Genomic DNA, 72,089 nt, shown 5'->3' with positions numbered 1-72,089 from the left:
AAACACATTAGTCCCTTAACCTATATGTCTTCAATACACCAAAATCACTAAGGGACACTAGATGCACTTACAGTCTCCCCCTTTTTGGTGTTTGATGACAAATAGGTTAAGTTTTCAATGGGGATAAACATATGAAGTGTAAATACTGGTATTGAGGAATTTGATTCCAAGATATATAAGAACTCCCCCTAAAGATGTGCATATTTTAGGAATTTGCTTTGGATAGCAAATGCACATATAATATGAAGAATTTGAAATGCATGACGAAATTGAGCATGCGTGCATTAAGGTACTTGAGGAAATAAGCACGCAGAAAGAAGCCAAAAGTATCAAACCACCATAGGAACTAAGTTTACAACTCATCAAAGCAAACACCTCAGAAGAGCAAGAGTTGTAACTTAACAGAAAAATGCCCATATAAGAGACTCACTTGAAGACTAACTCAAATCTCTCCCCCTTTGTCATCAAATGACCAAAAGGGACGAAAAATGAGGACTAACGCCCTAGAAGAATATCATCATGATGTCGATGGAGGAGTGCCAGCGTTGTTGGGATCGTCTGTTGATGTAGGGCATACCATAGTGTCATTCAAATCTTTAGCTTCATCCTTCTCGCGCGATGAAGAATATGAACTGGTAACTAGCCGAGGAACTTTGACTTTCTTGAATTTCTATGAAGGAGGCTGGGACCAGTCAAAGTCCTATTAGAAGCCCATCTTCTGGAGATCTTCTTCACTATATAGAAGAGACAGAATAGCCCAAGAGTAGTCGAAGACTTCATGCAAGTAGTAGTGATTCTTCTTCACAGTGTTTTGCGTGACAGTCATATTCCTATGAATAGCACCAAACTGATGCTTGACCCACTTGTGATTGCGATCGACCTTCTAATGAAGACTTAGAATAAGCTCACGATCAGTCATCACTCATGGAGCAGTGTCTTGAGAAACTGGCTTTGAAGCTTTTGTGGCAGAGTCTTGAGTTGCAGAGTCATCATTGGTTGAATAAGATGCAGCTTTGCAAAACTGACCATCCAATGGACGAGTACCTTCATCAATGATAGCAACCTCGCCTTTCTAATCAGCTGAGGAAATAGTCCTTTTGATGACTTCAATAGGAGGCAAGAAGCTGAGGTGGTTCTGAAATTCTTCCTCGTAATGCATTGAAGACCTTGATCTGATGAAATTCATGATCCAGGGAGCGTAAGGGTTCAACTCAAAAGGTGACATAGCTGCATTTGCCAAAGTCGTAATGAAGAAATAATGGTAGTTTATGGGAATGCCATGCATGGTATTGAACAACGGATTCTTCAGGATGCCAACAACCTCTTCTTCATCAGAGTTGTGGCTGTTGATTGGACTGAAGGTTCTAGTGAGGATGCGGTAGATTGTCCTTGGCACATAGAGCAATTCCTTCACAAGGAATGTAGTTCTTGGATCTTGGCAAGGTTTCAGAGGCTTCAGCAGTGCTTGCATCAGATGATGTGAAAGTTTAGGTTCCTCATATACGGGTCGTGCGTGTTCAACAGGAGGATGGACTATGACGATGTGAAGCAATTTAGAGGCGGGTGCTTTGTAATGCGTATTCTCAGTCATCCAATCAAGCACCCATGAATTCACATCTTCCACATTTCGAGTGAGGTGTAGTGTGGCATAAAATTTAAGAATTAGCTCTTCATTCCAGTCACAGATGTTAGCACAGATGTTCAAGAGCCCAGCGTCATGAAGAGCACTCAGGAAAGGCTGGAAGCACGTGAGTGACTCCATATCCACATGAGGAATTTGACAGTGCTCAAATACCTTGTCCTTATGAAATAAGATTGATGAATAGAAGTGCATCTGACTAGTAGTCTAGAACTGCTTGCGTGGAAGTCTTGCCGAGTCATAGTTATTGAGTTTAGTGCAGAAATGGTGCTCAGTGAAGAAATTGTCATCCTTGAACTTTTGCTACTTTGTATGAGGATTTTGTTGCTTGGGACGAAGATTCACAGTTGAAGACTTGACAGCCTCTTGGTGCACAACCCGTGGAGCCGCAGACTGAGGAATTTCTGCGGCTGTTTCAATAGAAGTTGTCTGGGTCTCCATTTCTTCAGCTGCAAAAGCTAGAACTTCTTCAGGAATGGAAATAAGTGAAGTTTGATATCCTTCAGATCCCGTATGAATTTCTTCAGTATGTACTGGGGACTGAGGAATCTGACGCAGAGGTTTGGTCAATGGTGAATTGGGATGATGACTTTCCCAATAGTCATCATTTAGAACTGGTGTTGTAGATCTAATGTCCACATCCTCATCTTCCAATTCTTCAATGCCTACCTCTTCAGCTGTGTACTAAGGCATGGGCGAGGATACCAATGGGGTTGAAGGGATATCTTCCACTACAATTTCTTCATCCAACTGCTCTAAAGAAGCAGCAGAAGGATTTTCCTCACCACTTTCATCTGGAATGACATATTCTTCTCCAAAAGGAATGGTTTCCTGGGATTGCACAATAAAGATTGGAACAACATCAATGGGATTGGTGAAGGAACTTGACAAAGTCTTCACTTTCTTGGGAGCTGAAGACTCTGCAGTCGTTGATTCTTTCCTTTTCTTCACAGCTGCCTTCTCCGCAGCCTTGGTTTTCTTCACTTCTAATGCAGAAGGAAGGATGACATTCTTCATCTGTGATGACTTTACAGGAGGAGCAGATGAAGTTCATGCAGTTTCTTCAGGCAAAACTGATGCAGTTGCCCTGGTTTGTGCAATTTCTTCAGGCGCAACATTGGAGGTTGCCCTGGCAATTTCTTCAGAAGCTAGAATTTCTTCAGCAGCCCTGGTATTTTCAGTTCCATTACCAGCCTAATTTTCATTAGCTGCTTTTTCAGTTTCTTCATCAGACTAAATAGAAGCATCAGCCTGAGGAGTTTGTTGTCGTGATGATGCTACAACATTCACCTTGACGGTCATGGAGAGTTTGATGAATCTGACCATGGCACCTAGCCAATCTGCACGATAGGTGTCAAATTTAGCGCTGAGGTTTTTGATCCCCTTTTGCAAGTTTACATGTTCTTCAGGAGTCATATTCAGAACATTTTTCTTCATAAATCTCTCCTTTCTATATTGAGTCATCTTGAGTTGTCTGGCCTTCTCAATTTTCCATTTTTATTCATTGATGAAGTTCGTCAACATATGACTTTGGGCAAGAGTGAGGTTTAGCTTAGGCATAGGAGTGTTTGGATCCTTGTGCCAGAGGTCAATGAAGTCCAGGATCTTCTTCGGATCCAGCATGAGAGGCACAATACTTCCTTTGGGTCTAGTGGCCCTTTCTTGCCTGTTCCTGATGATTTCTGCAAGTTCTTCATCATCATCTTCATAGTCATCAGACGGAACTTGAAGAGCAACTTTCTTCTTGTGAGGACTTTGCCTTGAGCCACATCCAGCAGTGGCCTTTTTCTTCAACAGAATTGGACCAGTTGAGGACGGTGGTGGAGCTGAGGAACTAACAGGTGCTCCTGAAGAAATTGAGAAGCCCGTAGTCCTTTGACACATGGCTAGATGCACAGGTGTTGAGGACTTTGCAGCAGTAGTAGAGGATTCCGAGTTAATGGATGGAATTTGATCTGCCCTTGAGGAACTTGCCTAAGGAATTTGCTTTGAGGTTTTTGGTGTTGGCTGTGAGGGCATTGCTATTGAGGAACTCGGCTTCACTGCTGATTTCTTTCGCAGAGCCTTCTTAGGCTTGCTAGCAGAGGCCTCAGCAGCAGTAGCAGCAGCAGAGTCTGCATCGAATTTCTTCACTGCTTCTTTTGCAACCTTGGCCCATTCTCTAGGAAATTCCTCACCGTGCCTAATGCTTGAGGGATCAACTTCTTGGCCTAGAGCCAATGGAGGTCTTGGACACGGAGTGTTAACCGCGACTCTCTTCATGTACTTGGGGTAACATAATGACATTCCCTCCATTCCTTAGCCCATCTTCTCTCAATCCTTTGTATGCGCACTTTGCGCTGATTCTTGTTTTCTTTGCCATGAATTTCCTCATCAGGAATACAGTACCCTACATGTCGGTCATCGTGGATCTCAAAAGCAGTGTTGCACTCTGGTATCTTTCCTCCCTTCTGAGGTCTTTTACCTTCAGCCATTTTCTTCACATAAGGAATTTGAACAATTGATGTTTCTGAGGAAGTATGCAATTTATCTTCAGGAAACAGTGCAAATGAGTTAAGTTGATGAGAACATAGTGATTCAACAACTTACATTTGTACCTATGAATACAATATAGGTGCAAAGAATTTGGAGAGTTCATATGCGTTGTCAGAATTTTTTCGGAAGTATCAAGTTTGAGGAATTTGACCAGGGTGTCTTGAAGAATTTAACTAAGCATTCTTGACATAGGATTAGTAAATCCACAAAATTTGAGGAACCTTGGATAAAAACATTGCTTAGAGAAACAAATCAAGGAATTGATGTAATTAGGTGTTTAACGATTATGAGGTTGAAGAATAAACAACTTTTGAATATTTTGTGGAAAACTTGAGAATCAAAGTAGGGTAGTAAAATCAGATTTTAGTTACCCTGGACGAAGAAACGACAAACTTGGAATAGAGATGAAGAAGTTCGTCCTATTCAGATCACCCATGTCCTAACTTGGCGGTGAGAGACAGCTACGGCGGCGGCAGATTGAAGATTACCACAGCTGGTGCGAGTATGACATCGACGAGGTCGAGGCGGTGAAGCTCTTCCTCACCAGAGAAGATGGAGTGTAGCAGCAGCACTAGGTCCGAGAGCTTGACCGAGTTGAGGTCGAGTGGAGTAAAGGAAGTAAGACGAAGGGAGGGGTATTTAGAGCCATGGTGAAAAACTGCCCGTCAGAAGAATATGGACGAACATGCCCATGACCCTTGCTATCCTAGCGACATGTGTCACCCATGTAGAGAGAGGATTAGATAGTGGTAGATCGTGGGTTAATAGATTAATCCTGTCGTGGGATGCGGAACGGTTTGAGTGGCAAAAGCTGAAAAAAAAATATATTAAAATTTTAATGTTTCGTTCACCAATTCTTCAGCTGTAATGGACATAGTGAAGATTTTGAACAAGTTTCAAAATAGAACGCACATGAAGAATTTGTGAACAGACTGGGTTGAGTTTAGCATAGAGGGGGGATGGGTCCAATCACATTCACTTAGATGAAAAGTGAACTTGAAGAATTAGCAATAATTGAATGCTTTTGAGGACATGAAAACTCATATATATATATATATATATATATATATATACATACACACACACACACACACACATATATATATATAGGCAATGAAAAACACTAGATGAAAAGATTGAAGATTTTGCAAAGTTGAAGAATTTGAAAATTTGAAGAATTTGCAAAATGAAGAAAAACTCAAATTTGAAGTGTTCAACTTCGGTTGGTGGCGTGACCCACCATATAAGAATGAAGATTTCAGACACCGTGTACAATTGTCATAGGGTTTTGAGAATCAAATTCTTCATTAATTTCTTCACACTTAGAGGGTTAGTCTTCATTGATTGAAAAAAACGTTACTTCGTGTGTTGCACATCTAAGTCGTTAATTTTGCATAAGTTTTAGGATGTGTGTCTTTTAAAAGAACATTCGAAGATTCTAAGATATTTAGCTCACGCCGCAACTTGCTAAATCTCTTCTCATCCAAGGGCTTTGTGAAGATATCTGCCAGCTGATCTTCAATCTTCATGTGGTCGATGGAGATGTCGCCCTTCAACACACGATCTCGAAGAAAATGATGACAAATTTGGAGGTGCTTAGTCTTCGAGTGCTGAACTGGGTTACGAGCAATCTTGATGGCACTCTCATTGTCGCTGTAGAGTGGTACATTCTTCATATTGATGCCATAGTCCTTGAGGGTTTGCTTCATCCATAGCAATTTGAGCACAGCAAGAAGCAGCAGCAATGTACTCAGCTTCAGCAATAAAGAGTGATAAACAGTTTTGCTTCTTCGAGGACGAACATACCAATGATTGTCTGAGGAAATGACATATGCCTGATGTTGACTAGCGATCTACGCGATCACTAGCATAGTCTGAGTCAGAATATCCAATGGGATACCATAATCCAAGTTTTGGATTATGAGCTAGATATCGAAGAATATGTTTCACAACCTTATGGTGTGATTCGTTTGGTGTAGCTTGAAATCAGACACACGTGCAAACACTAAGCATAATATCCAGCCTAGATGCACATAAATACAATAAAGAGCCAATCATGGAGCAGTATACCTTTTGATCGAAGTATTTACCATTTTCATCGGTGCATAGATGGCCATTTGTGGGCATAGGGATTTTGACGCGTTTGCAATCTTGCATGCTGAATTTCTTCAACACATCCTTGAGGTATTTCTCTTGAGATATGAAGATGACATTGCGTTGTTGACGAATTTGAAGACCTAAGAATAATTTCAATTCTCCCATCATAGACATTTGATATTCTTCACTCATCATATAGGCAAATTCGTCACTGTAACGTTGGTTAGTACAACTAAAGATAATATCATCAACATATATTTGGCACATGAATAATTCCTCATCTTATGTTTTGGTGAAAAGATTTGGGTCAAGAGAATCGGGTTTGAAGCCTTTCTTCATGAGGAATTCCTTCAGAGTATCATACTGCGCCCGAGGGTCCTGCTTGAGGCCATATAGGGCCTTATTGAGTCTGAAGACTTTGTCAGGATGCTTAGGATCTTCAAAACGTGGTGGTTGAGCAACATATACTTCTTCCTCAAGCTTACCATTGAGGAATGCACTTTTCACATCCATTTGATATAAGATGGTATTATGATGGTTAGCATAAGCAAGCAATATGTGAATAGCCTCAAGTCTAGCAACAGGTGCAAAATTTTCATCGAAATCAATTCCTTCAACCTGTGTGTAACCTTGATCTACAAGATAAGCCTTATGCCTCACCACAAGGCAATTTTTCATCTTGTGGTAGATCCATTTGGTGCGAACGATATTGTGCTTGCGTGGGTCTGGTCGCTTGACAAGCTCCCACACATTGTTGAGCTCAAATTGATGTAATTCCTCTTGCAAACCTTGAATCCAATCAGGCTCCAGAAATGCCTCATCAACTTAGGTGGGCTCTCTGATAGAGAGAAAAGCAAAGTACCCACAAAAGTTAGACAAATGTGAAGCTTTTGAGCGTGTCAGAGGACCTGGTGTGTTGATGCCATCGATGATTCTCTCAATCTGCACTTCATTTGCAATGCGAGGATGAGCAGTTTGACAACCTTGATTGGGCTCAGCATTTTCTTTAGATCCATTTTGTTCAGGTGCACCAACATGATTTTCTTCACGTTCTGGAATGACTTCTTCAGTAGATTCTTTAGCGGGTATAACATCCTTAGTATCCATGAGCTTGATGGATTCCTCACATGACATTTAATCTAGCACATGAGGTAGGTGTTCCCTTTACGAGCCGTTAGTTTCATCAAACCGCACATCTACACTTTCAACAACCTTGTGGTGATAGGTGTTGAAGACTCTGTAGGTGCGTGAGTCCTTTCCGTAACCAAGCATAAAACCTTCATGTGCTTTCGGTGCAAATTTAGAATTGTGATGAGGATCTGTAATCCAGCACTTAGCATCGAAGACTTTGAAATAACTCACATTGGGTTTCTTGTCAGTGAGGAGTTCATATGAGGTCTTCTCAAAGAATTTGTGAATGTATACCCTGTTGATGATGTGGCATGTAGTATGTATAGCTTCAAGCCAGAAACAAAGAGGTGTCTTGTATTCATCAAGCATAGTGCAATCCATCTCTACAAGAGTCCTGTTCTTGCGCTCCACGACGCCATTCTGCTGAGGAGTGTAAGGGGCAGATAACTCATGAGTAATACCAAGTTCATCAAGATAGTCATCAAGACCAGTATTCTTGAACACGGTCCCATTGTCACTCCGGATATGCTTGATCTTCACACCGAAGTTCGTCGAGGCCCTTGAGGAAAATCGTTTGAAGACTTCATGCACTTCAGTTTTGTTATGATGATACACACCCATGTGTAACGAGAATAATCATCAACAATGACAAAGCCATATAGAGATGCTGCATTTGTTAGAGTTGCATAATGAGTAGTGCCAAAGAGATCCATGTGAAGCAATTCAAAAGGACGAGTGGTAGTCATGATAGTCTTCGAGGGGTGCTTGGCTCTGGTCATCTTTCCAGCCTCACAAGCCCCACAAAGATGATCTTTGAGGAATATGACACCCTGGATGCCAATGACGTGCTTCTTCTTCATGAGTGTATGTATGTTCCTCATGCCATGATGTAGTCATCGATGCCATAACCAGCCTTCTGAAGCTTTTGCAAGTACACACGTGGCATGCTATGGTCCTGCAGAGAAATCAACAATATAAAAGTCTCCTCTCCTAAAGCCATCGAAGACTTTGGAATTGTTAGATTCCATTAGCACAATACAACGATTTTTTCCAAAGACGACAACCATACCAAGATCACAAAGCATTGGGACAGACATGAGGTTGAATCCTAAGGACTCGACAAGCATGACTTTGTCCATGTGTCTATTCTTCGAGATTGCAACCCTACCTAGACCCAATACCTTGATTTTTCATTTGTTTGCGTAGGTGATATGCTTCAGATGCGATGGAGATAAGGCAGTGTCCATCAATATGTTCCTATCACCGGTCATGTGATTTGTACATCCACTGTCGAGGACCCACTCAGTAGCTTTGGGTTGATCATCCTGCAGATGAATTAGTGCATCTTACGAACTCATATACTTAATCAGTGAAGAATATGACATCAAATTCATCAGATTGAATTTATTCATGTAGTATAATAGATATAGCAAAATGAGGACGTGAGAAATGAGTAATTGATTTCATCATGGTTACCTTGCGTCCTTTCAAGCATATTCAGGTCTCCAGCAAATTCTATAGACATTCAAGTTCGTCTGGAGACCTCACCCTACACAAGAGATTAGTTATTTTTCTTCATCACCCACATCTGAAGGGGTGGCAAAGAGTTCATTATTCTGCGAGCTCCGTAAGAGAAAGGTCGCATTGAAGCCAGTGCACTTTGTTTCACAGAAGAAGGGTAAGAGTAAGCATATGAATAAGAAGAGAAGTTCTATGAGGACTTATGAACATAATTATTTGAATAATAATGCACATATTCATTGCCTTTAGATTTTCCCTGCGAAACAAAAGTGTTAGCACGATGATGTTCATATGAGGATTTTGATCCACGCGAAGAATTCGATCCATATGAGGACTTGGATCCATATGAAGTTGGTCCATATGAAGAATTTGATCTGCGGTTCCTACTCTTCACAGGTGGTGTCATGAGGACATTCACCTGAAGACTTTCAAGGCACCTTTCGGGAACCCAGATTTTCTTCATAGGGGAACCATTCCTGCAGTTAGTTCCAACATATCTACCAAATACTTCACCATTCTGATTTTTGAACAATTTATAGTTGGAGTCAAATGACTCATCAGAGGAATATGATTATTCAAAAGTAAATCCAGATAAAGTGGATGGATCTTCGGAGGTCCTTTCATAGCAACCCATGAGATTTTGGGATACTGCTCATGTTTCTAGTAGGTCCCATCAGCATTGAGTTTCCTCTCAAAGACAATGCCCTCTTTTGTAGGGTTCCTATTCAAGATATGCTTTTTGAGCACATTGCAGAGAGTCTGATGCCCTTTGAGGCTTTTGTATATTCCTGTCACATACAATTTCTTCAACCCTGAATTATCGTCAGTGATACTTGTGGTATCCTCAGATGAGGAATTTGTGCCCACAGTGATAGTTGAAGAATTTGTAGGAATAGAAGCATTTGAACATTCAGGTGAAGAATTAGCAGACTCACGCTCAATGCATTTCAAACATGGTGGAATGAATTCTTACTGAGCATAACTGATCTGTTGAGCAACCAATGAATCATTTTCCTTCTAAATATCATCATAACTCACCCTTAACTTCTCGAGTTCTTGCTTTCTTTGAAGAAATTCATCAGAAATCTTTTCATTATCAGCTAGGGGAGAGTTATGATGACTCTGAAGATTATCAAACTTAGACTGAAGTCGTTGAACATGATCAGTTTGAGTTCGATCCAATTCCTCACCCAACAGGTCATCGCTTTTGTCTAGCAGATTTTGAATCTTTTCCAAAGCCTTTTGTTGTTTGACAGCAATCTTAGCAAGTTTGGAATAGCTAGGTTTGAGATTTTCATCAGATTCATCCTCAATAGATTTGGAGGAGGGATATTTGAGTACCTTGGCACCTTTTGCCATGAAGCAATAGGTGGAAGTGTAGTCATCATCGCCGGCATCAGCAGTGTTCGGGAAGTCATTTTCCTCAGGGCTGAAGATGAACTTGCTATCGTAAGAAGTAGCAAGGGCTAGGATTGCCCCACCAGAGTCTGACTCTTCAGATTCCTCCTCTTCCTCAGATTCAGCTTCAGAGTCCATTTCCTTGCTAATAAATACCCGAGACTTTTTGGAACTGCTCTTCTTGTGCGATGAAGACTTTGAAGATTTTGATGATGAGGACTTCGATGATTTCTTCTTATTCTTCGAGTCATCAGAACTATCATCTTTGTGTTTCTTCTTCTTTGATTCCTTTGTCCATTGAGGATTGTCAGTAATGTAGTGGCCATGTTTCTTGCATTTGTGGAAAGTCCTCTTCTTGTAATAACGGGATGAGGAATCGGATCTCACGTCATCACTCTCAAAGATTTTCCAAAGCAACCACGCCTTGAGAACTTCTGGTATTTCCTCACAAGCATTACTAGCTCCTAGCTTAGTTCTTTAGGATCACCAAGGCTGCTATCAGAATCTTCTCCTTCAGATCCAGAGACTGCCTTGGCCTTCAGCGCATGTGATCTTCCATAGCTTGGCCCATAGAAGTCTCTCTTCTCAGCAAGTTGGAACTCATGAGTATTTAGCCTCTCAAGGATATCAGCAGGATCTAGCGACTTGTAGTCTCCACGTTCTTGAATCATCAGTGCAAGTGTATCGAATCAGGAATCAAGTGATCTCAGCAATTTCTTCACCACCTCATGGTCGGTGATGTCAGTGGTACCAAGTGCTTGAAGCTCATTTGAGATGTTAGTGAAGCGATCGAAGGTTTGTTGAACATTTTCATTGTCGAGTCTTTTGAAGCGGTTGAAGATATTGCGAAGAACGTCAACTCGGGAGTCACGTTGAGTTGAGACTCCTTCGTTGACCTTGGACAACCTATCCCAGATGAGCTTTGCTGTCTCAAAAGCACTAACTATGCCATACTGTCCTTTGCTCAGATGGCCACACATGATATTCTTCGTTTGAGGGTCAAGTTGCTTGAATCTCTTCACATCAGCATCATTCATGGAAAGAGTGATAGAGGGAATGCCATTTTCCACAACATACCATAGATCGTTGTCAATTGCTTGAAGATGCATGTGCATCTTATTCTTCCAACAGGGGTAGTCCGTCCCATCGAAGGTAGGACTCCCGGCTGAGACCTTGATCATGCATGCAGTCGACATAAATGAAACTCCTGGTGGTTAAACCAAAATCACACAGAACAAGGGAGTACCTTGCTTTGATACCAATTGAACATGCGTTATATCAACTAGAGGGTGGTGAATATGCCATTTTTACAAATTCATCACTAAGGAAATTCTAAGTGAGGAATTTCCTAAGCTACGAAACACTAGCAGCAAAATAAGTACTCAGGTACAAGCATAACAGAGCAGCAGCACAGTCATCATGATGAAATGAAACAAGCACAGAGTACAGGTAGTGTGTAAAAAGGATAAGCAAGCGGAAGACAAAGTGACTAATGAAAAAGGATTTAGGAAATTAAGAAAGTCTTCAGTCAAAGTCTTCAAATAGTAACGATCAAGTTCATCAACACATGAATGAAGAAATGAAACGGTTGAGGAAATAGAACCAGTAGCTTGGTGAAGACGATGATTTGGTAGACCAGTTCCAACTATTGTGACAGTTGTATGTTTGGTTGGAGCAGCTAGGTATTTAAACATGAGGACACACAGTCCTCACCATATTCTCCTTTAGCTAAAGTCACACAGACCTCGCCCAAACACTCATGGTAAGTCTTCAGGTGACTTCGAAACCTTCACAAACTCAGTTACTCGGTGATCCACAATTCCTTTTGGATGCTCTAGACCATGATGCCTAACCATCCAGAGGGCACAGTCCTCATAGGTAACAAGCATCGGTTCCACACAGGAACAATCTCTTAAGTGATGCTCAATCACTTTGGGTTGTAGGTGTTTGGGTTTAGGTTTTCCTCACTTGATGATTTTCTCTCAAAGTCCTTGGAGGATGGGATGCTCTCAATGACAATTGTCAGTTTCTCTCGGATCAGCCAACCAGCTAGTGGTTGTAGGGGGGCTATTTATAGCCTAGGTAGCAACCCGACATGATAAGACATAAATGCCCTTCGATGATATGACCATTAGGTGGGTAGGATATTTTGGATAGCTGGCATGCAGCACAACAACGGTCGGAATTTTGGGTTCTCAAATTCCTTAGGGCTAACATGATCCTCCATTTGTAGGCAATCCACACTGGGGAATTCCTAACTCCTTAGTCAGAAAAAAATTCCTCAGAGACCAGAAGATCTTCGTCTTTGTCACTAAAGAAATTGACTAAACCATTTAAGATGGCTTCACTTGAAAGGATTGGGTACGTGTATCCTTTGAGATGATCATCACTTGGAAAGTGTTTCCTTAGTTTTACCTCGACCCCATTTAACAGTAGGTGTCTCCTATGACTCAAGAAAGAGAAAATGAAACTACGAAAGCAAAAATCTTCATGCTTCTTAGTCCTCGCATTAATACCAAAGTCTTCAAGGTCACACCAATTTCCTCATTTTCAAAGTCTTCGAGAAAACCAAATTCTTCAACTGAAGACATTCATTTTTAGGGGTCAACTTTCATCATAAATATCAAACTCCTCATAGATTTATAGAACCTGTGTACACTCACAAACACATTAGTCCCTTAACCTATAAGTTTTCAGTACACCAAAATCACTAAGGGGCACTAGATGGATGTATAGGGATCCATAAGGTAACTAAGGGATGCTAAGGCATCCTTTTAATTAATAGAGAACCTGAACAAAGCATTAACATATGGTGAATACGTGAACTCTTGGAATTACAATCATCCTCGGAGAGTATCCAAGTATTGTGACTTTGGGTTCTATGGATCAGAACAATAACCAGTGCATATAACTAGCAAATAGGATCATGAACTCAAATATATTCATGAAAACATAAAGGGTTCAAATCTAAAATCATGGCACTGGGGCCCTAGTGACAAGCATTAAGCATAGAAAAGTCATAGCAACATCATTCTTAGAACATAGTGGATACTAGGGAATAGCCCTAACAAATTGACTTGATTGCATGACAAATCTCATTCAACTCCATCACTGTCTAGCAAGCCTACGAAGGAATTACCACTCCTGGTGGTGAGCATAATGAAGTTATTGATGAAGAAGGGTTGGCGATGATGATGGCGATGAATCCCCCTCCCCGGAGCCTCACACATACTCCAGATCATCCCTCCTGGTGCAGAACACAAGTTGGTGGCGGCTCCTTATTTTTTTCTCGGGGAGATGGTATTTATGGTGTTGAGATTAGGGTCATCATCCGCAAACTGGTACATGCTGGACCGACGGGCTACTTTCTGTGCCTCTTCCTGTTCCTCAGGGAGTTCTCGTGTTTGGAGGAACCAAATAGTGTCTTGTGCCCATGCCGGAGCCTGAGGATCGACGACAAGCACTAAAGGCATGTCTTCTGCCGCGGGGGCAGCTGTCTCTATGGCAAGGGCTTGAGGCCCTGCTGGGGCCCGCTGCTCCTCGACAAGCTCGGGGTCCCCGGCAACTTCCTTGTCGGTGGCCCCTGGGAGCACCGCAGGAAAGTATTTGTCGGGGCCCGCCTTCCTTTGCTTATTCTGTCCTGCTGATGGTTCAATGGATGGCTGAGCCAATTGGAGCACAAAGGTACCTGGTTCCACATGCAACTTCAGGGCAGCATGTTTTGACAAGTTGTCGGCAATGCTGTTTTCTGCTCGAGGAACATGCTCTCCTTGCAGACCGTCAAAACGCTCCTCCAACTTCCTCACTTCATCTACATAGGCCTCCATCAAAGGGCTTTGATAATCTTTGTTAACATGCTTAATGACAAGCTGCGAATCACCTATGATGATGAGCTTCCTAATTTTGAGGTCTGCCGCGATCCTGAGACCTGTAATTAAGTAGTCCCTCATACTCTACAGTGTTGTTTTTTGTTTTTTCTCGGGGAAAGTGCATCTGGACTACGCACTCGAGGTGCTCTCCAGTTGGCGCGACGAGTACCATGCCTGCAGCAGCACCTTGCAGCGGGAAAACCCCATCAAAGTACATAATCCAATCATGGCTTGTCTCCTTGTCAGGAAGTGTGGTATGTTGATTCATCAGGGGTTGAGGTCCATTATGTCATGAACTCTGCCAAGGCTCTGCTCTTAATTGTCAAAGTTCTTTCAAACTTTAGACCCATGCTTGACAGTTCCAACGCCCACTCCACAATCCTCTCGGTTGCATCTGCGTTGTGCAGGATCCGTTGCAACAGGAGGCGAGTACCGACGGTGATCTCATACGCTTGGAAATAGTGAAGCAACTTTCTTCAGGCCATAAGAAGGCCGAAAAGCACCTTCCGCATACCAGAATACCTTGATTTAGCCCCCTGCAAGAGGGAGATGACAAACTAGACTGGGTGCTGCATCTTCTTCTTCTTCTTCTGTTTTACTTTGCTTGCTTGCATAGATCCTGTCTCGCCAGGACTAGGTTCCGCCGAGAGTCGCGCTTTGCCAGCATCTGGCCCTATTGGGGAAGGCCCCGGCTCATCATCTGACGGCCTCGCCGTGGCCGCTGCTTCTTCCTCAACTTCTCTTTGTGCCACTAGTGCAGCACTGACCACTTGATTCGTCGCTACTACATATAGCAGCAACGGCTCTTGCGGTAGAGGAGAGGTACTTTTTCGAGTCTTGCAGTGCTGCCTCCGCTTCTGGAGTCTTTCGGATTTAGGGATCCGCAAACCCTTGAAAGGTTCGAACTCTAGGGTGCTTGCTGACATCTCAACCTACCCAGCCTGCCTACTCGCGATCCTCCTAAGCCTAGTGCGTCAAGCTCAAAGAGACACAAAGACACATCGATTTATACTGGTTTGGGCCACCGTTGTGGTGTAATACCCAAATCCAGTATGGTGTGGTGGATTGCCTAAGAGGTCTGAGGATGAACTAGTACAGAGGATGAACAAGCCTCAGGAGGTGACGTGTTCTTGGGATGGCATGGTGTATGCTAGCTCTACTTGTTCTGATCTCGTCCCTCTGTCCCCTCTCTATGGTGGTGGCTAGTCCTATTTATAGTGGACTTGGTCCTCTTCCCAAATATGAGCGGGAAGGGATCCCGCAATGGCCGGATTCAAAAGGGGACAAGTGGTACAGTCTATCCTGACAAAAGTGGTCTTCGCCTGCGAAAAGCCTCTGGTCGTGATGCCACGGTGGGCTCTTCGATGACCTCCGTCCTACCGTCCTGGCGGTCTTGGTCTTGTTGCACTGAAATGGGAACCTTTGGCTGATTTCTTGGGACTCCGCAGCTGTGGCTTGCCTCCCTTACACCGAAGAGGAAACCTGCGCTCTGCACCCGCCTGGCGCCCCGCTTGGCCTTGGTCATCATGGCTCACGTCAGCTGAGCCTCGTGAGGTAGCTTGCATAGAACTGTCTGCTCCTTAGGAGCCCTCCTGAGGAGGCCAATTCCTTCGAGGGTCTTGGCGTTGCCCGCCTCGTGAGGCTTGGCCCCTCGCCAGGGTCTTGCGTTATTGGTGTTGAAGCCGGGCCGTACCAGGCCGCCGATGGAGCCACGTGATGGGCCGCAGACAGGCAGGGCTAGATACCCCCGAATCCAGGATGCCGACAGTAGCCCCCGGGCTCAAGGCGTGCTCGGACTTGGCTTCCAGGTGAAGCCAAAGGGCAAGGGCGGAGCACAGCGGGCCCTAATCAGCCCGCGGCCTTGAAGACACGTGGCGGTTGATGGGAAGTGGGCGTCTGCACTTCCCCATGCTACCTTGATATCCGGTAGACCCAGCAGCCGCCGGTTGTTAGTGCAGCTCGCCCTTTGCAAATTACCATGCTTGGCTCTTGTTTCCTCCTTCCCAATCTTTCTGCCCCGTCCATAGATCCGGCACCGGCGCCTTGCCCTCTTTTAGTTCTCCCCATGCCCCCAAGCCGGGGAAGAAGAAGGGGAAGCCGCTCGCCCCGGCCGGTCCCCCGCCAGCCTTGGAACCAGCCCATGGGCAGTAGATGGTGATCAATGAGGAGGGGCTGGACAAGGTTCGCCATGTGCTCGCCGCTGATTCCAATGAGGGGGAGGGCGACAGCTATTCGGCCGACGTCTTGGTGAGCCAGAGAGATGAGCGCCACCGAGATCCCCATATATCTTCATGCTCTTCTTGCTGGGTTGATTCCTCCTTTCTCCCCCTTCTTCAACGCTGTGATGTCACATTACTAGATCCATCTGCTGCATCTAGATCCCCGCTCTGTCATCCTTCTTTCCGTCTTTTCCTTCCTCTGCAAGGCCATGGTAGGCATCACTCCCTCCATGGCCTTGTTTTGCCATTTGTTCTTGCTTTGGTTGGTTGATGCCCGCCAATGCTCTGGGTGCGTGACCTTCTAAGACGTGGTCGCGACTGCTAGTTTGGGGATTGACTTCGAGCTCTCGCCTGCCACAAAGGGATTCCGGAAGCAGTGGCTCCTTATGGACACCCACGCATTCAGCCCCCTGCTCTTGATTCCTGGGTCGCCGGCATCGCCTAGCTCCATCTGGTGCCATGAGAAGCTCTCCGACCAGCGTCTTGCTTTCGTCTAGAAGAGATTGGCGAGGCTCCAGGAACTGGAGGTGACGGTGACAATGGTGGTGAAGGAATTCATGAAGCAGCGCATTGCTCCCCTTTAGCGCCATTCTCGCCCGATGTGGGACTTCACAGGCGCCGGAGATCCGATGAGGCTGCAGAAGCCATCGCTTGCTGGTGATACCTTGGACGTGGTGCTCAAGCTTCTGACCGGCGAGTCCGAGCCTGCTGACCTTCCGGGGGTGTCTGCCTTCTCTATTTGTGCTCGAACAAGGGGGCCTTCGCGGGGAAAATGCCTTTGTTCGACGAGTGGGGGTTGCTTCCCGAGGGCATTGAAGGGCCCCGCGAGAACCCTGTCTTCATGGCTCCTCTCCTGATCGACCCTGCCACGTGCACCCCGAGTGTGGAGGCAGGGGGCGCGCGCCTCCATCAGCTGTCGAGAGCTCCTTCGGAGGCCGGGCCACGCTAGAGGCTCGGGAGGCCGAGGCTTTTGGGGACCTGGAGGGAGCTGCCGCGGAACTGGTGCAACCCCAAGCTCCGGAGGCTGGGCTTTTGACGCCCGGGATGGTGGATCTAGAGTGGCTACTGACGGCGAGGAGCCCACCAATGTCCCCAGAGTCATGATCCAGGAGGTCTCGCCGAGTGCCCCTACCCTTGGGACCCCCGCTCCAGATACCACACCGAGCGCTCCCCCTCCTGAGGATCGCGCGTCGGGGTCTGGCCGGCGCCGCCTGTGCCTCGAGTCGCTCTTGAAGAGGAAGAGATCCCCGTGCCGCAATGGTGGCACCCGTCGGCCGCTGAAGCCGAGGAGATACGTGGCTGCCGATGAGTAAGTACCTTTCCTATTGTCCTCCTGGCACGCTGCTCTTTCTCATGGTTGGGGTTTTGCAGGGCCCCCATGAAGGCGAAACCTCGGTAGGCAGGCATCTCCAAGGACTCCAGCTCGACGCATGCGTGCAACCCCCAGCGCCCCAATGTTGCACAGGTCATGGGATCAACTTCGGTTAGCACGACGCCGCAAGGGTGCCCTGGAACCAGGCCCCATGCTCCCTCTCCCCGTGACTCTGCCCACGAGATAGAGGGTGTACTGGTGATCCTTCCTCTTGTCATTGCCGGCAGGGGGGTGCGCCCTGGGCAGCCTTCGTCTTCAAGTTGTGGGGCTACACCTGCTACCCCCAGCCAGCGACTGGCGGAGCACCTAGCACCTCCTGAGCGGCCTCCGGGGCCGGCGAAGGTCTTGGCGACGAGTTCACACTTGCTCGTGGGTGTAGCGCGGTGCGCTTCGGGCTCTTCGGTGAAGTGATGCGTGCGATGGGTCATCTTGGTGGGGAGCTTGCCAACGTCGACACCAGGCTTGAGGCAGAGAACCGCCGCCGGGTGGATGAGTGGTAGCGGTTGAAGGTCGCCATCATCCTTGGAAGGCTTCAGCATGACGAAGCTGAAGCGCGTGCGGCAACCCCACTCGCGGCTTCCCGCGAAGCTTGCGCCCGTGCCATGGAAGAGGCCGAGGCAGCCAACCGCCGCCGCAAGATGGCTGAGGAGCGGGAGCGAGATCTTCTGTCTTCAAATGCGGCTCCGCAGTGTGAAGTCGAGGAGCGTCGCGCCCTACTTGCCTTGTCACGAGGCAAGGTGGACGTTGCCGAGGCGGAGCTCTTGAGGCGCCACGAAGTTTTGATGCTGGAGATCATGGAACATAGCTTGGATTTGGAGAGGCTGGAGGTGAGGGAGCGACAGGTCGCCGTGGCTGAGGACGTTGTCGCCGCCCGAGAGGCTCAGGTCCAGCTGGAGGTGGAGGCGAGGGTGGCTAAGGCGCGTGCTGACTTGACTGGGAGACACCACCTGGACCTAGAGCTGCTCAAGGCTGAGCTTGAGGGCCGGACCTCCGTCCTGAAGACTGAGCTACAGGCTGTGAAGCAGCATGAGAGCACTGCCCGAAGAGCCCTGACTTCCTCCGAATCTGCCCTGAATTCCGCCCGTGCCGAGATATCCTCTCTCCGAATCTGCGGAAGCAAGTCGAGGACACCACCTCCCTCTTGAAGAAGGCTTCGAGTGAAAAGTGTCGCCGCTTGACATTGGAATGCGAGCACGGCTCCATGCTCCAAGGTCTGCGCGTCAGAGCCAACAACGCCTTGGGTGCCATTTGTGACGAGAGCGCTCCTCACCCACACGAGAACTACTATGCCAGTCATCTTCGCTTATTTACTGATATCGTGACCCACCTGGAAGATCAGGCTGCAAAGGCTCGCCAACTTGTTGAGGAGAGGATCCGGGGCCTCCTCGCGCGTTGTGGCACCCCGATCCGCATGGAACAGGGGGCCTTCGCATGTCAGCCCAGGATAACACCTGACGCACGGCAGGTCCATGATACAGCATTCCAGGTACAAGAATATTCATCAAATACATGTGTATATGATTACATCAGTGATGAATATTGTCACAGCCCCAGATCAGCCTTGCTTGACTTTGCCTGCTCATCATGTCATCATGTTTAAATTACTAAGAAACTTGAAATGGGGATGTTGAAACCCTAGCACTAAATGAATTCAACTAGGGCTTACTAAAATCTTTTCAATGAAACCAAAATGCCCTTCATAAATGTTCACCATCTTTGGTCCTGGCTAAACCCTCTACCAAAAATGGTTTCATATTTTTGGAGGCTATTCTGGATTTTTGAATTAATTCATAAGTATTTGAATTTGGACATTTAAATCTTATAATATTTTTAAATGTCCAAATAATCCTGAAAGTACTTTGGGGCTATTGGAAATAATTCAAATAGTGCCCACAATTTTGTCAGGATTTTATAAAATGAGTTAGTATTTTTACTAATTCAAAACATATAAAAAAAATAGAAAACAGAACAAAAGTAGAAATTAGAGAGAGAGAGAGAGAGAGTACCTGGGCCACTTACCTGGCCTTACCTGTAGCCGGCCCATTAGGCAGCCGTGCCATCTTCAATCTCTGCCAGTAGGCAGAGGCGATGACGCACGCGCTCGCTGGGAGGCCTCCACCTCCTGCTTCCACCGAGGCGTTCCCGAGCCTCCCCCTCACGCCACCGCGATGCCACAAAGCCCCCTTGGTGGCCCCTCTCTCCTCTCCCTCACTCGCTGCTCTCCCTCCCCCTCCTCTGTTTCTCCTACGCGCAGCCCCCGAGTGTCGGGGAAAACTGATCCACGAACACCTATGGGGCCGGCGGACCGGGCCCCTTTCGGTTCGGCGGGGGGGGGGGGGGGGCGGAGGTCGCACGAAGAGCAGATCGAGGGGAGGCACACAAGCAGTTTACCCAGCTTCGGAGCTCTCCGGAGAGATAACACTCCTACTGCTGCTTGTCTGGTTGTATTATCTGGTGTTCTTGCTCTCGAGCGAGAGAATGTGATGTTTTCTGGGCTACGAATGAATCGAAGCAAACTGTCCGAACCTCCGAACCCCCTCTACGTTGCGCATGGGCCTCCTTTTATATGCTAAAGGGGTCACCGACAGGTGGCAACACAGAGGAGGGTAAAAACGTAAAAAGCGAGGTAGTTGATACAGTTGCTTGTACAGTGCACCCTACCTAACCCTGACGGCAGGGGACAAGGGCATTAAATGCCCATCTGAGTCGCCCGAACAGTGCAGAAAAGGACCGTTAGGGGCGCCACCGTTCGCCACGATGGCGATCTTGTCAGCTTCGCATGCCACTGCGCACCGCTGGCTGCACAACCTCCCGCCACGCGCGCCCGGAGAGGCCCCCAGAGCGACACGTTGGTGGATGCGCTGGAGCGTGGGCGCAGAGTGGCCGCCTGCCGCGGCAAGCCCCTTACCGCTGTTGTTATCTCGCCGGGTCCAGAAGCTCGTCGCTCACCGGGCCTCGGGGTACCTTATTTAGTCTTCCCGGCAAGCTCCTCTTGTCGGGGCCTTGTTGCCTTGCCGGAGCGCATGGCGCGTCGCGGCAAGTTCCTTGGAGCGCCTTGGTTGGCCTTCCCGGCAAGCTCCTCTTTACGGGGCCTTGTCTCCTTAGCTTAAATACTTTGTTCTTGGATGGCTCCAAGGGAACCTTGGGGGATCTTGGCGTTCGCCCGACAAGCCTTTGCCGCGGGGTGCTGCAACTGCCCGTGCACAAGTTCGGGGTACTAGGGTACCCCTATTGTAGTACACCGACAGGAGCCCCCGGGCCTGGGCCAGACACGGTGTCGAGCGCTGTTGGGCTAGGCCCAAGATAGGGCACGGGCACACGCGGGCTGGGCCACGCCAAATCTTGTTCCGTATCCACCGCGCTCTCCCATAAGGGCATGCGTTGAATGCGGCATCGTGGGAGAGATCGTGGGTGGTTGTTTAAGCGGAAGGCCGAAACGTCCACCCCGTCCCTCTTTATAAGCAGAGGAAACAGAGGCAGTTCGCTCCGCCTCGCTGGTTGATGCTATTCCTTCTTCACAAACTCCGCCGCTCCCCCCATCTTCTTGAAGCCGAGAGAGCAGCGCTCCGCCCCCCCATTGCCACTAGCATCACCATGCCGTCGACCTTCCCCACCACCTCCGCCATGGCCTCGAAAGCCGACAAGGGAAAGGGTGTGAAGTCGGCCGAGGCGCAGCGGCTCACGGCGCTGCGGAAGGAGCGGGCGATCTTCACCCCCCAGCTCGGCGTGCAGGAGCTGAGGGAGTACTTCTACCTCTTTTGGGCAATGGAGACGCGTGCGCATCCGCGCACGAGGGTACTCCCGGCCGCTGCCTCGGAGTTGGCTTCAAATGGGTACCCGTTCTTCCCGCTATTCTTCTATTGCGGGCTCTGCCCGCCCTTCTCGGAGTTCTTCTGTGATATTATGAACACATATGGCTTCCGCCTCCTTGACTTCACCCCCAATGCTGTCCTGACCATGGCAGTTTTCGCACACTTGTGCGAAAACTTTGTCGGAGTCCACCCTAGTGTTGCTATTTTCCGCCACTTCTTCATACCTCGGGTAGAGAGAGGAGAGCCGCTTGTCGGAGGGATTGCCTGGGTCTCGAGAGTCGGCAAGAAAGAGGCGTACTTGGAGGGTGAGCTCCGCAGCAAGTGGGAGGAGTGGAGAGCGGAGTGGTGCTGGATCGTTGAGGAGAATCCGCAGCCCTTCACCGCCGTGCGCCAAACTCCAATAGTGCGCGGCAATGACTAGAGCAACGTGGCCCCGGAAGACGAGAGGCTAAAGATCGCCATCACTAGGATTCTTCGCCTCAGGCTTGCCGGGCTCACCGTAGGTGCTGTCGGGGCAGATTTCCTCCGCGTCGCATTGCCCCCCTGCAAGAGAGGGGGAGGCCCGCCTGGGAATTGAAGAATTCAGCGGACATCATGAGGCTGCGGCCGGGCCTCAACTACAACTTCACCGTCTTGGAGTTGGATGCAATGCTCTTGGAGTTATTCGAACGCGACCCCCAGCACCCATTCACACTGCCGAGGGGCGTAGTTCCTTTGTGCAATAACTCTTCGCTTGACCGGATCCGCGCCATGATGCCGTTGTGTGATTCACACGGCATCGTCCCAACTTGGCAAGAGCCTGCGGATGACATTGTGCGAGCGTTCTTCGACACCTTGGAGGAAGTGCCGGTCCGCGCTGACAAGCAGAAGAGCCTCACCTGTGACACCACCGACGAGGAGCTGCAGCTCATCGCTACTAGGGCGGAAGAGGCTGCGGCCGCAGCTGCTGCGGGTGTGTTTGGGTTTACTGTGGAGGAGGCGGAGGCTGCAGAGGCGGCAAACCTTGCCGAACGCGCGGAGTTCATGGGAGAGGTGGAGGCTGAGCCTCCCGAGAACTTGCCGCAGGCGGAGCCCCCGGCCCCGCCAAGGAGGCGCCTTCACAGGGCCGGGGACGCAGCGGGGCGGCAGCCGGCTCCATAGCCACCGAGCCGCGCGACGCGTTCTACCGCGGCAAGCAATGTTGCCGCGGGAGCGCCTCACGCAACAGCGGCAACTAGAGCGGGATCTTCCCGGGCCACTGCCACTGCCCCCGCCAAGCGGGCAAGGGATCCTACTCCTCCACCTCGCCGCACCGGAGGAGGGCCGGACTTCGATCTTTCCGCGCTCAGCTCCGACGAGGAGGAAGAAGAGTGAGCTTCTTTGGTGCTCTTATAATCCTTCAATCTTGCTGTTTATATCTTGTATCTGACTTGCTCCAATCTGGACTCCTTTCTTTTTAGGACGCTGGCCCAGAGAGCGGCGAAGAGGGCCAAGGCCGCGGTGATCGTCATCGAGGATGACCCCATCGTGTCAGCAGGAGGTGGGCCCGAGACCACCTTGATGGACCCGTCAGTCACCCCTTAGAGCAGCCCCCAGCGCAGCCCCCAGCGTAAGTTCATAGTTTAGCCTTCTGCTGTCGGGCGCGCTTGAGTGCTTTTCCTTTGCTGATATCTTGCTTGTTGACTTGTGCAGGAGCAGAGCAGCCTCATCAGGAGCGCCCGGAGGCTGGTCCCGAAGAGCCACCTGCTTCGACTATGCCGCCAAGGGAGGAGTCCCCAGCAAGGGAGCGCTCTCCGGCAAGGGGGGACTCTCCGGCAAGGGACAACACTGCTGATCCTGCGACGACCGAGGCCGCAACTGAAGATCTTGGCGCAGGTAATCCACTTGCCCAGAAACTTTCCCTTGGGTTCTGCTTCTTCCATTTTTCCTTTCTTGGATTTTTGATTGATATTCTTCCCTTGTTCGTTCTTCAGACCCATCTTCGGCTGAGCCAATGGAGACAGAGGGCGCCGGCGAGGAAGGTGCCGGTGCTGATGAGACCGCCGGCGAGGAGGCCGCCGGGGCTGCTGCTGCGGAAGCCGGCGAGGGGTCGGGCGATCGCACTGACGAACCTGAGGCCGCAGGAGCGCTGGGCGCTGCGCCGACCGCCGAACCCTCTGCCGCTTCTGCGGAGCCGGGCTCCGAGGAGCCCCAGCCCGGCGCCTACTTGAAGGCCGATGACAATATCTTCATCAAGCTACCCTGGGCGTCAAGCTCCAGGGCGCCGGTCGAGGGGGAGACTTTTGACGGGGAGGTGCTCGCCTCTGCTGGACTAGCATTGGTTGACGCACCCAGCAGCAGCAGTGGCGAGCCTGAGGAGGAGCAGCTGCTGTGGAAGCTGCTGTCACTCTACCACACCCGGCAAGCCAAGCTGGCTTCCTGGGAAGCGCTTGTCGTGAAGGCGGGAGTTGACATGGAAAAGCGCATGGAGGAGCTCCGGGGCCAAAATCAAGAAGCTCTCCGGTCCCTGGCGCAGGAGCGGGAGCGAGTCGACGAGGAGCACACGGCCTTTCTTCTCGAGAAGGCCGAGGCTGAGGAGGAACAAAGGCTAGCTGCCGAGAAGTAGTCCGCGCGGGAAGGTGAACTAGTGCAGCGGAAGGCCCACCTCGACAGCTACGAGGAAGAGCTCGCCGAGCGCGAGCGAGCACTTGGCGGGGCGCTCAAGGAGGCAAAGGACGCCGCAGCAACTGCAGAGGCCGCCAAGAAAGAGCTAGAGGAGAAGGTGGCGCAAATGGAGGCCGATATTGGGAAGAGCGGCGAGGAGCTTGCCGCGCTCAAGCGTGAGCGCGAGAAGGATGCTGCTGCCCACGGTGAGCTGCAAGGCCTTCTTGCTGAGAGGGGCAAGGAGCTCAGCGCCGCCAAGGATTCCAAAGCAGACCTGGAGCTGAAGCTAGCCACGCTGACGCAGACGCTGGAGGCTGTCAAGGAGCGGGAGAAGACCTTGTCGGAGAAGGTCAAGGCTGACGCGGTGCTGCTGGAGAGCATTGCAGTTACCCAGAACTCGTTCAGAGACACAGTGGAGCACTGGACCGAGGGTCTGGTGAACACTGCCGCAGTCATCAACGAGGAGTTGGCACAGCTGGGGATGGAGGACTTTGGGTATCCTTCCGACGAGAGTCTTCAACCCAGCGCCAAGCTCAGCCTATTCTTCAAGGGCGTGGCGACGGCGCTCCAGCGGCTCCGGGAGAGGATCCGGAAGCAGCTGGCCGACGAATCACGCAAAATATGCGCCGGGGTTCTCCAGAAGGTGCTGATGAAGGTAGCCTTCCGCAATCAAGGCCTCAGCTTCACCAACGTCCTCAGGTCCTTGCCGCCTGACGCCGATCTGGATGCACTCAAGGCCCTTGTCGCACCCATTGTGGACAAGGTGAGCGAGATCAAGAGAGTCGAGGGCGGACGCATAGATTAGGCCGCCCATTCCTTCTTTTCCCTTGTCGCTGCTGATCATGTTATGAAAACAGTCTGTTAGAGCTGCGACAAGTCATCTTTGTAATATAACTTTATTTCTTTCTATCAATTGCTATGTTATTTCCTTTACTAGATTCCTTCCTTTGTATGTTATTACCCTACGCTTTTAGGGAACTTGTCGGCGCAGGCGCCCGAGCCGCGAGCGCTGAGTGCGGAACTTCAGCAGCCTGCTGGCGGCGCTGCTTCCGACAAGAAACCTTGTCGCGACTAGATGCAGCACGCTTAAGCTGTTGAGCGGACTCGAAACAAAGTAAGGGCGCAACTAGCCACGAGTTGGTTCCTCCACGCACAGGTTTTCCATACAAAGCAGGGTCGTTCGAGGAAGATAACTCAAAAATTTAAAAAGTGATTGCTCAAACTTTGGCAACTTAGCTTTTCTGTCATTTGCTTCCCGATAAGGCAAGTCTTTGCTTGAACGACGCCTGGCCCATACCACAATCTTCTCCTTCCTCCCCGGCAAACTTGTGTGCGAGAGAACCTTCTTTTCCTTTAAAAGAAAAAGAAAGAAGAGAAAATAATAATATGGAGCTCTTCGGCTCGTTACTGCTTACCGGATGTAGGTGCTGCACAAAGTGTCAGATAATCACATGCAAGAAAGGAACTAACGCATGAAATGGACAAGCTGTGCGGAGCACATGGGGTTTTACTTATGCACGGGATCTGCGCCCGGCTTTGTACAAAGGATTACATGCAACAGCAGCAAGACTTGTACAAAAGGTGGTTGCCGGAACGGGTTCCGGCAACCGCGCCTTATGGGAAAAACTTACGAAGATGTTCTATGTTCCAGGAGTTGCTCACCGGAATGCCATCTTCGGTCTCAAGGCGGACAGCGCCAGGCCTTGTGACTCGTCTCACCCGATAAGGGCCTTCCCACTTCGGCGTCAACTTGTTGGAATTCTTGGCGGACTGAACGCGCCGAAGAACAAGGTCGCCTTCCTCAAAGCTTCTGGCTTTAACTTTGCGGCTATGATAGCGGCGCAAAGCTTGCTGGTATCGAGCAGCTCGTACAGCAGCCTAAAGACGATCTTCCTCAAGGATCAGCGCGTCGTCTTGCCGCAGCTGTTCTTGCTCAAGCTCATCATAAGCGAGCACTCGAGGTGATCCGTATACGAGTTCCGTGGGGAGAACTGCCTCTGCTCCATAGACTAGAGCGAAAGGTGTCTGGCCAGTGGCTCGATTTGGCGTCGTTCTGATCGACCAAAGAACCACCGGCAGCTCCTCGATCCAGTTCCTTCCGCACCTGTGCAGCCTGTCGAAAGTTCTGGTCTTGAGCCCGCGCAGCACTTCAGCATTTGCCCTCTCCGCTTGACCGTTGCTTCTCGGATGAGCAACAGAAGCAAAGTAGACCTTGGCGCCAAGGTCTTGGACAAACTGCATGAAGGTGCGGCTCGTGAATTGCGTGCCGTTGTCGGTGATGATCCTGTTAGGGATCCCGAAACGGCAAACAATCAACCTGAAGAACTTGACTGCTGACTGTGCTGTCACCTTCCTCACCGGCTGCACTTCCGGCCACTTTGTGAACTTGTCGATTGCGACGTACAAGTACTCAAAGCCCCCGACAGCTCGGGGGAAGGAGCCGAGGATATCGAGCCCCCAGACCGAAAATGGCCAGGATAAAGGGATCGTCTGGAGAGCTTGAGCTGGCTAGTGTATCTGTTTGGAGTGGAACTGGCACGCTTCACACTTGGTTACTTGTGCAGTTGCATCCTGGAGGGCTATTGGCCAAAAGAAACCTTGCCGGAAAGCTTTGCCGGCAAGTGCTCTTGCGCCAATGTGGTGGCCACATATGCCTCCATGTATCTCCACCAACAGCTTTTTTCCATCTTCCCGGCGAATACACTTCAATTTCACACCGTTGAGTCTTCTTCTGTACAGTATGCTATCGACAAATTGGTACATACTTGACTGCCGGGCTACTCTTTCCGCTTCTTCTTGCTCTTCGGGAAGTTCTCCTGTCTGAAGGAAATGGACAATCTGCTGTGCCCATGCTGGAGCTTGTGGCTCGACAACAAGGACTAAAGGCACATCTGCTCCTGCGGGAACATCCGCTTCTACGGCAAGGATTTGCGGCCTTGCCGGAGCTTGATGTTCCCCGGCAAGCTTGCCCGAGCAAAACTCGTCGGGAGCGTCTGCTTCAACGGTACAAACCATAAGGCTTGCCAGAGCAGACTGCCCCTCAGCATCCTTGGTGTTGATCTTGGGGACTTTCTTGGCGGCGGCTTCGGGGAGCTCTGCTGGAAAGTAGTCACCAGAAACCAACTTCCTCTTCTTGCTTTGTCCAGTTGATGGTGTTACGGATGGTTGAGTCAACTTAAGCACAAAGATCCCTGGTTCCACAGGTAACTTTAGTGCGGCGCACTTTGACAGGCCATCAGCAATATCATTCTGAGCTCTTGGGATATGCTCCATTTGTAGGCCGTCAAAGTGCTCTTCTAGCTTCCTCACTTCATCAACATACGCTTCCATCAATGGACTCTGATAGTTCTTGTTCACTTGCCGGACGACAAGCTGTGAGTCACCCCTGACAATGAGCTTCTTAATCCCAAGGTCTGCTGCGATTCTGAGACTGGCAAGTAATCCTTCATACTCTGTAGTATTGTTGGTTGCTTGCTCTTTGGGAAAGTGCATCTAGACTACATACTTGAGGTGTTCTCCGGTGGGTGCGACAAGCAGCACGCCTGCAGCGGTGCCTTGCAGCGAGAAGGCACCATCAAAGTACATCAGCCACTCTTTCCTTGCCTCTTTGACGGGGATGCTTGTTTCTGGAATTTCTTCATCTGGGGTTGGCGTCCACTCTGCTATGAACTCTGCCAATGCTCTGCTTTGGATAGTTGAAGTGCTCTCAAATTTGAGGCCAAAGCTTGACAGTTCCAGCGCCCACTCGACAATCCTGCCCGTTGCATATGGATTTTGTAGTATCCTCTTCAGCGGAAAGCGAGTGACGACTGTGGTCTCATGTGCTTGGAAGTAATGGCGCAGCTTTCTCGAGGCCATGAGGAGACTGAAAAGCAACTTCTGCACACCAGAGTACCTTGATCTAGCCCCCTGCAGAAGAGAACTGACAAAGTAAACTGGGTGCTGCACCATTCTCCTTGGTATCTTATCATGTTCCTGCGCAAACCCATGTTTGTCGGGGCCATAGCTTGTCGGCGAAGCCCCCTGCTTGTCGCTGGATGGATCTGCCGTGGTCGCTGGCTCATCATCCGCCTCCCTCTCCGCCACTAACGCAGCACTAACCACTTGATTGGTTGCCTCTATATACAGCAGCAACTTCTCTTGCGGCTTAGGTGCGACAAGCGTTGGAGTGGAGGACAGGTATCTCTTCAAATCCTGCAGCGCAGCCTCCACTTCCGGAGTCCATTTCATCGGACCTGCCTTTTTCAAAATTTTGAAAAATGGCAGGGCGCGCTCGACAGATCTAGAGATAAACCTGCTGAGAGCAGCCACGCAACCGGCAAGCCTTCGTACATCCTTGACGCACTTTGGTGCATCGATCTGCTCAATGGCTTTGATCTTGTCGGGATTGGCTTCAATTCCCCGCTGAGACACGAAGAACCCGAGAAGCTTGCCGGAAGGGACTCCAAACACGCACTTCTCGGGGTTAAGCTTGAGGTTGATCTTGCGCAGATTTGCAAATGTCTCGTCTAAATCTTGAATCAGGGTCGCCTTGTTCTTGCTCTTGACCACTATGTCATCCATGTAAGCTTCCACATTTCTGTGCATTTGCGGCTCAAAAGCATGGTGGACTACCCTTGCGAATGTTGAACTAGCATTCTTCAAACCGAAAGGCATCCGTACGAAGCAGTACGTGCCACACGGGGTGATAAATGCGGTTTTCTCTTCATCTTCTTCTGCCATGAAGATATGATGGTATCCTGAGTATGCATCAAGAAATGAAAGCAAATCACATCCGGCTGTGGAGTCAACAATCTGGTCAATACACGGCAAGGGAAATGGGTCTTTGGGACAAGCTTTATTAACATCAGTCAAGTCAATACAAAGTCTCCATTTCCCGTTAGCTTTGCGCACAACAACAGGATTGGCCAACCACGTGGGATGGAGTACTCCTCTGACAAGGCCTGCTACTTCCAACTTCTTGATTTCTTCTGCGATGAATTCTTGGCGCTCTACTGCCTGCTTCCTGACTCTCTGCTTGACGGGCCGCGCATGAGGACAGACGGCAAGGTGGTGCTCAATTACTTTCCTGGGAACACCAGGGATATCAGACGGTTGCCACGCAAACACGTCGACATTCGCCCGCAGGAAAGCAACAAGCGCGCTTTCCTATTTGGGGTCAAGAGTGGCGCTGATGGTGAAGGTACCACTAGTGCCATCCTCCTTGGCGGACACCTTCTTGGTCTCAGGTGGAGCTGCCATTGCCTTCTTACACTTGCCGGTGGAGCTCGATGGTGCGTCCTCGACGGTAGCGCAGCACTCCTAAGAGGTGCGCTTGCCGGAGTAGGCATCAGAGCTCTTGCCGGACTTGGTCTTCTTCTTCCCCCCAGGAGCTTCAGCGGCAAGTATCTTGCGCTCTCCTGCGGCTGCGGCTTCCTGGTAGATCTTGTCGGCACAGATAAGAGCATCCTTCTTGTCGCCAGGGACAGAGATGACACTTATTGGGCCTGGCATTTTCAGTACGTTGTACGCATAGTGAGAGGCTGCCATGAACTTGGCGAGTGCCGGACGGCCAAGGATTCCATTGTAAGGTAATGGAAAGTCGGCAACGTCAAACGTGACCCTCTCAGTCTTGAAGTTTAGCTCGCTGCCGAATGTTACCGGCAACGTGATCTTTCCCTTTGGCTTGCTCCTTCGTGGGTTGATTCCTTGAAATGTGCCGGTCTCTTCGAGCTCGCTGTCAGGGATCTGGAGTTTCTGGAGCACCGCGGAGGAGATCAGGTTCAAGCCGGCCCCGCTGTCAACTAGCATCTTAGTGACCTTGAGGTTGCGGATGGTTGGTGAAACCAACATCGGCAAGCACCCGACCGCAGTTATGCGATCCGGGTGGTCCTCAATATCAAAGATGATAGGCCTGCCGGACAATTTCAGAGGCTTGCGTGACTCGACGGGTGGTTCTGCTGCATTAACTTCCCGCACCCACTGCTTGAGCTGGCGGTGCGAGGCATGTAGAGAAGCACCACCGTCAACGCACAGGACCTCTGTGGCTTTCTGGAACTCCTGCTCATCAGTCTCCTCATCATCCATATCTTCGTCTTCGTTATCATCTTCATCCTTGTCGCGGCCACGGGGAGGTCTGTCTCCTTGCCGCTGCTTGGCCTTGCCGCGGCATCCTCCTCGGCCGGGACGTTTCTTGCCGGATCCACCAGCTCCTTCCTGGGCCTTCTCCTTGTCGCGCCGCTCGTATTCAGCTTTCTGTTGCTCAACAAGCTGCTCGACCCTCTTACAGTTCTGAAGATCATGGCCCTTGGTATGGTGAATCTTGCAATACTGCTTCTTGGTGCCGTCCTGCTTATCGGTGACCGCCACCTCAGCGGCAACCTCCTTGCTGGAGTCACCAGGTTTGGCTTCCTTGGCGCTACCACCGTTGCCGGACTGCTCAATAACTAGCACTTATTTGCCTTTCCTCCTTCTGTTGTTCCGCCGCCGGTTTTTCCTTGTTGGGGCAGCATCTTCGCTGTCAGATCCTCCCGCTCCTATATTTTCTCCGGGGAATCTCCTTCCTTTCTCAGCATGCGCACACTTGTCGGCCAGTGCATATAACTCACTGACGTCCCTGATCTTGCACATCGCCATTTCCTCCCGCATCCTGCGGTTCCGCATGTTCTGATGGAACACGCTGATCACCGCGACAGGGTGGACGTCTGGGATGTTGTGCTGCACACTACTGAATCTCTGAATGTACTTGCGCAGGGGCTCTCCTTCCTTCTGGGTGAGCAGATGAAGATCACTCTCCTGGCCATGAGGCTTGTGTCCGCCTGTAAAGGCGCTGACAAACTGATGGCACAGATCAGCCCAAGAGGATATGGAGTTGTCTGGCAAGTGCATGAGCCAGGATCTGACATTGGGCTTGAGCACCAGCGGGAAGTAGTTGGCAAGGATCTTGTCATCTCGTCCCCCGGCAGCTTGCACCGCAATGGTGTAGATGCTGAGGAACTCTGACGGATGCGTCTTGCCGTCGTACTTCTCCGGTACGTCTGGCTTGAAGTTCTTTGTGCTGGGCCACTGGACTTGCCGCAGCTCACGAGTGAACGCAGGACAACCTACCACGTACGGCAGATCGCCTGGTTCCCTTGGCGCATGCATGTCAACAGAGGGCCCAGCGCGCTTGTCGGATTGACGTCGCGCTTCTCTTCGGCGCTCGATGCGGGTTCGAGCGTCTTCTTGTTGTCGATCATGAAGAACTTGGCGCTGATCGTGATGAGCTCGTGGATCCGACGATGCAGTGGAGTCGCTGTCGAGGTGGATCCGGCGAGTCGGCGATTTTGGCCTTTGGGGCGGTGATTGCATGGTAGTTGCACCTCCACCCGTTTCGTCGCCACCGGCTCGCGTCTAGCAACCCTGCCGCGGCGGCGACGCGCTCGGCCGGCATGGAGTGTCGCCGTTGGCAGTCGCCGAGGTTTGTGCAGCCTTGTTCTTGGATCTGGCGGCATCATGAGCTTCCTCGTCGACGTCCTTTCTTCCGCCGGCGTCCATCCCACCACTCGTTTGCTCCAACGGTGGCGGAAGTGACGTGGATGGAGCGGCTGCCGCCGAAGTCTTCTTCTTCGGTGGCATGTTGATGAAGGGAATAAAGATCTAGCTCGTGTGAACGCCGGATCTGGTTCACACAATCTCAACACCCCCTACCTGGTGCGCGAAAGATGTCGGGGAAAACTGATCCACGAACACCTATGGGGCCGGCGGACCGGGCCCCTTTCGGTTCGGCGGGGGGGCGGAGGTCGCACGAAGAGCAGATCGAGGCAAGGCACACGAGCAGTTTACCCAGCTTCGGAGCTCTCCGGAGAGATAACACTCCTACTGCTGCTTGTCTGGTTGTATTATCTGGTGTTCTTGCTCTCGAGCGAGAGAGTGTGATGTTTTCTAGGCTACGAATGAATCGAAGCAAACTGTCCGAACCTCCGAACCCCCTCTATGTTGCGCATGGGCCTCCTTTTATACGCTAAAGGGGTCACCGACAGGTGGCAACGCAGAGGAGGGTAAAAACGTAAAAAGCGAGGTAGTTGATACAGTTGCTTGTACAGTGCACCCTACCTAACCCTGACGGCAGGGGACAAGGGCATTAAATGCCCGTCTGAGTCACCTGAACAGTGCAGAAAAGGACCGTTAGGGGCGCCACCGTTCGCCACGATGGCGATCTTGTCAGCTTCGCATGCCACTGCGCACCGCTGGCTGCACAACCTCCCGCCACGCGCGCCCGGAGAGGCCCCCAGAGCGACACGTTGGTGGATGCGCTGGAGCGTGGGCGCAGAGTGGCCGCCTGCCGAGGCAAGCCCCTTACCGCTGTTGTTATCTCGCTGGGTCCAGAAGCTCGTCGCTCACCGGGCCTCGGGGTACCTTATTTAGTCTTCCCGGCAAGCTCCTCTTGCCGGGGCCTTGTTGCCTTGCCGGAGCGCGTGGCGCGTCACGGCAAGTTCCTTGGAGCGCCTTGGTTGGCCTTCCCGGCAAGCTCCTCTTTACGGGGCCTTGTCTCCTTAGCTTAAATACTTTGTTCTTGGATGGCTCCAAGGGAACGTTGGGGGATCTTGGCGTTCGCCCGGCAAGCCTTTGCCGCGGGGTGCTGCAACTGCCCGTGCACAAGTTCGGGGTACTAGGGTACCCCTATTCTAGTATACCGACACCGAGCGCAGCCGTTGCCACCGACGAGCACCACCACGGCCACCGGCCACCCCTCGCCCTGCCGTTGCACCCAGAAGATCCGCCCCGTCGCCCTGGCCCTCTCTGCCAAGCGATGCGGCACCGAAAGCCCCCGAACAGCCTCACCAAGCTCTTCTTCGACCTCCCGACGCCGGAGATCTGCCTCGCCGCCCTGCTCAGCTCCGGCCTCCCCCGAGCACGCTGGCACGTCCGTCGAATCCGCTGTGAGCTCCGCCACACTTCCCCCCTAACCCTGCCATCTTTTCCGCTCTATAGCTAGCCCCGCCGTCGAAGCCGAACTCCGGCCGCCGCCCTGAGCTTCGCTCTGGCGAGCTCCGGTGCCCCCGCAGCCTCCCACCTGCTTCCCTGGATGTGGACGACGACGGGCTACACCCCGGTGGTCTCCGCGCGTCCAGGCACCGCTCGTAGCGCAAGTCCGGCGAGTCGCCGCCGCGTTGTTGGTCGCCGCCGGCCAAAACTCCGGCGTGCTGACGTGGCAGCGTCATTAGCAGCTAATGGCGCCACTAATTGAACCCACACACTGACATATGGGCCCCACTTCCTAATTAACCCTGATTTAGTTTTGTTTAGATCAAACTAAACCCGTAGGCCCCACAGGTCAGTTTGACCCGGCCACGTCACCTGTTGACCTGACCCCACATGTTAGTGACCCTAGCCATCACTGTGAGACTGACTAGCGGGTCCCGCTGGCCAGATTTGACCTGGACAGCGCTTGTTGACTTGCTGACGTCACCGTGAGGTCATGCTGACGCATTAAAGCCTTTCTGGAATTAAAGTAAATCAGAAAGATTTAGAAATTCCAAAAAATGCTTTAAACTTCAATAAATCATAGAAATTCAACCGTAGCTAAGATTGAAATAATTTATATATGAAAAATGATCCGAAAAATCCAATCTATCCATCTGTACCATTTTCATGCATGTTAGAACAACTTATTACTACTGTTTAGGACAAATGGTATGAATGGCATTTAAATAACCACATGTGGAGTTTGAATTTGAATCTTGGATTCAAACCAACTCCATTTAACCTACTGCTAGATGCATTAGCTCAAATCACAGCATATTGCCATGTCATGATCATGCATCATATTGTGCATTGCATTGATTGTGTTTCTTCCTTGTTTGTCGGTGTTTGTCCCCTCTCGATAGATGTGGTTCCGACGATGTGATCAATGACACCAATGAAGAGCTATACTATCTTCAGAAGTGCCAGGCAAGCAAAACCTCCTTGTTCATTCCGATACAATCCCACTTTCTCGCTCCTGCTCTCTTTTACTGCATTAGGACAACAAAGATTCAACTGTTACATGCTGCGGTAGTTGAACCCCTTTCCTCTGCATTACATGTCATTGCCATAGTAAATAGATGAAACCCACTAGCATGAGTAGGAGTTGTTTGAGCCCTGATGTGCCTACTCATTCATGCTTGTTTGTCATGCCTGCTACTGCTTAGAGTTGAATCAGGTCTGATTCACCGGGGATGAATCAGAGGCGTGTGAACATGTCCTACTGTGTGTGAACTAAGTGTGTGAACACGATTTGGTAAAGGTAGCGGTGAGAGGCCATGTAGGAGTACATGGTGGGTTGTCTCATTGCAGCCGTCCTTAGGAACTGAGTTCTGTGTTTGTGATCCATGATCAGCTACTACCACGCATTGGAATGCTTAAGTGCCCCTCTCGGTTTATTAATCAACTTGATCTCTGTCCAGGAGTTGCAACTAGTTTCTGGTGTTTGTAGGTAGTGTTAGTAGTCTACCAAGTGGCACCCTGTACAGGTGGGCTTGGGACAGACTAGGCACAGTGGCACGGTGTACCAAGCATAGATCCACCCGTCGAGGTGGGCTTGGGAACCCTGCTCACATCGTTTGGGGCCGTGAGCGACACCCCGGCCGGATCTCCTTGAGGATGGAACCCGAATAGGCGATAAACCTGGACGAGAGACTTGTGTGGTTAGTCAGGTCATGGCCTACACCCTCGCTGGGCTTCCACTTGAAGGTTGCCGAGTACATGTCGTGTAAACGACGGTAAGTGGTGAGAGCGTGTGTGAAGAAGTACACTCCTGCAGGGTTAATATGATCTATTCGAATAGCCGTGTCCGCGGTAAAGGACTTCTGGGTTGCCTGTACAGTTCATAGATAACTTGAAGTGGATACTCTAAAATACGCAAGATAAGCGTGAGTGCTATGGATGGCGTTCTCGTAGGGAGATGGGAGCGGATCCATAGTGGTGTATTGATATGGTGAATATGTGGACTCGTGTGCGCCACCTCAAAAGAGTTACTTGCAGTCGTAGTTCAGGTTAGCCACCGAGTCAAAGCTGGCTTGCTGCAGTTAAACCCCACCACTCCCTTTGTTGATACTAATGCATATGTAGTTAGTTCTGATGTAAGTCTTGCTAGGTACATTTGTACTCACGTTGCTTAATTTATGTTTTTGCAGAGAAACTTCAGTCTCGCTAGTAGTTCCGCGTGGACTTCGACGTTTAGCTTGTTACCTCAGCTACGATCTTGTGCCCTCGGCAGGATCTGGTAGATAGTCAGCCTTCTCAGCCATTTTCATTTGTAGATGTCTATACCCAGACATGTTTAGCATCCGCATGTGCTTTGACTTGTATGCTCTGATTGTTGGGTCATGAGACCCATGATTGTAATATCTTGCTCCTCGGAGCCTATTGAATAAAATGCTTGAGTTGTAGAGTCATGTTGTGATGCCATGTTGTATTTGCACATATCGAGCATATTGTGTGTATGTTATTGAAATGCTTGGTATGTGTGGGATCTGACTATCTAGTTGTTTATCCTTAGTAGCCTCTCTTACCGGGAAATGTCTCCTAGTGTTTCCACTGAGCCATGGTAGCTTGCTACTGCTCCGGAACACTTAGGCTGGCCGGCATGTGTCCTTCTTCGTTCCTGTGTCTGTCCCCTCGGGGAAATGTCACGCGATGAATTCCGGAGTCCTGTTACCCCGCTACAGCCCGGTTCACCGGAGTCCTGCAAGCCTAGTGCTACGGCCTGGATTCACTCGCTGATGACCGACATGTTTGTTGTTGGGTCATGTATGCCTGTCCCTGTAAGTTAGTGCCACTTTGGGTTCACGACTAGCCATGTCAGCCCGGGTTCTTTGTCATATGGATGCTAGCGGCACTATCATATACTTGAGCCAAAAGGCGCAAACGGTCCCGGGCCAGGTAAGGTGGCACCCGTGGGAATACCGTGCGTGAGGCCGCAAAGTGATATGATGTGTTACATGCTAGATCGGTGTGACTTAGGATCGGGGTCCTGACAGCTTTGGTATCAGAGCTTGACTGCCTGTAGGATTACTAAGCCAAACTGGTCAAAGTTGAGTCTAGAAATTCTTTATTTATATAAGGGAATTGATTGTGGGATGGAACGTAAGGCTCTTTTTACTCCTTATACCTTATGCCCTCTAATCTGAGTCATCTTACTTTTCCTACGGGGTTAAGGATCTAGGCTATCTCCTCTTTCTATCAGGATCACGTGTTACTACTATGTAGACTTGTAAGATTGTTGGATTTAAGCCTCTGCTCAGTTTCTACTACCTCCGTGTGTTCATAGTTGATCTTGGAACCTTGATATTATGATGATCGAGTGGTTATGCCACCATTTTTGTAGCATGTCTTAAATCTTTTTGAGCATTTACAGCCGTTATGCTGTCCGAGTCATCCCAGGTTTCTAAATAATCTGATGCAATTGCAAAATCCTTTCCCTCTGTTTTCGATGACCTTTCTGGCCAAGTTAACCACACTAAACAGTGAGTGGAGGTACTCTATTGCCTCGACGTATATGTTGGAGATATTATTATGACCCTAGATGTCTAGAGTATCACCTAGTAATCTAGCCATGTTTTGTGTTCCAGTGTGATGATCCTGGCCATCATTCTTGAAAGCATCCCGTGATGCCATTTAGTTGGTAGTTTTTCTATTCCTGGGCTTCTGACCCGAGATTCACTCTACCTACTTCATGTTGTTAGTGTTTGCTTGTTCCTTTAGGAAATTAGTAACCTTTTCAATAGTCCTCAAAGCTCGTGGTATATCCTTCTTCCAAATACTATGAACCACTTTATGGCAGAAGTTTGTTGGATCAAAAGATCACAACAGGAGTGCCCTCGATGAGTTCTCCATCCTATATTGTGACTCTGCCAGTTCTACTTTTCTGCATGGGTTATCCGGAAGAAACTTGTTGAACTTGTTTTGAGATACTAACCTATGCATCCACTACTCAGAAAACTGTATGTTCCTTTGAGTTGTCCTGCTTTAGTTGTCTTCCGACCCTCGTCTACCAATTGTTAGTCAAGAGTATGCGTGCAATCGTTCATCGACGCCTATTATTCTTGTGTTCCATCAAGCCATTCTATCCCAGAATGACTAGGAGAAATGAACTCCAGTACCTCATCCATATCTAGGATTGGGTCAAAGTAGTCATACTCCGCAGATCAAATACTAATCCAGTTTTTGTTCTGTTCTACCCTGAAGTATTACCCTCTTTATGTCAAGAAAGTCATAGGAATTACACATCATCTTATGAATTCTTGGTGCAGTGATACTTCTCGCCATCATTATTCATTCCTCGGTCCCCGTGTTGTTGAACCGGAATGCCGACAAGTGAATCGTGATGTGTGAACTCAATACTCCTAGCAACTCCGTTGCTTGGTAGTTAAAGGACAATAATTTATTTCTTAGCATGTTGGTTATTGAATCATCATTCTAAGATTGATCGTGCTACCTAGCCCATTCTCCTGGTTCACTCCTCGATCGATGAGTTAGGATTATTTCAAATCCTCGCTCTATTGATCATATCGTGTTGCCCTGAAAAGCAAGATTGTCCTCGAGCTTAGTAACATATCGGTGGTTCGTGATTTTCCGAATATCTTCTCGGAAGTATTACCAGGTTGTCACCTGACCGCTATGTTGAGTTCGTGATCAAGTTGGTTTATTCCTGTAAACCACCCCTTCTCCAAGAGTCTGTGTTGGATACCCCTGAGCTAGATGGTTAAGCTGAACAGCAACTTGGAGAGTTGGAAGATAAAAGCTTGCCTAACTTAGTTCATTTCCCAAAAGGGATATCTTGTGTTTGTGTGTGTTGAAGAAAGATGATATTTTCATTGATTGATCCTCGTGGTCAATTGTTGGATCTATTGTCTTACCACAAACCTTTGATTTGAGTATTGGCTATCGTCAAATCAAATCAGAACCAACGATATTCGTAATGTTGTCTTACTCGTGGTTTTTCCTCGAGCTTACACCATTATATTCTTTGGTCTGACCAATGCTATCACCTTGTTCACATAATTGTGGTATTCCACTTATATGGAAACCTAGATGAATTGTTGTTGAGCCCATCAGCAACATTTTATCTCCTCCATAATTCATGATGAACATCAGGCTAGTGTTGGAAACTTGTGTAAGCATTATCTTCGTGTTCCGTTCATGAAGGATATGCTTAGATGAAAGAAGTGACTTCCTCTAATTCATGTGCAATTGGTGCAAGTTGCCGCCGTGAATTCGAGAAAGTTAGTTTTGCTTCCTCCGGAATCATCCAAGTCAGTCATGCACGTGCGAAAAATTCTGTGGTCTGTTAGACTGATCATCTTTGTTCCATATGAATTTCGTAGCACACCTAGCCACTGACTGATTTGTTCAAGGAAAAGGAGTTGCTGTGCGAATACTAGTTCATGCACAATACTTCGATATCCTCAATGATGGTTCCCCACCTGAACTCGGTAGTGTTTTATTATAAGACTACTACGTGGCCATGCTTGTCTGGGACAATGTGTTCACATGTTTGTAGCAGAACTAACTCATGTTTGGAGCTTGCTATCATAGTTCATTTCCCGAGAATCTCGCAACGTCATTTCATCGATTTGTGTTGCAAACTTTCATTTTTCTTCCTAGACTCGATGAGTCTGGAATATCCTGACACCAACCAGATCTGAATCTCAGGCAGATATGATGGTTGGAACATTTCCCAAGAACTATAATATTGGTCCCTCGATAACCAGTAAAGTGGATGTCGTGGCCAACACACCCAGCCGGAAGACCTATTATTGTAGTATCTTGTTTGAGGAAGTTGGCCACCTCCCCATAAGGATTTTGTAGGATCTACTCCCTAGTTGTTCCTTCTGGATTTTTGTGCTCCCGAAGTCCGACCTTTTACTTGATGTTCTAGTTATCGAACCATATCTATAAATGGGTTGTGCTAGCACATCAAGGAGAACATTAGAAGCGGAGTGCTAAATGTCTCTCGGTCGATCATCCGGATTTCGATCCTTTGGCCTCGCTAAGGTGACATTTGAGCAGGTGTTATCTTCCTTTGCATCTGTATCGTCCATCACTATCCATCATGGTGGTATGTTGTGTTGCCAGGATCCTTGACACAGATATTGGTAAACCTTGATGAATATGGAAGTGCTCAAGTTCTTGAGAGCACGCACAAGCGCTAGGTGTTATCATCGGCACTAACTGGGATTGCTCTCAGTTTCTTCGGTTATGCTATAACTTTTCAAATAGTGGACTCACTCTCTTCTGTTGAGCTTCTCCCTAGTAACTAAAATCATCCCTTGTGTTGTTTTCAACAAGGTAATCCACATCATCCATTTTAATTCGGGTATGCCATTCTACCGAACCCCTCCAAATGGTCGCTCGAGAATTGCCTTAGGTTGGTATAAAAGATTTTCGATGATCTCTGAATCAAAGGTAATTCTTTTTGCCACTTAAGGTAATAATCTACGAATCACCCTCCTCCAGGATGTCCCGCTGTGGAATCATGGCAACTCAACTCCTCGCTACGTTGACAACCGTTCACCACCCTTTTAAGCTTGGAATTGTTGTCTACCTAGTGAACCCTCGTCATTTGTTCCACTCCATCCCTCTAGATGTATGTTTTGTGTCTCAGCTCGAGTGGTGTTGCTATGCCTCATTCCGCGAGTTGATCCTAAGTTGTTCGATCTTCGAGAAGATCGATCCTTCTAGAGTCTCCTTCTCCTCTCGTTGTCATGTTGGCTGGAGTTCTTAGAGCAAGATGACAAGACAAAGATGGTGATTGAATCAATGTTCATTTGAAGTGCAACCTGGATCGTGAAGATTTCGTTAGTTGCGTTTCCCCCTTCATCTTACCCTACGCCTGAATCTCAGGACGAGATTCTTGTTTAGTAGGGGTGAGTTGTCACATCCCTAGTTTTGGTATGCACTAGGCTAGCCTTCATGTGAGCATCATGTTTAAATTCTAATGAAATTTGAATTGAGGAATTTTCAAAAGCCTCAGAAGACCTCTAAAAATAACCAACATTTAAATCTCATCAAATGAGTCCAAGAAAATGTTCCTGTCATTCTATGAAAATATTGGCATGAGTTAAAATGCAAACCAATATTTTTGGAGTGACTGAAATATTTATTTTGGGCCTTTTGAATTAAATCAATGACATATTTGAGTTGGATTTATTTCGATTATATAAGAAATAAAGCTCAAACATTTTTGTAAGTTGCATGTGACTTGGGCTAGACCTGAGCTCACATAACAATTTACAGAAAGTTTATAAAAATGATTTGATGTTCTAAATCAAATCAAAAGAAATAACAGAAATAGAAAAACTTAAATAAAAGAGAGAGAGACTAACCTAGGCCACTTACCTGGCCGGCCCAGCTGGCAGCCCACCTGCTGGCCCAGCCCAGCAGCCCTACCCCTGTCGTCTTCCTCCTTGCCAGGAGGACGAGCGTGTGGCCGTAGCGCGCCGGCACGCGCCCCGGCCACCTCCACCCTGCCTGCCTGCGTCCCCGACACCTAGACACCTCCAACGACGCCACGCACCCCCCTGGACCGCTCTCACTCTCTCCCGTGGCGATTTTCCTCTCTGCATCTCTCCCCCCTCCTCTGTTCTCTCCACCGAGAGCCGTCGTCGCCGCCGCTCACCATTGCCACGCCCAGAGCCACCTCCTCGCCCCTTTGATGTGCCTAGGAGCTCCGCCTTGTATCCGAGAAGCTCTACCACGACGCACGCGACGCCGGGTGCCCTGAAGTCACACCATCTCCGCCGTCTTCATTGCCACGGCCGGCGATCGCCGCCGCTCGATTCGCAGCAGCGAAGACGCCCCCGAGCTCGCTGACCACCTCATCGTCCTCCCTGTGAGCTCCTGCTGATTTCTCTTTGCTCGCCCTCCGTTCCTGTCCCCTAGCTCCGTTTTCTGACCGTGGCCAAGGTTGCCGCCACCGAGCTCACCGAGCTCCCAGGAGCCGAACGCGTTCCCCAGCTCCTCCTGTCATGCTCCGCAGCCCCGTTCCGCTCGATGCCGTAGCTCCGGCCGCCGGCTAAGTGGTCGCCGCCGTCGACCCCGGCCTCCCTGTGCCCAGCTACGTGCGCCCCTAGATGCACGGGAGCACGGGCTCCCTCCTGGTGCCCTTAGCGCGACCAGCCGTGGGCTGTAGCACCATCCCGAGCAACTCCGTCGAGGTCTCGCCGTCGCCATGGTCGCCGGCGTCACTTGCTGACGTGGCTGGCTTAATTAGCCACTAATCACCGCACCGTGTCACTGACACTGGGCCCCACACACTTATCTAACCACTGCTTAATTCCTGTTTAGTTTAAATTAATCACGAGAGCACGGGAGCACGGGCTCCCTCCTGGTGCCCTCAGCGCGACCAGCCGCGGGCTGTAGCGCCGTCCCGAGCAACTCCGGCGAGGTCTCGCCGTCGCCATGGTCGCCGGCGTCACTTGCTAATGTGGCTGGCTTAATTAGCCACTAATCACCGCACCGTGTCACTGACACTGGGGCCCACACACATAACTAACCACTTCTTAATTCCTGTTTAGTTTAAATTAATCACAGTGGCCCCACGCGTCGGCATTGACCTCGCTGACGTGGCCGTTGACCGTGCCCGCCAGTCAGTGTCACAAACAGACACTGGGTCACTGACCAGTGGGTTCCACCGGTCAGGTTTGACCTGGTCAGCACCGGTTGACCTGCTGACGTCATGCTGCTATCATGCTGATGCAATAAAGCTTTTCTGGCGTTTTTATTAATTAAGGAAATTCCAGAAAATACACTAAACTTCTAAAATTCATAGAAAATCAACCGTAACTCCAAATGAAATAATTTATATATGAAAAATGATCAGAAAAATCCAATCTATCCATCTGTACCATTTTCATGCATGTTAGAATAACTTATAGCCGCTGTTTAGCACAAATCATATAAATGACATTTGAATTTCACATATGGAGTTTGGTTTTGAACTTAGGGTTCAAACCAACTTCATTTAACTTTGTTTCTAGCTGCATTAGCGCAAAAAACCAGCATGTTGCCATGTCATGATTATGCATCACCATGTTGCATTGCATAGATTGTGTTTCCTCTCTGTTGCTGGTAATTGTCCCCTCTCGGTAGACGATGTTCCGACGTTGTGATCGTTGACACTGATGAAGACTCAATGCTATCTTCAGAAGTGCCAGGCAAGCAAAACCCTCTTGTTCATTCCGATACAATCCCACTCTCTCGCTCCTGCTCTCTTTTACTGCATTAGGACAACAACGATTCAACTGTTACATGCTGCGGTAGTTGAACCCCTTTCCTCTGCATGACCTGTCATTGCCACAGTAAATAGATGAAACCCACTAGCATGAGTAGGAGTTGTTTGAGCCCTGATGTGCCTACTCATTCATGCTTGTTTGTCATGCCTGCTACTTCTTAGAGTTGAGTCAGGTCTGATTCACCGGGGATGAATCAGAGGCGTGCGAACATGTCCTACTGTGTGAACTAAGTGTGTGAACATGATTTGGTAAAGGTAGCGGTGAGAGGCCATGTAGGAGTACATGGTGGGTTCTCTCATTGCAGTCGTCCTCAGGAACTGAGTTCTGTGTTTGTGATCCATGATCAGCTACTACCACGCATTGGAATGCTTAAGTGCCCCTCTCGGCTTATTAATCAACTTGATCTCTGTCCAGGAGTTGCAACTAGTTTCTGGTGTTTGTAGGTAGTGTTAGTAGTCTACCAAGTGGCACCCTATACAGGTGCTCTTGGGACAGAGGCGTAGACCCACCCATCGAGGTGGGCTTGGGAACCCTGCACACATCGTTTGGGGCCGTGAGCGACACCCCGACCGGATCTCCTTGAGGATGGAACCAGAATAGGCGATAAACCTGGACGAGAGACTTGTGTGGTTAGTCAGGTCATGGCCGACACCCTCGCTGGGCTTCCGCTTGAAGGTTTCCGAGTACATGTCGTGTAAACGGCGGTAAGTGGTGAGAGCGTGTGTGAAGAAGTACACCCCTGCAGGGTTAATATGATCTATTCGAATAGCTGTGTCCGCGGTAAAGGACTTCTGGGTTGCCTGTACAGTTCATAGATAACTTGAAGTGGATACTCTAAAATATGCAAGATAAGCATGAGTGCTATGGATGGCGTTCTCGTAGGGAGACGGGAGCGGATCCATAGTGGTCTATTGATATGGTGTGGACTCGTGTGCGCCACCTCAAAAGAGTTACTTGCAGTCGTAGTTCAGGTTAGCCACCGAGTCAAAGCTGGCTTGCTGCAGTTAAACCCCACCACTCCCTTTGTTGATACTGATGCATACGTAGTTAGTTCTGATGTAAGTCTTGTTAGGTACATTTGTACTCACGTTGCTTAATTTATGTTTTTGCAGAGAGACTTCAGTCTCGCTAGTAGTTCCGCATGGACTTCGACGTTTAGCTTGTTACCTCAGCTACGATCTTGTGCCCACGGCAGGATCTGGTAGATAGTGAGGCTTCTCAGCCTTCTTCATTTGTAGATGTCTGTACCCAGACATGTTAAGCTTCCGCATGTGCTTTGACTTGTATGCTCTGATTGTTGGGTCATGAGACCCATGATTGTGATATCTCGCTCCTTGGAGCCTATTGAATAAAATGCTTGAGTTGTAGAGTCATGTTGTGATGCCATGTTGTATTTGCACATATCGAGCATATTGTGTGTATGTTATTGAAATGCTTGGTATGTGTGGGATCTGACTATCTAGTTGTTTATCCTTAGTAGCCTCTCTTATCGGGAAATGACTCCTAGTGTTTCCACTGAGCCATGGTAGCTTGCTACTGCTCCGGAACACTTAGGCTGGCCGGCATGTGTCCTTCTTTGTTCCTGTGTCTGTCCCCTCAGGGAAATGTCACGCGATGAATTCCAGAGTCCTGTTAGCCCACTACAGCCCGGTTCACCGGAGTCCTGCTAGCCCAGTGCTACAGCCTGGATTCACTCGCTGATGACCGACACGTTCGTTGTTGGGTCATGTATGCCTGTCCCTGTAAGTTAGTGCCACTTTCGGTTCACGACTAGCCATGTCAGCCCGGGTTCTTTGTCATATAAATGCTAGCGGCACTATCATATACGTGAGCCAAAAGGCGCAAATGGTCCCGGGCCAGGTAAGGTGGCACCCGTGGGAATGCCGTGCGTGAGGCCGCAAAGTGATATGATGTGTTACATGCTAGATCGGTGTGACTTTGGATCGGGGTCCTCACAAATTCACTCGCTGATGATCGACACGTTCGTTGCTGGGTCATGTATGCATGTCCCTGTAAGTTAGTGCCACTTTGGGTTCACGACTAGCCATGTCAGCCCGGGTTCTTTGTCATATGGATGCTAGCGGCACTATCATATACGTGAGCCAAAAGGCGCAAACGGTCCCAGGCCAGGTAAGGTGGCACCCGTGGGAATACCGTGCGTGAGGCCACAAAGTGATATGATGTGTTACATGCTAGATCGGTGTGACTTAGGATCGGGGTCCTGACAGCTTTGGTATCAGAGCCTGACTGCCTGTAGGATTACCAAGCCAAACTGGTCGAAGTTGAGTCTAGAAATTCTTTAGTTATATAAGGGAATTGATTGTGGTATGGAACGTAAGGATCTTTTTACTCCTTATACCTCATGCCTTCTGATCCGAGTCATCTTATCTTCCTACGGGGTTAAGGAACTAGGCTTTCTCTTCTTTCTATCAGGATCACATGTTACTAATCCGTAGACTTATAGGATTGATGGATTTCAAGCCTCAGTTCAGTCTCCTCTATTTCCGTGTGTCATAGTTGGTTTTCAAAACCTTGATATTGTGCTTCTGAGTGGTTATGCCACCATTTTTGTAGCATGTCTCAAATATTTCTGAGCATTTACAGCCATTATGTTGTCCGAGTCATCCCAGGTTTCTAAACAATCTGATGCACTTGCAAATGCTTTCCCTCTGGTTTTGATGTTCCATTGGGCCAAGTTAATCACACTAATTGCTGAGTTGAGGTATTCTATTACCTCGACATATATGTTGGAGTTATTATTATGACCCTAGGTGTCTTAGGTGATCATCTAGTAATCTAGCCATAATTTGTGTCCCAGTGTGATGATTCTGGCCTTTATTCTCGAAAGCATCCCGTGATGCCACTTAGTAGTAGGTATTCTATTCCTGGGTTCTTGAACCTGAGATTCACCCTACTTCATGTTGTTAGTATTTGCTAGTTCTTTTAGGATATTAGTAACTTTGTGATAGTCCTCGAGGTCCGTGGTATTTCCTTCTTCCAAATACTATGAACCGTTTACGGTAGAAGTCCTCGCTGAACCGAAGGATCACAATAAGAGTACTCTTGAGGAGTTCTCCATTCATAATTGTGAATCTGCCAGTTCTACCTTTCCGCATGGGTTATCCGGAAGAAATGTTGAGCTCTGCTCGACATACTAATCTATGCATTCACAACTCAGAAAATTATATGTTCCTTGAGTTGACCCTCCTCAGTTGTATTCCTACCCTAGTCTATCAATTGATAGTCAGGAATAGTTGTGCATTCGTCATCGATGCATATTATTCTTGTGGTCCGTCAAGCCATTCTATTCTGGAATGACTGGGAGAAACAAACTCCAGTACCTCATCCATATCCAGGATTGGGCCAAAGTAGTTGTATTCCGCAGATCAAATGCAATCAAGCTCTTGATTCTGTTCTATCCTGAAGTATTACCCACTTTACGTCAGAAACATCATGAGAATTGCACCTTCTCTTATGAATTCTTGATGCAGTGATACTCTCGCCATCATCGTTCATTCCTCAGCCCCGTGTTGTTGCAACCGGAATACCGACAAATGAATTGTGATGTGTGAAATCAATACTCCTAGCAACTCGCCGCTTGGTAGTTAATGGACAATATTCTCATTCCTAGCATGTTGGTTATTAAATGATCATCCTAAGAATGATCGTGCTACCTAGTCCTTATTTCTGGTGCACTCTTCGATCAATGAGTTATGATTGTGTTAATCCCTCACTCTTTTGATCATATCATCTTGCCCTGAAAAGCAAGGTTGTTCTCGAGCTTGGTAACATATTGGTGGTTCGTGATTTTCTGAATATCTTCTCAGAAGTATTACCAGGCTCTCCCCTGACTGTTATGTTGAGCTCGTGATCAAGTTGGTTTTCTTATAAACCACCCCTTCTCCAAGAACCTGTGTTGGATACCCCTGAGCTAGTTGGTTAAGCTAAACAATAACTTGGAGAGTTGGAAGATAAAGCTTTGCTTAACTTGGTTCATCTCTAAGGGATATCTTCTATGTGTGTGTGTGTTGAAGAAAGATGATATCTTCATCGATTGGTCGCTGTGATAAGTTGTTGGACCTGTTGTCTTATCAATCCTTTGATTTGAGTACGGGCTATCGTCAAATCAAATCAGTACCAACGATGCTCGTAATGTTGTCTTACTCGTGGTTGATCCCTCGAGCATACACCATTACATCTTTTGGTATGACCAATACTATCACCGTGTTCACATGATGGCGGAAGTCCAGTGATATGGGAATTCCGATGAGTTGCTGTTGAGCCCATTAGCAGCATTTTGTCTCCCCCATGATTCATGTTGAACATCAACCTAGTGTTGAAAACTCTGTAAGCAATGCCTTCGTGTTCCGTTCATGAAGCCCATGCTTGGATGGAAGAAGTGACTTCCTCGAATTCATGTGCTTTAGGTGTGAGTTGCCGCCATGAATTTGAGAGCAAAATCAAATCTCCCCCTCATACGAACCTACCTCCAAAGGTTTGTTTTGTTTCCTCTGGAATCGTCCCAAGTTAGTCATGCACGTGCGAAGTGCCCTGTGGTTTGATAGGTTGGCCGCCTCCACTCCATATGTGTTCCTAGCACACCAAGCCACTGATTGGTTTGTTCGAGGAAAAGGAGTTGCTGTGCGAATACTAGTTCATGCACAAGATTCCAATATCCTCGAAGATGGTTCCCCACCTGAACTTGGTAGTGTTTTATCATAAGACTACCATGTGGTCATGCTTGTCTGAGACCACATGTTTTGGAGCTTGCTATCTGAGTTCATTCCTCGAGAATCCCGCAACGCCATCTCGTCGAATCGTGTTGCAAACTTTCTTTCAGACATGCTGAGTCTGAAGTATCCTATCACCAACCGGATCTGTATCTTAGGCAGATATGATGGTTGGAACCTTTTCGACATTTGCATTTTGTTCCCAGCTTGCACCGCCTTGTGCCAATCTCCCTTGGATTGCCCTTCTCAGCAATTGTTGCTCGGGATCATCTTCAGAGGTGGTCCTACCATGGGTCCCATCCATTTCCTATAATAAGCAAATCATCCATTGCGTTGTCTTCAACAAGGTAGTACACATCATCTATCCTAGTCCGGGTATGCCATTCCTTCGAACTCTTTCAACAATCAATTGTAAATTGCCTACGAAGAGTGTCAACGATCTATGGATCAAAAGTAATTCTTTTTGCCACTTAAGGGAGCAGTTCTTCGAGTCACCTTTTCCAAAGTGCCCCGTTACAGGATCGTGGAAATTATTTCCTCGCCATCTTGACACCATCCACCATCTTTCTAAGCGTGGAATTGTTGCCCACCAAATCAAACCCCGTCGTTGTTCCTCCATCCCTCTCGATGTGTTTTGTGTCTCAACTCGAGATGTTTCAACATCTCATTCCACGAGTTGATCTTGAGTGCTCGATCTCCGAGGAGATCATTTCCTATAGAGTATTCTTTTTGTCGCCATCGTGTTGGATGAAGATATCAAAAGCAAGGACGTCAAGTTCAATTGGAGCAATGAACCAACACCTTCGGGATGGGCAATTGGATCGACAAGTTCATGTTAGCCAGTGTCCCCTTTGTCTTCTTACCTCACGTATTGAATCTCGGGACGAGATTTTTGTTTAGTGGGGGTGAGCTGTCACAGCCCCAGATCAGCCTTGCTTGACTTTGCCTGCTCATCATGTCATCATGTTTAAATTACTAAGAAACTTGAAATGGGGATGTTGAAACCCTAGCACTAAATGAATTCAAGTAGGGCTTACTAAAATCTTTTCAATGAAACCAAAATGCCCTTCATAAATGTTCACCATCTTTGGTCCTGGCTAAACCCTCTACCAAAAATGGTTTCATATTTTTGGAGGCTATTCTGGATTTTTGAATTAATTCATAAGTATTTGAATTTGGACATTTAAATCTTATAATATTTTTAAATGTCTAAATAATCCTGAAAGTACTTGGGGGCTATTGGAAATAATTCAAATAGTGCCCACAATTTTTGTCAGGATTTTATAAAATGAGTTAGTATTTTCACTAATTCAAAACATATCAAAAAAATAGAAAACAGAACAAAAGTAGAAATTAGAGAGAGAGAGAGTACCTGGGCCACTTACCTGGCCTTACCTGTAGCCGGCCCATTAGGCAACCCAGCCCACCAGGCAGCCGTGCCATCTTCAACCTCCGCCATTAGGCAGAGGCGATGACGCACGCGCTCGCTGGGAGGCCTCCACCTCCTGCTTCCACCGAGGCGTTCCCGAGCCTCCCCCTCACGCCACCGCGATGCCACGAAACCCCCCTGGTGGCCCCTCTCTCCTCTCCCTCACTCGCTGCTTTCCCTCCCCCTCCTCTGTTTCTCCTACGTGCAGCCACCGAGCACAGCCGTTGCCGTCGACGAGCACCACCGCGGCCACCGGCCACCCCTCACCCGGCCGCTGCACCCAGAAGATCCGCCCCGTCGCCCTAGCCCTCTCTGCCAAGCCACGCGGCACCGGAAGCCCCCGAACAGCCTCACCAAGCTCGTCTTCGACCTCCCGACGCCGGAGATCCGCCTCGCCACCCCGCTCAGCTCCGGCCTCCCCCGAGCACGCTGGCACCTCCGTCGAATCCGCTGTGAGCTCCGCCGCACTTCCCCCCTAACCCTGCCGTCTTTTCCGCTCTGTAGCTAGCCCCGCCGACGAAGCCGAACTCTGACCGCCGCCCTGAGCTTCGCTCCGGCGAGCTCCGACGCCCCCGTAGCCTCCCACCTGCTTCCCTGGATGCGGACGACGACGGGCTACGCCCCGGTGGTCTCCACGCATCCAGCCCCCGCTCGTAGCGCAAGTCCGGCGAGTTGCCGCCGCGTTGTTGGTCGCCGCCAGCCAAAACTCCGGCGTGCTGGCGTGGCAACGTCATTAGCAGCTAATGGCGCCACTAATTGAACCCACACCCACTGACATATGGGCCCCACTTCCTAATTAACCCTGATTTAGTTTTGTTTAGATCAAACTAAACCCGTAGGCCCCACAGGTCAGTTTGACCCGGCCACGTCACCTGTTGACCTGACCCCACATGTCAGTGACCCTAGCCATCACTCTGAGACTGACTAGCGGGTCCTGCTGCCAGATTTGACCTGGACAACGCCTGTTGACTTGCTGACGTCACCGTGAGGTCATGCTGAAGCATTAAAGCCTTTCTGGAATTAAAGTAAATCAGAAAGGTTTAGAAATTCCAAAAAATGCTTTAAACTTCAATAAATCATAGAAATTCAACCGTAGCTCAGATTGAAATAATTTATATATGAAAAATGATCCGAAAAATCCAATATATCCATCTGTACCATTTTCATGCATGTTAGAACAACTTATTACTACTGTTTAGGACAAATGGTATGAATGGCATTCAAATAACCACATGTGGAGTTTGAATTTGAATCTTGGATTCAAACCAACTCCATTTAACCTACTGCTAGATGCATTAGCTCAAATCACAGCATATTGCCATGTCATGATCATGCATCATATTGTGCATTGCATTGATTGTGTTTCTTCCTTGTTTGTCGGTGTTTGTCCCCTCTCGATAGACGTGGTTCCGACGATGTGATCAATGACACCAATGAAGAGCTATACTATCTTCAGAAGTGCCAGGCAAGCAAAACCTCCTTATTCATTCCGATACAATCCCACTCTCTCGCTCCTGCTCTATTTTATTGCATTAGGACAACAACGATACAAGTGTTACTTGCTGCGGTAGATGAACCCCTTTTCCTCTTCATGACCTGTCATTGCCACAGTAAATAGATGAAACCCACTAGCATGAGTAGGAGTTGTTTGAGCCTTGTTGTGCCTACTCATTCATGTTTGTTTGTCATGCCTACTACTGCTTAGAGTTGAGTCAGGTCTGATTCATCAAGGATGAATTGGAGGTGTGTGAACATGTCCTACTGTGTGTGAGCTATGTGTGTGAACACGATTTGGTAAAGGTAGCGATGAGAGGCCATGTAGGAGTACATGGTGGGTTGTCTCATTGCAGCCGTCCTCAGGAACTGAGTTCTGTGTTTGTGATCCATGAACAGTTACTACCACACATTGGGCTCCGGGCGCTCCAAGCTCTCTCGACTTATTAATCAACATGATCTCTGTCCAGGAGTTGCAACTAGTTTCTGGTGTATGTAGGTAGTGTTAGTAGTCTACCAAGTGGCACCCAATACAGGTGGGCTTGGGACAGACTAGGCATAGTGGCATGGTGTACCAAGTGGCACCCGGATGGTGGGCTTGGGAACCCTGCTCACATCGTTTGGGGCCTTGAGCGACACCCCGGCTGGATCTCCTTGCGGATGGAACCCGAATAGGTGATAAACCTGGACGAGAGACTTGTGTGGTTAGTCAGGTCATGGCCGACACCCTCGCTGGGCTTCCGCTTGAAGGTTGCCGAGTACATGTCGTGTAAACGGCGGTAAGTGGTGAGAGCGTGTGTGAAGAAGTACACCCCTGCAGGGTTAATATGATCTATTCGAATAGCCGTGTCCGCGGTAAAGGACTTCTGGGTTGCCTATACAGTTCATAGACAAGTGAAAGTGGATACTCTAAAATACGCAAGATAAGCGTGAGTGCTATGGATGGCGTTCTCGTAGGGAGACGGGAGCGGATCCATAGTGGTGTATTGATATGGTGAATATGTGGACTCGTGTGCGCCACCTCAAAAGAGTTACTTGCAATCGTAGTTCAGGATAGCCACCGAGTCAAAGCTGGCTTGCTGCAGTTAAACCCCACCATCCCCTTTGTTGATAATGATGCATATGTAAGTCTTGCTGGGTACATTTGTACTCACGCTTGCCTATTTTACGTTTTTGCAGAGAGACTTCAGTCTCGCTAGTAGTTCCGCATGGACTTCAACGTTTAGCTTGTTACCTCAGCTATGATCTTGTGCCCTCGGCAGGATCTAGTAGATAGTCAGGCTTCTCAGCCTTTTTCATTTGTAGATGTCTGTACTCAGACATGTTAAGCTTCCACTTGTGCTTTGACTTGTATGCTCTGAGTGTTGGGTCATGAGACCCATGTTTGTAATATCTCGCTCCTCGGAGCCTATTGAATAAATACTTGAGTTGTAGAGTCATGTTGTGATGCCATGTTGTATTTGCACATATCGAGCATATTGTGTGTATGTTATTGAAATGCTTGGTATGTGTGGGATCTGACTATCTAGTTGTTTATCCTTGGTAGCCTCTCTTACCGGGAAATGTCTCCTAGTGCTTCCACTGAGCCTTGGTAGCTTGCTATTGCTCCGGAACACTTAGGCTGGCCGGCATGTGTCCTTCTTCGTTCCTGTGTCTGTCCCTTCGGGGAAATGTCACGCGGTGTCTACCGGAGTCCTGTTAGCCTGCTACAGCCCGGTTTACCGGAGTCCTGCTAGCCCAGTTGCTACAGCCCAGATTCACTCGCTGATGACCGACACGTTCGTTGCTGGGTCATGTATGCCTGTCCCTGTAAGTTAGTGCCACTTTGGGTTCACGACTAGCCATATCAGCCCGGGTTCTTTGTCATATGGATGCTAGCGACACTATCATATACGTGAGCCAAAAGGCGCAAACGGTCCCGGGCCAGGTAAGGTGGCACCCGTGGGAATACCGTGCGTGAGGCCGCAAAGTGATATGATGTGTTACATGCTAGATCGGTGTGTCTTAGGATCGGGGTCCTGACAAATATAATCTTCTGGCATAGCCCTAAGGCTATTTACATGGCAGCGGAAGTCTATAAAAATGGCGGTGAAAGTCTTGACAGCATAACACTCTGGCTGGGCTCCACAACTCACAGGACTGGCAAGATTACGGCCTAGCACGACGGAACAAGTGAATGACCTACAAAACTGGCATGACACGCCAGGTCAGTACATTGAATGTACTTGCAAGACAACCAAATACATAGCATCCAAACAAGCAGAAGACAAAGCAGGAACCAAGCATATGCAACAACTTATCTCATATCAGAAACTAAGCATGGCATAATATCAACCGAAGACATAAAGCAAACTAACATTATGGCATATATTAGCATGGCAATAACATGGTAAATTAAATTTACTTCTACATGGCGATAGCAAACCATAGCATATAATCTCAATCATATCAATGAAAGCATGGCATGGCATGATGAAACTATGCTGAAAATAAACTACGAATCATATCAAATGCAGACATAGCATATTAAATGTATGCAACCATCTCATGTTCTACCATGGTTCTTTAAATGCAAACATATTACTCATGCAATGCCACCAAATTTTTGCACTGAGTCCCTCGGACTCTCTTACCAACGGTGATCACTTCATTTCCTGATCACCAACAGAGATAAACTCGTGATCCTTACGGCGATCACAACCCGACCAATAAATGGCCCGTGATCCTTACGACGATCACAACCACATTAATCAGCTTAAATATTTCCGGTTTATCCTCCATTTCGACCAAGACCCGATAGTGTACCCTACTACGAACTTATGCCCATGACCGAGGACCCGGCTATCGATACTTTAAATACACTCTGCAGAGGTAGCGCACTGGACCCACACCACAGAACACATGGCCTCGTCATCCCATTCGGGTGTACCAACGGTGTTCCGACAAAACCGATCTACTGCCAGGACACTCTTCCAGCCACTCCGACTCACTCCCCTCTGGGCTAAGTCATGGGTGGCCCTGTGTCTACCTCAAGACACCTGAAACCTCCGTCATGGCAAAACATAAACGATCCCCCATGAGGACAAAAGCGCGCAAAATCCCACTACGGGCACACAAGGCTTATGTCCGCCTACCTGATCAGGGTAGCGCGCGCCCATAACCTTCCCTCATTGGAGGCACCGGCGAGAGGCACGACAATAGACCGCATTAGGGCTGTCCCATACCCGCAAATGTGGTTTCACTTGAGAAGTTCAATTTGACTGCACTATGACTCGATCCCATCGATGACAGAGGAGTTTTGTTAATATTATTATCTTCTCCATCATCAATCATCATACAAGCATTTTAACATGAATGAAACAATGAGCATACACCATACAAATGCTTTAGTAACATATCGAACTTCTCAAGTGAACAACTACAACATAAAGTACATAACAATACCAAGTACTAACTTATCCATGGTGTATCATAGCATTTTATAACGATGACATGAAAATAAAGTAGATTAGTGACATGGCATTATCAATATCAACATTCTAAATATCATAGCAAAAGATAGCACACAAGCATGCAGGGTAAGCATAAATGAAATGACTGCAACGAAAACGATAAGAAACAACTGCAACTACACACACAAGGTGCAAGCAAAGTCAACATGCAAGTTCGGCGCTTATGATAAGAGGTTCGCTTGCCTGGGGTCGACAAATACTCCGGGAAGAAGTGAGAAACAACCGCGGAAAAATTTGCCGGAAACAGTTCTCTCTCGAAGGGGGCTGTTTACGCACAAGGCAAAGTGGTCATTTTCAATGTGTCAAACCATAGTTAAAATGATGGGAACGGAACGGGCTCGAGGAGACGAAGACGTGGGCGTTGGATTTACCTCAATCGGAGTTGCGGGTAAAAAGATACGAACGTTTAAAACTCAGGGACTAATCTGTAAAAATACTTCTACAAATAGGTCCCTGGCAGTTTTAACCGAGCGCGTCTTTCTGAGAATACGTTTTCAAATCAGGAAAACGGCTTCGCGGCGGGGTGCCTCCACTTATCCACATGGCGCTGACCAGCCAAAGAGGCAGCAGCGGGGCCGGGCTCCTGGGCCACTGCCAGGTGGGGCCGTGAGGCCCGCCTGGCCAGCCTGGCCAGGTCAATGCCTCCTCCTGGCCGCTCCCTTCTTCTCCCCGAGGCCGAGGCAGAGGAGCGCCGTGGCTCTCGTCGGAGCCGGCGACTGGCAGCACGGGAGGTCCGGGCGATGCGCGCGGGAGCTCCGCCACTCCATGCCGCGCCCGTAGGTAGCAGCAGGGTGGCTCGGGGCAACCTGTAGCACCAGCGCCGCGGCTCTGGAGATGCGTCGACAGCGGACACAGAGGATGGAGGGGCTTGGTGGTAAGATGGCTCCGGCAAGCGAATGAGGGGGGAATGGGTCACCGGACTCCAGGGATGCTACTGGTGGAGGAAGGGAGTCAAGGGGAGCACGACACTAGCCGAATTTAGGTGACGGCCGGCGGCGAGGCTTCGGCCATGGAGCGGACAGGGAGCTCCAAGGCGAGGGGGAGAGCTACAAGGAGGGATGGTGGACTGCGAGGGAGCTCGGGGCTGCTACTTATAGCCGCGGGGGAAGCTCAAGAAGGGGGGGAGGAGGTGGCACGCGGCGGGCGACGTGTCCGTGCGTCGGCGACGGCGCAACATCGGCAGGCGCGGCCAAGGCTCACAGGGAGGGACGGGAAGGCAAAGAGGAGGGTCACGACAAGCAATAGAGTCTCACGGAGACGAGGGGCTCTCGTGGACAAGAGGGAGAAGAAGACAGAGGCGAGGAAGAAGACGGGTTCACGGGAGCTTACTGTTCGACCCTTGGCATGGCTCGTCGGAGAAGAAAACGAAGGGGGAGCAGGGTCCAGGCAAACGACAACGACGATGCATAGTTGTAGGACATTAATGGCGAGGTCAGGGACGGTCGGAGCAGTGCTGCCGACGAGAACAGTGGCTACACCACCGTTTTGGCTGGCTTCCCTCGTGGTCACCACTGGCATGCCGCGCTCAGGAGTTTTTACTGAGGTTAAATCATGTCTAACACGTAGTCCTTCCAGAGTGGATTATTACTATGGTAAATAGACAGGCAGATGTGACAGCCTAGTTTTTGCCCACTTTTCTTTGCCTGGTTTTCAGTGAGTTGGTTTTAAATTTGAAGTTTTGAATCATTTCATTTGGACTTAACCACTTGGGTACCCCTTTATTTTCACCCAAGTGTTCCCTCTCCTCCCCAACACCATCATTTCACCTCAGGATCATCTCAAAATATTGCTTGGAATATTTTTCTTAAATGAAAAATATTAATTTTGCCCTCTAAAACCCTAGCTAGCCCTTTGTGCTCCAAAGCAACCCTAATTTTTCTTGCCCCAAAAGTCCTGAGAAAAATCCCAATTATTCTTTGGACCCTAGGGCACCTTTCTGAGCAAAAATATTTCACCACACTTTGGAATATTTTGGCTACAAAAAATAAAATCATTTATGGACAGAAATGGTAGTTTCTACAGCAACTACCTTTTTGCTAGCTCCAATGTAGCTGGTTTTTCCTGTGCCTATTTACCTTAGTAAGTGTAAGTAAAACCGCAAAGCTAAGCCCTTAAGTCCCAGTGGTTTGGCCACAGTAAAACTCCAAACTTAGTGTCCAGAAACATGCCAGCAGTACAAATTCATTTCTACTACACCTGGATCCAAGCCAAACCGTGGTAACACTTCAATCTACTAAGGATTACACGCCAGACATCTTGGTTAGCGCTTAGGATGGCCTTATGTTACGGTACACGCGGTGACCGCGTTCGTCCGGGCATGCTGGCATGCAAAACACGTGCTCTGCGTGCCGCCTAGCGCTCTGTTGAGCGCGTGCTCGCTACCCAGCCGGCCAAAGCATGCCACGCCTCGCCACCATCCTCGTATCCACCCCTTAACTCCACCTGGCGCTTGCCGACGCCGGAGCTCACCACAGCGAGCACGGGCACGGTCCGGCCAATGGCACAGTGCGTGGCGCACTGTGCTCGTCGCTTTCCCCCTCGCTCCTGTGCTCGTCCGCGCCCACCAACAGTTCCTGCGTGACCTCCGTCGTCTTCCCTCTCTCTCTGATGCTGTTCGTCACCGGGCGCCATGGACAGGTGTCCTCCGGCGGAGCCCGAACCCTCCTTGCCGCCCGCCTATAAAAGCCGCAACCCCCAGCCTCTTGGAGCACCCACAACCACTCCCACACCCTCCACGAGCCAGTAGAAGCCGCAGCCCGGCCGGGCAGGCCGCGGGCTACCGTCCCGAAGCCGAGTTCGCCGGCGATCCCCCTCAGATCGTCCCCACAGCTCCGACCCCTACCAGGACAGGGCAACCCTACCAGGGCCTCCACCACTCTTCGGTGAGGCCATCCCACCCTGCTGGAGCCCCTGGAGCCGCCCCGAGCCGCCATCGTCTTCATCTCCGGCGACCTCCATCCTCTTCCTCCACTGGAGAGGATGATTCTGATGTCGTCCGGTCACCTCTAGCTATGCTACGGGTACGGGCAGGTGGCCAACCCTCTTCTCCTTCGATTCCCCCCTCTCGTTGACCCCAAGAAGCCTCGTCGCCGGCGTGTGCTCCCACTACAAAAAAAAGACACATCCGTGACATTTTGCGCCGAATGATTTTTTTTCTGTCATACATATGACACTTCTATGACGATAATTGCGACAAATCCCGGTATCATCATAGATGTGGTGGGCTCCTACTTCTATGACAAAAAATCATGATAGAAAATGGGCTTTTCGTCCTGGGCGGGCCTGAGACACAGCTGCATGACATTCTTTGGGCCGTCCACGACGGAAAAAACCATGGTAGAAGCAAGGGGGAGGAAAATTTCGAGGAGTTGCCGGTTACGGTGGGAGGTCGGGGGCCAAGCGATGCGTGTTTCTCTCGTACACGTACGCGCGTGTGTGCGAGGCGTTGGCTCTAACTGAACCCGAGCGAGGCGTTGAGCTCTAACTGAACCCGAGCGATTGCACTGCAGGCTACGCGTTACTGAACCCGAGCGATCGATCGATAGCTGTTAACTAAACCCCGATGGAGTGATTCATTCGCTACTGCTGCTAACTGAAGCCGATCGATTGGATGAACAGTCAGCATTGCAGGCGGGGGGGGGGGGGTGGATGAACAGTGAGCGGCGGTGTTGCCTCTGGATGAACAGGACCCTGTGGTGTGAAGGGCTGGATGAACAGTAGACGATGGAGGGGTGGTTGAACAGGACCCCGTGGTGTGCAGGGCTGGATGATCAGTAGATGGTGGAGGGCTGGATGAACAGTAGACGGTGGAGGGGTGGTTGAACAGTAGTCGGTGGAGTAGCGCGTGGTGGAGGGTGGATGAACAGGAGCCCGTGGAGGCTAGAGGAGGTCGACGGTAGCCCGTGGAGGTAGGAGGAGGTCGACGGTGGAGATGAACAGTGTCCCGTGGAGTCCCGTTTTGCGGTACGCCACACCCCTCCCGATGAGCAGGACCCCCGTTTCGACCTTAGCGCTCCAACAAAAGTCCGTTTCATCCATTTTGCGGTACGCCACACCCCTCCCGATCAATAGGACCCCCGTTCCGACCGTAGGAGCTCTGTCTCCTCCGTTTTGCGGTACGCCACACCCTTCCCGATCAACAAGACCCCCGTTTCGACCGTAGGAGGTTCGTTTCCTCCATTTTGCGGTACGCCACACCCCTCCTGATCAAGAGGACCCTATTCCGAACATAGGAGGTCCGTTTCCGCCGTTCTGCGGTACGCCAGGCCTCGTTTCCATCGCCTGTTCCGTCCAAGCCCTCCCGATGAACACGACCACGCATTCCGTTCCGACCCAGCCGGTTGGCTCCCATTAACACAACGACGATGCTGTTTCTCCGTTCCGACCCAGCCATGTACATATGCGCGAGTAGGCGTTCGAGACCCTGCCCGTATGTACGTACGTGGCCGTATTTTCTTTCTTGCACCCTCGCCGCTGTACGTACATGTACAAGCTATGTGCACGCCTCTACATCGACCAGTATGTACGTACACGTTCGCGACCAGAATGACAATGCTACGTACGCTTCGACCAAGTGGGTCCCGACTGTCAGGCACTTCCTTGCCTGCGAAGATGTAGCTGGTGGGTCCCAGCAGTCAGGGGGGCGAATCATTTTGTTTTTTTTGCCCGGACGCACTTCCTTGCGTGCGAAGATGTAGCTGGTGGGTCCCAGCAGTCAGGGGGGTGAATCGTTTTTTTTGGACGCACTTCCTTGCATGCGAAGATGTAGCTGGTGGGTCCCACCAGTCAGGGGGGCAAATCGTTTTTTTCCTACCCGGACGCACTTCCTTGCATGCGAAGGTGTAGCTGGTGGGTCCCAGCAGTCAGGGGGGAAACGTTTGTTTCGCGAAATATGGTGGCCCGTCCGGTGGGTCCCCGCTGTCAGGTGGAGAAATAATTATTTTGCGCGTAATGAGGCACTTCCTTGCTGCGACCGTGGACCCAGCTGTCAGCCACTCCACGTACAGTCAACGTCCGATGGAAGCCGTTCCTTGACCATGTTGACCACGCTGCGCCAAGAGCACCAGGGTGGTGGACAACGGCGAGGCCTAGGAAGGGGACGACGTGGAGCCGGGGAAGACACGAAAGTGGATGCCCACGCATAGAGGAGTACGAGGGTTCACTGGTTCGCTGCGGTGTGAGGCTGCCGTCGCCGCAGAATAATAGGGGGTGTGGGTGAGTAGAGGGATGGCCTGGCGAGCGGTGGGAGTAGTAGGGGGCGGTGAGGCCTTCGCCGCATCGCAGCCGGCCACGGGAGGTAGGAGCACGAGGCACGACCGGTGCTAGTTTGGGCGGCTGGAGCAAGAAGACCAAAGGTTGAAGAAGCACTACCGCCGTTGGATGGACATTGTACGGTCACTGGAGCTAGAGTCGTGCATATTGACTAAGTTGACAAAGCCCTCCCTCCCCGTCAACTTAGTAGACCCACAAGTCAGCCTGCCACTATACTGGGTCCTAGCTAACAGGGGGAGTATTCATTTTTTTGTGCGTAATAAGGAGGCACTTCCTTGCGTGCGAAGATATAGCTGATGGGTCCGAGCTGTCAGCGGTGGTAACATTTTTTCGTGAAATACAGAGGCCCTTTCGATGGGTCCCTGATGTCACCTGGAGGAATCATTATTGTGCGTGTAATAAGGAGGCATTTTCTTGCGTGCGGCCGTGGACCCAACTGTCGGCCTCTCCACGTACAGTCCACTTCAGATGCATGTCGGTTGTTGACCACGTTGACCAGGCCGCGCCGAGAGCACCAGGGCGGTGGACGACGGCGAGGCCTAGGAAGGGAACGGCACGGAGGGAGGGAAGGCTCGGCAGTTGTTTCCCACGCGGAGGGGAGTACGACTGTATGAGGGTTTACTGGTTCGTTTGTCGTCGCTAGAGAATAACATCAGGTGTGAGTGAGCAGAGGGATGGCTAGGCCAGTGATGGGAGTATGGTGGGGCGGTGAGGCCTGCGCGGCAGCACAGCCGGCTGCGGGGAGGAGGGAGCAGGTAGTCCCGCCGGCGCTTGTTTGAGCGGGTGGAGCAGGAAGAGCAGATATTGAAGAAGCACGACGGTCGTTGGATGGACATCCAACAGTAACTGCTTGTGCATCAACCTTTTTTTCAGGAAAGCCTCAAATCTGTGGAAAACAGCATACAACCCATCTGCCATTATTTCTAATAATTTACAGCCCATTTACTAATTCTTAAGGATTTTTTGGAGCCCATATTCTTTTTGTTAGCATTACAGCCCATATTGTGGCCACGGTTAAAAAATTATACGAAATTTTGCATATTTCGGTGCGGTCCGAACTGGTTTTAATCCCGAAATTTCGACTCACATTCAAACTGATTTTAAAAATAAATGTATATCAATATAAAATCAAACAAATTCTCCACGCATAAAAATTAATGTAATTTAAAATCTCAAAATGAAAAAAAGATATTTGAAACTAATTGTCGGATTGATGTGTTTTAAAAACGTACAGCCGATTTCTCATTACAGATAGGCCATTTTCTCGGCCAGCCGAGTGAAGCTCTCCTCGTCTTGAAAGATTTGCAGCCCAACAGGCCTGACAAAGCAACTTACTTGGCAAATCACAAAAAAACTGGGCTATGGCCGTGGACCCAGCTGTCAGCCTCTCCACGTACAGTCCTCTTCCGATGGAAGTCGATCGTTGACCACATTGACCATGCCGCGCCGAGAGCACCAAGGCGGTGGATGACGGTGAGGCCTAGGAAGGGGACGACGTGGAGCCGGGGAAGACGCGGCTGTGGATGCCCATGCAGAGAGGAGTACGAGGATTCACTGGTTCGGCTGCGGCGTGAGGCTGACATCGGCGCAGTATAACCGGCGGTGTGGGTGAGTAGAGGGATACCCTGGGCCAGTGGTGGGAGTAGTAGGGGCGGTAAGGCAGCCGGCCACGAGAGGCAGGAGCACGCGGCACGACCGGCGCTGCTTTGGGCGGCTGGAGCAAGAAGACGAGAGGTTGAAGAAGCACTATGGCCGTTGGATGGACATCGTACGGTCACTAGAGCTAGAATCGTTCATATTGACTAAGTTCACAAAGCCCTCCATCCTCGTCAACTTAGTAGGCCCACAAGTCAGCCACCCACTATGGTGGGTCCCAGCTAGCAGGGGGTATTCAGTTTTTGGTGTGTAATAGGGAGGCACTTCCTTGCGTGCGAAGATATAGCTGGTGGGTCCGACCTGTCAGCGGGGGGAACGTTTTTTTCACGAAATATATAAGCCCTTACCACATACAGTGCATGTACATTGCATAATAAGGAGGAACTTTCCTTGTGTGCGACCATGGACCTCGTGGGTCCTAGCCGTTAGTCTCTCCATGTTTAGTCTTCTTCCGATGACTCTCGTATGTTGACCACGCCGTGCCAAGCGCACCGAGGCGGTGGACGACGGTGAGGCCCCAGACTAGAACGACTCGGAGATGGGGAAGACGCGGCAGTGGAGTCGCAGATGGAGAGGAGTGGGAAACTTGACTGGTTCGGGTGCAGGGTGGGCCTATGCTCGGTAGACAATAACAGGAGGTGCGAAGTGGAGGGATGGCCTGGCCGTCGGTGGGGTAGCGTTTCGCTGAGGAGCACAAAACAACGGCACTGGACGCCGAAGGCTGGAGCAGGTGGTTCTGGCAGTGCTGGGGGAAGAAGACGAGAGATTGAAGAAGAATGCCGGCCATTGGATGTAAATCCAACGCCTTCTTAGGCTTCGACCTACTGGCCCACATGTCAGCCTGTCCATTTGGTTTTTTAGTCCATTTGGTGGGCTGGGTGAAACAATGCTGTAACATCTATGCAGCCCGTTTAAATCCCATTTGCATTTTCTTGAAATCCGCGGACTTGCTGGGCTGGGTGAAAATATCATGTTGGGCTAGACGGACAAATGTTATAAAAACATAAACACATGATGGCACGTCAGTAAAATCATTGCAAGCTTATGTACGCAATCACTAGGAGTTAACTTGGCAAGTTATATATAAACAATTATTATTATTATTTTGTAAGAACTTTCAACTTATGAAATAAAATATCATTTTAATTTTTTGAGTTAATAATACGTGGGGTATTATTATTTTTTAGGCTAGACGTGGGACAGTTGAGTTGGTTCTAGGGGAAAGTACTGGGAGAAAACTCAGTTTAATTCGAAAAAGAAAGTGGGAGAAAATTCAGAGACCTGCTGGGTCCACCTGAGGAGAGGAATATGTTGGGAGGAAGGATATTCAAAGTACGGCAGCCGAGTGAAATATTTTTTTTACGGACAAGTTAACTAGTTTACATACATAAGAAAATAGCCACTAAAAAAAGCAATTAGGTTAATGGGTTCTTAAAAGAAATATTTCGGACAAAACAGATAATTACAACACATAGGCTAATGAATGAAACACTCAGATGATAAAGGTGCTTATAAACAGATAAAGTACAACATCTAGACCTTCCTGGCACGCTTGATCATGACGCTACGGCTGTCCGTGTACTCGTCGGTTCGGGAAGCAGACACGCCCTCATGTCCAAGATCTGCCTGTACATGTCGTAGCATGCGTATGCGTCCTTGGCCGCGTAGGTTATGTAGGCTAGATTCAAAGGTACCTCCCACGTGTTCAGGTCGTCTTCTTTCGTGTTGGCGTATTAGGGGTCGATGATGGTCTCAGTGAGGTTAACCACGGAGTCCTTCTCCTGCCCGTTCATGATGATCTTGTATTGCTTCTGCATGTCGACAAGCTTGTTGCACCAGATGGCCGAATCATCGCGTTCTTCCTTCTCTCCACCGTAGCGAAGGTGCAGTCAGCGCTGCCGATGAAACGGGCGAATGCTCCAGAACCTGTTGCAGCTATAGGACTGAGGCGAGGGAGAGATTCACCGAGTCCGTATCGTTGGTGTACATCACATTCAACTTGGTGCAGCCATAGGACTGAACGGCGAACTCAAAGGGGAACTCCTTGCTGAAGTCCATATCCAGCAGGCTCACCCCTCGGATCGCCATTGGATTCTCTTCGAGTGAACGAGTGTGTAGGCGGTGGTAGCAGTTCATTTTGCAGCTCTTGGGGAACTGGATTCAATAGTAAGCTGAGTGTGTACATGCGACAACAATTACTACCCCTCCCTCGTCCGCTGCACGCCTAGTAGAAGATGCACCCTGGGCGCATTCAAACGCATCCATTAAGAAACCTACTCCGACCACACATCAGTTCACGAGCGGGTCTGTATTGGTACTGTAATAATAGGAGTTAGTGGTCACTTTACTTATATTTAATTAGCTTTAGTAGAAATTTATACTTAAAACAAGCAATGCATTCGCTCGTTCTATCAGTGACACAGGATCAACATGCACAACAATTAGAATTATTATTCTCAAGACGCACACGATCAACACATTTGTCGCACTTTCACAAAGATAATACTACCAAGTTTGAACTGTTTGTTATGGTTGTTGTCCTCTGCATCATCATGTCATGTTTCCTAGCTTGCAAGATTCAGAACCAACAAATAAGATCCAAATAATAAGTACAACAAAGATGCCTACACATCTCATTGATTCCCAGCTTGCAAGATTCAGAACCAACAAATAAGATTCAAATAATAAGTACAACAAAGATGCCTACACATCTCACTGATTCCCAGCTTGCAAGATTCAGAACTAACCCATTAGAGCCTTTTGATAAAGTGAATATCGGGATTAAATCCATCTTGGCTAGCCATGTCATACAATTGAAGAACTTGGTGAATGCTCTTGACCGTCACAACATCTGTAGTTGAGTATTCCTGTTTGCACAGCACAAACAAGGAGATAGGGGAGCATGATTTCGCTTTAATAGCACAGCACAAACTTGTATGAGGTCTGCCTGGAGTTCCATGATTTAATTGATGCGACTTTTTCTGCAGTTCACCTGAAATGAAGCAAATATTGCATCATTCAGCTAGCAAGAAATACTTGCTCTTGTGAGTTGGCAGGTTCTTCTTTAGTAGTTGCACTAAAATTGAGGAACATTAAGGTTGGTTGTCCGGCTCATGTAAGGTGCAACTATAATTTTCTTATCCTTTTGTGCAGTTCCACTAAAATAAAGTGCCATTGTGGTGACAGTGACGGCTCCATCTTGCAAAGGCTAATAAAATGTTGCACGAGATTACCAGCAGAACTTGACGAAGATTTTGGAAACTCCAATCACCATTTCGTGCAGTTCCACCAAAATTGAGAGATGTTGCCCACGTGACATTTTAGTTGAACTGCACAAGATACTCATTCCAAAAAAAGTGTTTTGTGCAGTTCACCAAAAGGTCACAATAGCAACAAGGTGAAATGGATATCCCTATCTGCACAAAATGATAGAAAATAAACAGTTGTTTGTCAATAAGAATATACGAAACATATACAAAATGAAAAGAAGCATCTTAATTATGTTCATGGCAATCACGCAAGGACAGTAGAAATTTGAAAATGTCAGCAATGCTTCATGTTACCTGAAGCATTAAAAGATCAACAATGAGATTCCTCAAATATGGGATTACTTAAATGGTGGCATTGCTTGTTTACCATACACAGTAAATCAACAGCAGCTAAAGAGTTTGTTCAAGGGCATGGGACCGTTTGGACACCAGGATACTCAGCAGCGTAAAGGAGCAACTTACTTATCATACTGGGGAAAACAGCAGGAGTGCCATTTGTAACACAATTTAATTGCATCTTATCACTGGAGGCATTAGATTAACAATAACACTGGTTAGACATGTCCCTAAGGTAACAGTGTGATCGCTTCATTTTACATGCGCCCTTACATTAACAACAGCAAAAGGTTGGTATAAGGACATGCGACAGTGGATGCATCAGCACAGTTTACCTACAAGGAGGCATAAAGTGGTGATGCCGAGCTTGTTCACGCTATGTGAGGGCAGCAAACCTAATCCTGGAGACCTTGTACTATGTGAGGGCAGCAAATCTAATCCTGGAGACCTTTTACTATGTGAGGGCCGCAAATCTAATCCTGGAGACCTTTTACTATGTGAGGGCAGCAAATCTAATCCTGGAGACCTTTTACTATGTGAGGGCAGCAAATCTAATCTTAAGACCTTTTACTATGTGAGGGCAGCAAATCTAATCCTGAGACCTTTTACTATGTGAGGGCAGCAAATCTAATCCTGGAGACCTTTTACTATGTGATGGCAGCAAATCTAATCCTGGACATACTCTATTGACTTGTCCACCAGCCGCCACTTTCTATCCTTTTTTCAACCAATAATAGATATGTTCCTTATCCAGTTTGTACTGTGTTTTCCCATTATTTCCCTTTTCAACCAAGAGACCGGTTGGGTATCCGGTCTCTACTACTTTCACCATATTATTTCCTCTTTGAATCAAGTCCTAGATTCATGCTACAACTTTCCCCCCTTTCTTTTTTGTTTGAACAAAGCCCTAGATTCGAATGCATGAAGTAGCTTTACCTCTAATAATACTAAAAATTTAGGTGGCTTTGGAAGAGCTGATGGCAGTAGAAAAAGATGCAAATGCAGACACGTGGGGAGCTGGGGTAGTAGAGCCAGGCCACTTTCGAAGAACTTATACCTGAGGGTCGCCGGGATGTCAGCGGCGGCAGGTCGGATCTACGGATAATATGGCAGGGAGGAAGAAGGGTCGGAGGACCTCCTAAGTCGGCGCTGTGTCAGAGAGAATGGCATGGGCAGAGGATCGGGCCCCTACGGCAGCTGTGGGTTTCCTCCCTCGGCGGCGATGACCGCGTGAAAGATGCACCTTTTAGTCCTCTACACACACCGGCCGAAGGGATCCGGCCAGATCTGTGTCCAGTGGTGAGCGGAGAGAAAATTTCGCTACCGCTGTGTTGTTTATATCTGCAGAGGATGAGAGAATGAAGAGAGCAACCCAAGTAAAGCAAGAGCTCAGGCCCCTACGTCCATATATAGTGGAGTGATTATCTTTTTTCTCTCCACAACAAGCGTTTAAATTTGTGTATGTGGCTACTCTACCACTCCTACTTACTACTACAGTATATTGTTCACTTGTGCTCCCCGCCCCTCCATTCATTGAACAACCCCACGGGTGAATAAACATACAGTAAGTACTATATTTATATAGAACGAACAAGCTCGAACTATTTTCGCGTAGTTAAAAGTTGAGGGCGGGGCTTTTCCCGGGCAGTACGCGCGACAGTTTTCGGGTAGGCGCTTTGACAGAGAGGCGAGGAGGGTGAGCGAGTGGGGCTCTGCGATTTGACGGCGCATTACTGCTGGAAAGACTTGTGATATGAACACTCACTATAGTCATGAATTGCTGGCGCTCCGACCGGGGTGATGCCCCCCTTCGGTTGCGCGCTCTAAATCTGGTGCATGACACGTCGACCCGGATGCTGGCTCTCCCACATGTCAGAGTAGTAAGAAGGAGCAAAGAATGATGCGGTATATACAAGTACTATACTACTCCTACTTACTTTTACGTCCGTCCTGGTTTATTGGTCCTCATTATATTCCGTGCCAAATTTTGACTACATATTTAACTAAAAAATGTTCATGCATGTTCTAAAAAATTATATCATTGAAAACTACATTCAAATACGAATCTAATGATGCATTTTTTGTTGAATTGCATTAACATTTTATAAGTTAAATTTATAGTCATAATTTGACACGGAATATAATGAGGACCAATAAACCAGGACGGAGGTAGTACTCAGTTCGGAGGACTGCGAACCACGGCAGCCTAGTGAACCAGTAGTGCGAACCACGGTAGCCGAGTGAACCAGCAGTAGAAAACAATGTGGTGATATGGCCATAAAAACAATGTGCTACGGTCCACACTGTAGCATGTACAGTAACACTCCTCTTTGTTTGGATCCCTGAGTTAGAGCTAGTTTGGGTTGAAATAGCCTCAAATTATCGAAACAAGAGCGGTTAGTTTGAGCTAGTTTGCTCTAACCCAGCTAAAAAAACTAGCCCGGTGGAGAGGTTCTAATTGGGTTAGTTATCCTCGGGCCCACTAAAAGAGAACTAAAAAAATCTCACCTGCCTGCACCAGATCGCTCCCCCCTCTCTCATGACTCCTCTCTGTTCCCCATAGGGCCGCCCGCCCAAGCGCCGCTCGCCCTCTCTCTCCTCCGGCCGCCCTCTCCTTCTAGCTTCCGACGCCCTACTCCGGCCGCCCTCTCCCTCCGGCCTTTGAAGGTCGCCCCACTCCCCCTTCACCAGTCGTTTTTCTCCCTCTGTCGTGCGCGGCAGCAGCACATCTACCTGGGAGGTCGTGAGAGGGGTGAGTTTGTTCGTTCCTTCTCTGCCTCACGGCCATATCATTGATATTGCTTGCTCTAGCGCTAATTCTGATTTGGAAAAGTAGATCCTGATCAAACTTGCTATAGATTTGTGGTGCACACATGGAATTGTTTGATGCTGCTTGAGGAGGTAATAAATATTTCTAGCGGCCCAAAGATTCAGGTCACCTTTCTACGTATTTCAGTTTCAGGCTTGCATTATTTGTAGAGGCCCAAAGATCCAGTTCACCTTTCTAGGTATTTCAGTTTCAGGCTTGCATTACTTCTAGAGGCCCAGAGATCCAGTTCACCTTTCTAGGTATTTCAGTTTCAGGCTTGCATTACTTCTAGAGGCCCAGAGATTCAGTTCACCTTTCTAGGTATTTTAGTTTCAGGCTTGCATTATTTCTAGAGGCCCAAAGATTCAGTTCACCTTTCTAGGTATTTCAGTTTCAGGCTTGCATTATTTCTAGAGGCCCAAAGATTCAGTTCACCTTTCTAGGTATTTCAGTTTCAGGCTTGCATTATTTCTAGAGGCCCAAAGATTCAGTTCACCTTTCTAGGTATTTAGTTAAAGGCTTGCATTATTTCTAGAGGCCCAAAGATTAAGTTCCCAGTCGGCGGCAAGCGGCCCTGCTACCCATGCCGGTGTCGACCTCAGCTCGCAAGGACCGGTGTCGGAGGGGTTTCCGGGGCTTGGGCTCTATAGAGCCTTCCTCTAGAGCGATGGTGGCGAGCTCCTCCCTTGGTGCGCGAGGGGCCCTGGGCTCCCTCCCTATCCTGAATGACTTTCGTGATGAGTTAGCTCATTCTTTGTTTCATGAAGTGTTTTTTTTATTTTGTGAAGCTTGATTGACGACTTGTATGTTTAAGTGGGATATCTCATTTGTATGGACAAAGTAAAAATTATCATGTTTTGCATGCTTGATTTGTATAGATGGTTCGTTTATGTCAATTGTGAGCGGGAGGAGGCCACAGAAGAGCCGACCACACCAAGAGGGTGCTTGGATGCAAGGGACTTATTACAGTCTGACTAAAATAGGGTCCAAAGTAGTCAAATGATTGAGATAGAGCATTTATTGTCAATCTAACCCTGCCATCCATACACCTCTTTGGTTTAGAGTTAGTTCAGGGTTAGAATCTACCTCTAACCTCTAACCGAGTTAGAGTTGTCCTCGTCTCGGTTCATCGCCATCATACTTTTCCCCATTCTTGTGTTTTCAGTATCCTGCGAATCAAAGAGGCCATTTTTTTGCGGGAAAAATCAAAGAGGCCCTTAGACTGGTTTATGTCCGGTCATTTTTTATAAACATGTTATGTCCAAAATTTAATGAACGTGCTCCGGTTTCCACGAAAATAATCTGGTTTCATGTAGTAATTCATTCATTTATTTATTCTTCTACGGGGGGTTTGCATGTAATTCACGAGGTCTGAAATGTAAAGTACCCCGAGATATGCTCCGAGTCGTGCATGCACTATGACCCAAATGCTCTATGTCCCACATGTCGGCGAATGGGAGCACCTGGAAATAGCCTAGGAGTATATATAGGAGGATAAATGCGTGAAAAAATATGTACTATGAAGCGTAGCCGCGGTTCGAAAAGGAGACCTAAAGTGATGATAGCTATAGGTCGCACGCACCCAACTAGTGGTACAAGATATACTACTAATTTTTCCCTCAAAAAAAAGAGGCACGAGTGCTTAGTACTCCTATTCTATAAACACGAGTCCAATCTGACAACAGCGTCCGTGCTACAGCTAGTTCTCCTCCCTTGTTTCTCTCTTCTAATTCTAAACTCGGCCGACGCCCGGTGGGTGGGGTGCGTTTGCTCAACTGCGGCCCCACCTCATAGTGAAAACGTTACGACTGGAATAAAAAATGCAGTATACTCCCTCCGTTCATAAATATAAGCCTTTTTAGATACTAGTTCAAATGGAATACAACATACAGATGTATGTAGACATAGTTTAGAGTGTAGATTCACTCATTTTGCTCCGTATGTAGTAGTCACTTGCTGGAATCTTTAGAAAGACTTATATTTGGGAACGGAGGGAGTACTATACTAATAAAACATTAAGGCCATGAGGCGATGTAGTGCTGGTTCCAGGAGGCAAGAAGAAGAGATGCATCCATCAACGACGTCCACCTCCTCGACTCAGGGCGCCGGCCCACCGAACGGTGCCTAAGTAGCAGCGGCATTTGTGGCCAGGTCGACGTGCTTCTGAACAATGGCGTCCAAAGATTCCAGCCGCTGGAAGAAGGCCAACGTATTTCTGTCCTCGCTTGCCTTGTAGTGGCCTATGTAGACGATTTCCTCGTAGACGTGGATGTGCAGGTCGACGGTTTCTTGCATGGCGAGGTGCTGCGCGGCGAGCGCGGCCTCGAGGTGCACATTCTTGGTCGCGACCTCCGGCAACTACAGGGCCACCAGGGCTTGAAAGAGTTTGTCACCATGTAGGCCGATGAGGGTGGCAGGCAATGAGGAGCCTGGGCGCGCGGGCTGGAGCAGTATGGCAAGGTCATCCGCACGCTTCTTGACGGCGGTGAACTTGCGGATGGAGTTGACCATCATGTTGTCCATGCAAGAGGCGAAGCTGGCGTCGGCGAGGGCCACGATGCCTGTGGTCGCCAGCACTGTCTGGAAATGTTGTGTGGTGCGGGGCCGCAGGCCGGCGCCTTTGATGATTTGGCTCAGCCGACTGCCGCTCGCGTCCATCGCCTCCATAGGTGCTTGTGGCTTCTGGTCACTTGGTCTTGGATTGGAGTGAGCAGTGTTGCGCAGAGACTTGGGAGTAGATGGACTGGAGTGGTGGGGCGCCTTTATTTTATGAGAGTCCAAACTCTGTTGCACTCACATCGTGCTGGCTCTATTCTGCTTCTCCAACTAATTTCCTCTACATGTAATTGAGGATGCATCATTGGCCGTTCAACGTCTGGGGAACCGCTACCCTCTTCCTCGTTGGCATTCAAGCACCTATGGACCCGTCGACGACGAGGTGCCTATGGTGACTTCGTAAATTTCAAGATGATAGTGTCGTGCGTGTGTGCGTTCATAGGGGTGAGTGTATGCGCGTGTATATGAGCGCTTGCGTCTGTACTGTGTCAAAAAAATGTAAATGCATGTCGAAAAAAGACTAGCCAGTATACTCAATATTGTGCACCTCGGAGAGGAAAACGATAGAACTACTACATATTTATTTACGGTGCAGATTCACTCATTTTGCTCCATATGTACTCTGTCTCGTTGTAGTCTAGTCATTTGTTGAAATATCTAGAAGGGCAAATACTCCTTTTCTGGTTTACAGGGCTATACTAGCAAGTAGTTGTACGTACTAGTACAATAGTAGGCTCACAATTTTGTCTCATGCAAGAGCCTGGCTATATGCATGCTCCAATTTTTGCAACTGCAACGTTCGGTTTGCGCTTGGCTCTTCGCCTCTTCGAGAAGACGAACAATGATGTTATACTACTATTGCTTCTACATTGTCAAATCCACTGATTCATGTCCGTCCACCGCGAGCGGGATCGATAGCTTGTTGTAGAAGTACTACTAAGCAAAAGCCTGTCCTCGTTTGCGAGCAACTGCGCGCATGGGCGAGGGAGAAGGCATGTAGTAAAATCAAGCTTCTCCTCGTTGTACGAGTTGAGGCGACACATCATAGCACTGGCCCCACATGCTTGCCTCTAAACTTGGCTGAAAGACCCGCAGTGTACAATATATTTTCTGCAACCTCTAATATTTACTCACCACAATTTAAAATATATGTGGCCGTATGCATCGTTCTGATGCAGAGGCTATGGAGTCCCCCCTTTTAAAAAAAAACAAATTAAAATATATATTCCTGTCTTGACAGATGAGCGTGCAAACTACAATCACCAGGGTGACAGGTAGGGCCTGAAGACTATTTTAAATTTTATTAAAAAACTTCGAGATAGCCACATAGCATGGAGCCGACCCCAACGATTTTAAGCTTACAGGCACGATACACGCTATCCTAGACTACTCTACACATGAAACTACCAAACGAGCGTCCGGGCTGCGCTCCACTTCTGGAAGTCGAACAATGATGGTGTACTACTGCACTGGAGGAGTACTACAGTATGCTTCTGGCCATTTGACACCGATTGAACTGCTGCATGTCCATCGCGTGTAGGAGGGAGAGCGTGTAGCGAAAGCTTCTCCTAGTCTTGCCAGCCACCACGCTCATGGGCGAGGGAGGGACGCTCCTGCCTTTGCGTGTATGACAGGTGGGCCCGACAGGTGTGTGGCCAACCTATCATACAGCCAAAGGCAGGTGCAGTTAAGTCCGCGAGGGAGAGGATAATCAAACTTCTCGTTGATGTACAAGTTGACGCGACACATCAAAGCACTGCACTCGATATATTTCAATAATTTGCGTTTACTGATGCATTAATTACAATGCATGCCTGCATGCCGTGACTCTTCTTTTGATACTTGCATGTGTTGATTTAATGCACCTTGAAGTAGTACTCCCTCCGTTCCTAAATTATAAGTCTTTGTAGGGATTCCATTATGAATTACATACAGATGTATATAGATGCATTTTAAGTGTGGATTCATTCATTTTGCTCCGTATGTAGTCCACCTAGTGAAATCTCTATAAAGAGTTACATTTAGGAACGCATGGAGTATAAAATATGTGACGGTAAAGCTTTGTAATACCCCGGCCCAAGTCGAGAGATGGTTGTGCACGAGGAGGGCGAGATCATGCAGACCGAACAGGAACAGGACCCGACGATGGAGCTCTCTAAGCTCTCGATGGACCTCACCATGCTCCACTGCCCCTTGTGCCTCTGCCCCTTGACGCCTCCAGTGTATGAGGTTCGAGTACACCTCGTACGTTTGGCTGATTGAGCAAGGTGCAGGTTTCTTGATTGATGTGCTGTTCGATTGATTTCTGCAGTGCAAGGGAGGGCACCTGGGCTGCACGGACTGCCGCGTCGATCACCTTGGGAACCAGCTGCAGTGCCAGAAGTGTGAGCGCGGTGGTGGCTTCGACGTGCAGAACACGGCGGTGGACTCTGTCCTTTCGCCGGTGAGGGTGGAGTGCCCGCACGAAGGTTGTGGGCTCTACGTCACTTACCACAAGCTCGCCGATCACCAGAGCATGTGTCCGCTCGCGCCCTGCAAATGCCCCGTGCCCGTCTGCGGCTATGAAGGCCCACCGC

The sequence above is a fragment of the Triticum aestivum genome, chromosome 4B (assembly GCF_018294505.1).
Source record: "Triticum aestivum cultivar Chinese Spring chromosome 4B, IWGSC CS RefSeq v2.1, whole genome shotgun sequence".
In the NCBI taxonomy this organism is placed as follows: domain Eukaryota; kingdom Viridiplantae; phylum Streptophyta; class Magnoliopsida; order Poales; family Poaceae; genus Triticum; species Triticum aestivum.
Note: the sequence above shows the minus strand (reverse complement) of the source record.